General features: G+C 42.2%; 1 protein-coding gene across 1 annotated transcript; it reads right to left on the reverse strand.

Annotated features, from left to right (window-relative positions):
* Positions 1 to 1,732: 1,732 nt before the first annotated feature.
* On the reverse strand, positions 1,733 to 41,580 carry NEDD9 (neural precursor cell expressed, developmentally down-regulated 9). Its single transcript, XM_074899675.1, has 7 exons — positions 41,503 to 41,580; positions 24,648 to 25,085; positions 9,112 to 9,213; positions 7,824 to 7,925; positions 6,162 to 7,385; positions 5,731 to 5,820; positions 1,733 to 4,346 (listed from the first exon to the last, which is right to left on the reverse strand). Exons 1-7 carry the CDS (start codon positions 41,512 to 41,514, stop codon positions 3,837 to 3,839), a joined length of 2,478 nt encoding a protein of 825 aa, XP_074755776.1. The 5' UTR covers positions 41,515 to 41,580; the 3' UTR covers positions 1,733 to 3,836.
* Between the last annotated feature and the right edge of the window lie 30,509 nt (positions 41,581 to 72,089).

Consider the following 72,089-nt stretch of genomic DNA (forward strand, 5'->3'; position numbering starts at 1 on the left):
AGGCAGCCTGGAAGTGGGGTTCAACAGGGAAAACCTGGATTTGGAGCAGAACAGCTACAGATGCTTGGCTTGTGGGCAAAAGGAAGGTGTTACCGGTGTAGCGCAATACTCTGAACACCACTAGCAGTAGATGTGGGAGGGACGTTTCTGAAATGTAACCCAGATGTACATGTTGGAGAGTGCCAAAAGCTCTGGGGTCTAGAAATTACAGGGGATGTGAAGGTGCTGGGGTGTAATGTAGCATCATGCAATGGTGTGTGAATTTGGTTTCCTTCACCCGCACTGGCTTTGCTGCAATGGCAAATGACAGTGGGTTTGCCAAGATGGCAGCAACACAAAGCTGATGAAAACAGAAGTTGTGCAGCCCTGGCCTGCAAGAAATGGTTGAGGTAGCAGCAGGGGTTGTACAGTTTGGGGTGCAATGACATATGTCCTGTCATGTACCAGTGTGAATTGATAATTTCTCTAAAACCTGCCCTCTTCAAGGGTGGCTTTTGTCTCTCCTCTTTCTCCTTCACTGGAAGAGAAAGGGAGCATTTTTCTAATTAGTATGAATTAGTATTTATTTAATGTCTGGAGTAAGGAGCCAAGTGTGTTCTGCATTTGCCACTAGTGTGAGGCTAACTTTTTTCCCACACTGGACACCAGACACTCATTCTGCAGTGGTGAACAATTGGTTGCCAAACAGCAGCAGTTTCTTGGCAACTACATGGGGACACTGTGGCTCAGGGAGGAGAACGAAGAGGCTCTGTTTTCTATTCTGAACCATTTTGGTTGTCCACTCCCTTCTTTGTTGTTAGTTGACCTTTTTAAATTTAGCAGAGGAACAAAATGGAGCATGCTGGGGAAAGCAGCCCTGCATCACCAGCTGCCCCCTTGTGAGGATGCAACGAGCCAGACCAGGCACTTTGCTCCTTGAGGTTTTCATGGCACTTTATGCTCCCCAGCAGAAACATCTCTCATTGGCAGCCGTGAACTGGCATAAGCAGAGAGCCACCCCCAGGCTTTTTCTCCCCTTGCACACCCAGGGTGTTGGGCAATGCCTCGGCAACAGTGAAATAGGAAAGTAGCTTTTGGAAAAGACCCTGTGATCCTTAAAGTCACATGGTTGTTTCAGATGGAACCCAGGCCCAGATAATGCTCAGCTTGTCACATAGCAGAAGAAGGGTGCTCTTACCACTGGGCCGGGGGAGAAGGATAGCTACATGGAGCAAAGTTGCTCTTCCAGTTCCTGCGTGGACCACGGCCTCACCAGCGAGTGCAGGCCAGAATGGGTGGACAGTCACATCTGTGTCCTGCCGCCCCGCCTTCTTGTGGGACTGTGCTGAGAGGAGCTGCCCCATTTGCCTCAAGAACCCCTGCCACGATGAGGTGGTTGGGGATGCAGCTCGCGCAGCAGGAACAGACACCGGGAAGGGGGCAGGAGTGTGGCCTGGTGCACTGTAGACTCTGATGGTTGTATTTTGGACTTGATGCCTTGTGTAGCTGAGTTGGATAAATGCTTCACCTGCTTCTGGGCAGGCAGAGAAACTGTCTGTCCCTTCTCTTATACCCTCATGTTCGTTTTCACTTCAAGCTGTAAGCACTGATCAGTGGAAAGTTAACTCCTTATTTCAGAACAGCTGGGATAGTATTAGCAAGCAGCAGTATTTCCTTTTAGTATGCTTAGAGGACTCTGAAAACAAGCAAAAATGAGACTAAGAGCTGCCTTTTTATGTAAAAAAACCTAGTCATTTAATCATTTCAAAATTACTCTCTACAAGACAGCAAACTATAATACAGGCTTGCAATGAAGGTTCTCCTTTTGAGAGCTTAAACTAACATAACCACTAAGCTTCAAAATACGTTTTCACTTTCTAAGAGTATACAGTGAGAAAAATGGACACGGAAATCCAAAAGAGTCTCAAACACCCCACTAGTACAAAACAGGTTAAACATGGACTGCTTGTCAGCAACCGGTTATTGGCTAAGATAGTGTAACTGTCCTTTCTGGGTGTTACGCCAGAGTCAAGCCCTGGAGCAGATTCTGGGCCAGCTGAGGTTGTGCTGGCTCCTTCTGTGCTTCCAGAAACATTCTGTAGGCTCTGGAAGCAATGTTATGGTAGCTGAAAGCAGTCTTCACTGTGAGACAATACATTAAGGCTGCAAGACTTCATATACTGCTGAAATGGTTTTGTTCCCTAAGACAACAAATCCCATTTCCATAAGGCACGTGTTCAGATACAAACTGGGAAAGTGAGAAATTAGGCAGAAGTGCCTGTTTTCTAGGTACTGCTGGTCTCACAACTGCATATTTACCAGTGTTCTGCTTGCTGATCCAAACACTCTGACCACACCAATATGGGACCACCCTGAATTATCCAAGGGCAGTACTGCTCCTGCTTTAAGAATGCCAGAATCACCTGGAATTTACCCAAGCTACTGCTTGCTTTACAGCATGGCTTTTAGTCTGAGGGCCACAGGCAAAGGGTGTTCTGTGACTTACTTTTAGAGGGTTCACAAAAGCAGTGAAGACAAATAAGCTTCTACATCTTTTGGAGCAGACAGCATACATTACATTTCTAAAGGAGTCTACCACTCTGCTAACAATTTTTAAGGGTCTCAATTGAAAATTACTGGGCAGGACTATGTGTATGGAAAGGCCTTGTTAAAACAGGAGGTCATTTTTGGCAACAGTGTAGTGCAGAAAGACCAGCACCTATGCAACAGAATTTGGAAAAAAGCCCAATAGTTAAATGAAAGTCAGAACTGAAGTAGATGCAATTAATTCCCAACAATACGTCCTAGAAAAATAAGTGCTACTTCTTCATTAAACCATGTATATGCTATAGAGATGTTTAAATATCTGTTATTTCAAATTAAGCTGTTTTCTTTCCATGCAAATTATGATTTGTACGTTAATCCCTCTGGAAGGGACTGATCTTTTGAGATGTTGCTCATCTGCATCCTCAGTGATGAGCCCGGTGGATCCTGGGATGCTCTCAGGATAACTCAGAGTCCATGAACAACAAGGCTTTCGAGCCTGACTGTTTAACTTAATTGCCAAAGCAAGGACATACAAGGTAAACATGTATGAATTTACATCGCTGGGAATCCATCCACGTTTTGAAATCCCATGATGCACAATTAGAAACAGCAAAATTTGAATGCCAGAAGATATTAAATATATACGCCTCTGCCCTCCTCCTCCGAAGGTCTGTTTCTTGCACGGCCTAAGAATGCTTTTCTCCCAAATGCTGTACACTTTCCTTGATGTGTTGCTTGTTGCAGTTGCACATACATGCTAGTCAGAATGATCAAATGCTGTACATAACAAAGTAACATCAAGAGGAGAGTTAAATTTCATGGAATTAACCTATAGAAAGTAATTTCTAAGAAGGGAATGGAGTTCTATGAGAACCATTACACTTGCTTCATGGATTGCTACAAGTAGGTTTCACAACCAAGTCCATGTGCCAAAATCCAGATGGAATGAAAATCAAGATGGAGTGCAGCATCCAGTTAACAAATATACTGAGGAAACAGGCAGTATATAAAAAATATATGCACTGTTTACCTGACGCGTAATTTTTAAGGTGCTTAATTGATGTTTTAGGGAATGTAGCAATATATACATATACGCAGTGTATACAACTCTAAATGTGTATTAGAAATATAATACAGAACCACATATATTCCCAGATCCCTGATTTCATTAGATTCTCTAATGCATAAGTATGTATTTAAAAGATTTCATAAAAAAATCTAAAAAAAATAAATGGTAACATTTACAAAACAATAGCTCCAGTTCGTTTGCTTTTCTGTTTTGCTGCTCGTGGATTGGATTCCAGCAGGTTTCATAAGGATGCCATCTGGACCAGTGAGAGTTTGAACAACTGTGCGTGACGTGACAGCTCCGTTACCCGGTCCACCATCTTCTGCAGGGCCGCTGTGTTGGGGTAATGCAAGGCAGCCATCTTGGTAGCCAGAACAACACTCTTCAGCAGTTCACACAACTGGTTGCTGGAGTTCATCATTTTGTTGCGTATGTCCTGAGTCGTCACTTGCCTCGTGAGCGTGTCCCCGATGAAGACAAGTTTGTGAGCGCTCAAAATGACAAATTTGCTGTGAGCCACAAAGATCCGGGGGGGCTGAGAAGTGTTGACGCAACTGAAAAAAGCATCAATGGCGTTTAGGAGGGAGTTGAAGTGAGTCTCGCATTGGTCAGAATAGAATAAAAGCAGCTGGCTGTCACGGGAGGTGGCAGTGCTGTTTGCAGTCTGGAGAGCTTGAGGTGGCTTCCATTTTGAGATATCATTCTCTACTGGCTTTGTGATCTCTTGCTCCAGACGTTGAAACTGATTGATCTGAAAGACAAAAAGGCTCTCTTCAAAGAATATTCTCATAAGACGTTATGTATTGCAACTTCACCTTATGCCTCAGGACACTCCCGGGTATCCTAGATTGACCTCGTGCTAAAGAAAAAGTAGTATATATGTTTTTTCTAAGATCTTTTATTCTAGAGAGTGAGGGGTAATCAAGTACTTTGGTTACCATAAATCCAAATACGCAGAGTTCAGAAGAGAAAAACATCTAAAGTACTTTATTTGCTTTTTTTTAAAAAAAAAAAAAATAGACTCCTGAATTTACAGACTGTTGCTCATTTGGAATACTCTGAAATGTCAAGTGAGAGAGATGGATCCAAGTGGCAATGACTCCTACACAATCTTTAAAAAGCTGCCATCTCTGTGGGATTTTGAGATGACAAACCTTTAACTCTCACCTCCACATTGCTTGTACAATTTTCTGCCATACAATGCAGCAACAACATATTGAAGAATTAATACGGGGCCAAAGTGAGAGCCTTCTACCTTGTACGACCTACTTTTTTAGCATTCTAAGTGATGTTAAGCACAGTATGTAAGTTGACGGTATTGACGTTTGCTGATGTCCAAGTGGCACATGTATTCAGTGCAGTCAAGTAATTAAGGCACTGGGCTGTAGGTCAGGAAAGCCAAGTTGTCCAGCTGGCTTTGTGACTGACCCACTGTGAGATGATGCAGAGGTCTGTTTCTCCTCTGTCGTAAACTTCTGGTGATAGAGACTGCTTTTTATTATATGTATGCACTGGGCCCACCACAATGGTGCATGGTATAAAAAAATAATTAGTTTCTTCAACTGAGATGCTTGGAAATTGTTTTCAAGGGAAAGGCTTATTCCTGCCACAAGAGATGTAGTTTTAAACACTGAGAGCTGTGGCTGTGCTTCCACTCAGTTACGAAGTGGCAACAAGGAAATGAACAGGGCAGAGAGGCTAATCTTCAGAATAGCTACTCTGCAGGAAACACTTAAGATTTCTTTGGCATAAGCAATCACTGACACATATGCACAGGGCCAGGAAGGTGCTAAAATCCTGATGCTCACCATTTCCCATTTGGAACGTCACAGTGCCTGTCCTTTACTTTGCCTTGATAAATCCATTAATGGTGGAGCCTGATGGGCACAAATCCCCCTTGGAAAGAAACTAACCTAGAGCTGCTGTTTAGCCAAGACCTCAAACCTGCCATCTTCACCATCTAGCACCTGGGACTTTCCAACTGTGTGTGCTGGTACTGGGGCACACCTCACAGCCATGATGCTAGCAGCTGCACACTGCTAAGGGAGGGGCCCCTCCTGCTTTATTTGACTAGTGCTCCCTGTGTGCAAGGAACACTGCATTTCAACGTGATTATTGCACCTGAGTGAACATACCTGATGGTGCTCTAGCTCCAGTTTGCTCTGCTTGATGATATTTTCTTTTTCTAGCAGCTCCTTCTGTTGTCTTTCAAACTCTTCTTTCCCCTGTTTTGTATAACATAAGACACTGTGTTAAATCAAAACCACTCCTGAGCTAAATGACAACTTGTAGGTCAAATAACATGCTTCTTTATATTGGCTTTTTCACTTTTTCACTAATAGTGCACCACTAAGAGCATAGAGAAGAAAAGGACAGTGTGGCAGAGCAAAAGGCTATTGTTATTATGTATATAACAGTCCTATTTGAGAGGAAGTAATCACCCTGGTGAAATTACTCCTGAATACGGTATGAGTGTGACAGTCCAATCGCTACGTTCCTGCAAACAGCTTCTGCAAAAACCACAGACAGCTCTTACTTGGCCTTGTGCAGAACAAGGTTTACTTACCTGCAGGTGAACATAATCGTAGTCATCCATCCAGCTCTTTTCTGAGCTCTCACTGGTGGTACTGTGAGGGTGCTGACCTTTACTCAGGAGCGGAGGAAGGGAACTGCAGTGGTTCTGTGCTTTTTCTCCGTGACGCTGCATATGAGGGTTGTCATATACATAGTCAGGAGCATTCATGATACTCTCTGGTACGGTTTTGAAACGTGAGCTGCTCAACGTCTGTTTGAAGAGCACCTCTGCATTGACACTGATGGTAGTGGTCAGTTGCTTGGCATCGTCCGGGACTGTCCTTGCCACCATAACAAACCGATCCAGGTCATCACACTTGTTCTGCAGTCTGTTGACAGCTAGAACGTTCAAAGACCAGTTGTAGCTGTTCAAGTCGTGACTGGTTTGGGTAAGGATCTGGTAAGAGTCCTCCAGCCTTTGCACCTCTCTCTTCATTTTGTTAAGGAGGCTGAACTCGGGAAGGCAGGAAGCATTGGCTGCTGATCCTTTTGCAAACTGGAGGTACTCCAGCAGCGACTGCTCTACCTTATCCACAGCTGTGTGAATTTCATTGATGTGTTTCTCCATATATCCATAAGACCGCCAGTCTGCTGTAATGAAGGCCATGAGGTTATTAACAGCCATTTCCACCATCTGCTGGAGGTGATAAAGCCTCTCTATAGCAGTGTCTGGATCAAGGATTAGTCTTTTGTCCTGTGCAGTTGATGCTGAGAAAGAAGAGTCTTTGGATGTTGTTGAAGACGTGGACATGTTACTCCTTGTGCTTCCTGTGCTGGAGAAAGACAACCTATTTATCCCATCAGTCACATCCTGTAAGCCTTTAGTGTCTTGGAGGACTGGTGGTGGCACATCATATACACCTTCTCTTCCTTCTGGCATGAGACTTTCACTGAGTCCTGTCTGTTGTCCTGGGAATGCAATTCCCCTTGGGGTATCATAAACATCTTTCTGAGGTGCAATTTGCTGTCCAAGAAAATGGTTTTGATGGTTCATAGGGATGTCATAAACATTCTGTTTCTGTGGCGCTCCATCTGGCAATAGGAGGCTCTCAGGAGAAAATTTATTAAGTTCTTTCCCAGTTGCTTTGGTGATGGGAGGAGGTATATCATATACTCCTTCTGGTCTTACACTGTGGCCCACTGCAGATGAAAAATCCTGCAAATTTTCCCTCAGGCCTGTATCATCTCGGCATGCAGATGGAGGTGTAGCATAGACCTGAATCACAGAAAGCAAACCATGAAACCTTTGGCTAGAATAGCAAAATATTTTCCATCTTTCATATGGCCTATGAAATGCTGGGATGGCAGATCTATCATTGACTTTCCTGGAGTCAGCTACTTATTCTGAGTTTGACTGAGCATCAGTTTTAATATCTCATTTTTTAACATTCATCTTCATGCAGGTTCTGATAAGTAGCAAAATTTTAAAAGGCAGCATGCTGACACAATATAATGTAGGTCTAATTATCAATTCACACTCCATAACGTTAATAATTTCGATGCAGTGCTTCACTTTATAGTTTTAACAGTTTAAAAATCTAAGGAAATCTTTAAAGTACTGAATCTCCTTTTTCTTCACGATCACAGATGAACGGTTGTTTAAACATGTCTTTGGTCAAACATAAAAATCTTGTCAAAACAGTGTAATGCTTACCCCTTTGGCAGGTGGTATGTCATAGACTCCTAAAGCTTTTGCTTCTCCCATGGGAACTGGAAGTGCAGGCCCCTTAACCGATGTGGGGGGAATGTCATATATCTAAAGAAAGAATACACTGGTTACAGAAACAGGTCACCTCAGGGAAGTTCTGATCTCAGATGAGTTTTCTTGTTTCCATGTCTCCTCTCAATCAGCCTGAAGATAATCAGAGCTCTTCAACTTCATTTTATATTGGAGAGCCGCCTGGATTTACCTGGCATTTCGGACAGGTAGGAGGAAATGCACTTTGCTAGGTCCCCTCTGGGCAACTGTGTGAACAACAGGCTGGAGAGATGAAGTCACAGCTGACTTTTATCCTGAGAGTTAAATCAAGGCCAGTCTATTACAGATACCTATTGGGGTCAACAGGGGAGCAGTATATTTGTGTGACCAGAAGTGATCATACCCTTACTGATAGAGATTAGAGGGGTTGAGGAATAAGCTTGTACTAGTACACACTAAACTCTCTGAAATTAAGGCTGCCCCTGTCAGCATCGCCTATCTGCTTTATCAGGTGCAAGCGTGAGCTGTCCTACTAGCAGAGAGGACAGCTGTCAGATGTTTCAAGAGTTCCATGCGGTGGCAGGTCCTACGTTACAGTGGGTTCCGCGTGTGATCTGAGGCCACTGTCTGAATGTCTCTTAAGCCAGACTTGGCAACAGATCCAGCCATTCGGTGTCAGTCTGTGTTATGTACTGGTGGGCTTCAAGGCTGTTCCCTAGAGAGCCATGGTGAGATGCAGGGTTGTTGAGTTACAGGTCCTGCAAGCATCCACTCCAGATGTCTGTGGTCTTGGGGATTGAATGCTAAGGGTGTTCCCCAGAACAAAGACATATTTCAAGTTCAGTGACATGGTGCAGTAGATATGTGGTGAAAACAACTCCCTGCATAGTAGCTGTTCATCTAGGCGATAATTTTACCCTGAGTGAATTACTGTCAACTATGCAACAACAAAGTAAGGGGAAAATAAATTGTTCCCAGGCAGCAAGTTTATTCTGTTTAGATATACTCTTTGATCAAAACACAGAAAACAAATAGGACTTCTACGTTTGGTGTGCTGCCAACTCTTAGTCAACATCAAATACAACTTTGAAATACTTCTGTGCTCTGTGAATAAGCCACAGCATCTAATTAAAACATATTTTCTCTCCGAAATGAGAGAACTTGATTTGCTCCTAAACTCCTGGTAGAAATTCATCACCTTTTGTGCCCTATCAATGCTGCTGGCAGTTTTATTGGTACCTACCCCTTGGAGAGGGCGAACAGGGGGGATATCGTAGGTATCCTTCTGGTATTTGGAAGGGAATTCATAAACATAACCTTGTCCTGACCTGACTGGAGTTATTACCTGTGGGATAAAAGAAAAAGAGAAAACATAAGTCTCTGAGGATTTTGGCATGTTCTCTCTGTAACTGCACAGGGTATAAACAATCCAGTACTACTAACATTCACACTTTATGTGGCAATGTTAGTAACACAAATCTGCATATACTTCTGACAGTTGAACATTGCAAAATGACTGTTAGTAGTTACAAATGCACCATCTTTTCCTTCCCAGACCAGTTCCGACACAGCTGCTTGCTAGTGCTACGGTGTCTTCTGTTTGTCAAGCACAGATTCCCCAGCAGGTCTAAGAGAGCTTGGTCCCTTCTTCTCATTGAGCACCCATTAGCACAGACTACATGAGGCGATGGTTACACCACCCACTCACTGAGATCAGGGCTACGTACATGCTGATCCTGCTGAGGTGTTGAGTGTCCCCACTTACTGACAGAGGGTCAAAATACAACGTTTGGGCTCCGGAAGCCTACCTCTTTGCTCCTGAGGGTATTTCTCACCTACTCCAGCAGGATGTCGTGCTTTACTGTGCTCCACAGCACAACATCCTGGATAACTGCGTGTGAGCTGTGGCTTTGGAAACTCTTTACATGGAAAGGCCATGCTTAAACCTTCCAAAGGGGGACATTCAATTTTGCTGTGTCTGTTTGGTTTGTCTATATTAGCAGCTAAGAGATAGGAAATGTTAAGCCATTCTTGAAGTACATAATGCAAGAACAGCCTCTGAAAGAAAAATCTTACAATTTACATTTTTTGTCATTTTCTAAACCATTAACTACCATAATGACTTCAAATAAAATCTGGCGAAAAATAAATACCTTATGTCTTGGACAGCATCTCCACGGCAGAATTTCAGTACAGCATGGTGTAAAAAAATGTTACCTAACCCCACAAAAGAGCTGGGTTTATAGTGGAAATGCTGACATCTTAACCTCTGCTGGTGCTATTTAGATCAAAAAATATAAATACTGTAACCCAAAGGCATAAAATGGCAAATTACATAGGCCCATGTAAGATGTGGCTTTTTACTCAGCTGGGAAGAATTCTGTACCACAGTTACCTAACTGTCTTTAGAAATGTATGCAAGACATAGAATAGAGTTTCTGCTCAAATGCTCCTTAAAGATCCTTTAACAGTTTTTGGTGTAAGGAATCCTAGCATCCTGGCCAGATTTCACCACGAGTTCTGCTTGACTGAGGTCTGCTGGACAAGTCCCTGATGCTAACCTGCTACCCCCTCTCTGCTATGTTAACACCACAGCCTTTTCTTCTTTCTACCCAAGTATTGCTGTGTAATCTCTGGCCCTGTACCACATAACAATCACTGGATTTTCCCCCTGAGGTGACTGCCATACCAGCATACAGAACAGGTCTGATTCAATGTCAGTAGCCCAAGGCCTGGTAGCACTGGCCACTGCACTGCCTGCCTGTGTCTTCGGTGAGGGAGGAACATCCTTGCCTGGCAGGAGGGGAAGACAGCAGCTTTTGTAGCTGGTTTTCCTTGAATTAGCATCAGAGGACAGGAACTGGAAGCAATACGGTCTCCAGAGTGCTGGGTCAGTTTGCTACCTATGAGAGAAGCTGAACTCCATATGGGGTTTATTTTATTTATTTTTCACCTATTAAAGGCTTACATACATAAGAGTTCTTTTAAAAGAATCTAAAAATTTAGTGAATTTAGGACAGACCATTCCTCTCTCACAGTCACCTACTGCACTGTAAAAGGTACCTGCAGACAAAACTTTCCAGAAAGTTCTCCCTTAAGTTACTGGAAACTTTCCATAATGGATCACTCCAAACATTATCCCTCCCAGGCCACTCTCATGTAATACTGGGATTATTTTGTTTGCCTGAGAAACTTCTAACTTGTACCAACACCACTTCTTCATGCCTTTTGTGACAGTGTGAGCTAGTGATCAGACCAGCACAGTTCACTGTATATTTTTTGCAGGTTTTTCTTTTTTCTTCAGTTGGGTGCTGCTAGTCAAACGCTTTCCACCCAAGTCAGAAACAGAAGGATTTGGTTTTAAGAAATGTTTACTCAGAAGTTCCTTCCAGGGGCTCCAAAATTACAACCGTGGCATTGCTTCAATAATGAGTCATTGGGTGTTTAAAAATGATCCCCCAGGAGAACAGACAATGCTAAAAAGTAAAAACAAAAGTAAAAATGATCCCCCAGGAGAACAGACAATGCTAAACAGTAAAAACAAAGGGCTGTTTCCCGGGCAGCCCATCTCCATGAAGGCATTAGGCTGCTTGCTAATATGCCGGGAAACTGCTTGACCATCCCAGAGAAAAAAACAGACTGTTCACGACAGGTGACCAGAGGCCCCCCACCAGCCCTAGAAGCGGGGAGAACTGGTGCACCACTGCAGTTTGGCTCTGCTCTACCTGCTCACCATGGCCCAGTCAGACAAGGTGGGAGACAGGCTGCGTCAGGCTCAAAAAACCCTTGCTCAGTCGTGGTCTACTCCAGAAGCTGAACTCTATCCTAAATCCAGGGCAGGAGTAAGATCAGGATTTGACCAGATCTCTAGGACTCAGATATCTGTTGCTTCCACAGTCCTGCCCATGGAGGCAATGTATGTCACCTCTGGTAGAAGCTTTATGGCACCTCAGTTCTCCAAGGTTTGCACAGCACTTCGGAGAAGCACTTTTACACAGGCTCACAATAACTGTCCTTACCCATCTCATGCCTAAACTCATTCAGGATACAAGACACCATCACTCTCTCCTTGCTCCATTAGAGAATTAACTTCCATGAGCAAACGCAAAGTCACAGGTCTCTAATATAAATATATATATATATATAAAAAGAGGGAGTTGAGCACAGGTAATAAGGCACAGAATCATAGGTTAGACAAGACCTTTAAGATCACAGAGTACAACCGTAAACCTAACACTGCCAAGTCCACCACTAAATCATGTCCCTAAGCATGCACAATCAAACCACTTACTCTTGTTGTTAGAAGTAAACATGACACTTTGTTTGTGTAGAAAGAAGCCTTGGTGGCAGAGCAGATGATATCCTTACACCGTGGAGCCTGTAACACAACTGGAGGAGAAGCTGTGCTCATGCCCAGTATTTACAGAAAGATTCTCCCTCACTCTGCATACAGGAATATCATGCAGTTACAGTTATTCTTGTAGTTCATCTTGAGAGGCCTTTCCCATTTTTCAAAAAAGGTTGACATACCAGATGCTATATGAAAGGTTTACAGTCCTACAGGGCTGTTGCTTTTATTTACTGTGCTGTGATACAATCGTAAATAACTACAATAAAGCTAGACTGGCCAGATAAAGGAAGCCAGTTTCACTCAGAGCTGCAGGACCTTCTTTATCATTGTATCTTGACACTTTCGCTCTTTCCCAGGCTTGACTAACAGGAAGTTAATGACCAAGCAGAGTCACTACTTTATCTGGGTGAAACAAACCCCTGCTCTGGGTGCTTCCAGCTGTTGTCAAAGGAGGCGAGAGGTTAAAATGTGAAGTGTCTGATTCTAGGTATTCATCAGTACAGCCTGCCTACATGGGTGACTGCAGACAGAAGACCCGAGCTGTCTGCAAGGCTGTGCTTAGTAGTGCACTCTGCTTAAGGTGGCATTTATTTTCCAAATAAAAATGCAGACATAAAAAGGCTTTTATGTCTGCTCCTTTTCAGGCATCTGAAAAAGCCATACAAAAGACAGAAAACAGGACTTTAAGAAACCCAGCAGCACCCAAGGTTTGTTGATAACATGAAAGACAACTTTCTTCTCATTGTGACTCAGGTGTATTTTCCTGCGTGAAGATTATTATCCAGCAACAACACGTTTTGAGTGATTTAATGACAAAATCCTCTACAAATGCTGATCTGGTCTGCACTGAGTACAAGAACATTTACTGTTGTACCTTCACTTGCTCTTCCCTTCCAACACTTTTCATAAGGTTAAACGTGCCTCTGGACTGCCTGTTTCTAGTTATTTCAGAACAGAAGCAGCTCATCCCCAAAACACATCTTGAGTGAACATTTTGTAACAGTAATTAAAAGAAAACCCATGCTACCTGCCAAAGTGAAAATGTGGAACATCTGTCCCCAAGACATGACCTCACATGGGAAGCCAGGCCATGTAGTCACACTGCTTCTTCTGTAGGAGGAAGAGGGAGGTAGCTGGTAGGTGAAGTAAGAAAGGTACCAAACCTAGTGTTTTCAGAAGTAACTTTTGATTTTGGGTATTCATCCATAAATAAATTAAATTAACTTGCTGCTTCTGAACAGGATGCTCAGCCCTTTCAACACATTGTTGAAGCATTTTTTATGGATTTGAATGTTCAGTGGCAGTTTAGTTTTGTAGATGGATTTCAGAAGAAAGGAGGTGGATACTAAAGAAAAGTTCTCCTTCTTCCACTTCTGGAACAGGAATAGCAGCCCCATCTGGTACTTGGGAATTTATTTCCTAACAAATGTCACTAAACTTCAGACCTCATGAGGATTCTTCTTCCTTTTACCTCTTCTCTTTTAAGAACGCCTGTGGTCATCCAAGTTTAAATAATCCTGCATTTCAAACCAGCAATTTTCCTTGTTTACATGTTAAAGGGAACAGATGGTGTTCCCACAAACTATCTAGCCCAACATTCTCAAAACACTGTTAACCACTTAATCCATGCAGAGCAACTAAGGGGGACCAGGTCTGGGTCTGGTGAAACATGTAATGAGCCTACTTCAAACTTTCAATACTGCAAAACAAAGAGAATTGAACAGAAAGTTTGTTCTGTTCTTGCTGAAGACCAAGCTCTTCTAAAAGTAATTACTTGGGACTTTTCCATGCCAATGGCGTGTTCATAACCAAGAAAAAGAGCTGAATGTGCATGTACTTTGCAAAATATCCAGTCCTGTGGTTCATTAAATCCTTCTTCCTTAAATATAAGGAAAAAACCTCCCTTCTATTTCTTACAGGATTAAAATGGACATTAGGCTGCAATAGAGAACATTCCTAACTAAGGCAGCAACAAGACAGTTTTCATGCTTATAGCAGATGCAAAATACTGTAGTTTACATTGTTTAACAAGGTCAAAGAGCAAATAAACCTACTGAAGCCAACAGAATTACTCTGAATTTATAGCAGCACTGTGGAGGGCGGAATTCAGCCTGTTCCCATGATCAGCAATGCTTGATATGCAGAAAGATGGGAAACAAGTTTACCAGGTGAGAGAACCGAAGCAGAGGTATGTTGCACCTTTGCAACACCTCGTCCCAGCCAAACCATGGGCAGACAGGGGAGCTGAAAAGGGCAGCTTGCTATTCGCAGCATGGCCTCTTAACCCCAAGACCCTACTGACTGCTTTTAAAATAGATCAGTGCTTTTTGGAGGTGGAAAATAGAGTCACGTGACATAAATTTTTTATGTTTATTTTCAATCTGGATGAAGAATTGTATTAAAATATATTTCCTCCCATAATGCTCTCTTCACCCCATGGCTAACTCTCAGCAGTGGATGAGCTCCTGCCATCAACTGCTGCTAATCTCACCTGTCAGTCCTGTGTCTATTAAAATCAGCTGTAGCTCACCCTGGGAAGAGTCCTGCTCTGGAGGAAGCCAAGTGGTGGTGTGTAAAATGAGGCTGTGATAAAGCTTGGATAAGGGAAAAATGAATCAAAATGTAAGTAAAGGAAAAAGAACAAATTTCTCTTTTAAAGTATTTCTGTAAATATAATACAAAACTCTTAGTTGTTGAAATTCTGTTCCTAATATCCTAGGCAGATATACAGTAGCTACCTGTGCTTCCTTAGGCTTGTAAGGAGAATGAAATAGCTAAAGAGAAAATCGGGAAATTTTAAGAGAGAGAGAATTAAGGGGAAAATAACCTAGTCCTATGGAAGGCAGTGGCAGGAGCCATTGAACGATGCTGGATCAGGCAGTGAGCCGCCTCTTGGCCCTTTATGTTTTGCTGTACGTACTTAGGCAGCTAGGTGTGTTTCCTTACATGTTTTTTCTTGTGAAAGGTTCTGTGGCTAAGTTGAACTGCAAGAAGGTTGTGTTAAAGAATAGAGTCTCTAAGGTAATCTGGGTATTTGGAAGAACTTGGCTAGCTGGTCAAAACTCTGTCCTTTTTTGCAGAAAGTACATAGTTTCCTCTCCTGTCTTCTGCAAGCTGCATCAAGATTTCCAGTGACTGATAATGAATTTCCTGACAGTAATACCTATTGTATCATTTGGTATTGTCTGCTGTAAAAAAAAAAAAAAAAGTTTTTATGAAGCAGTAGCCTTGGCTTACTATTTGCTATATACTATGACATACAATGTGTTTCCCAGCTTCCCAGCTGCTGGTGAGTAAAAATTGGGATTTCATTCTCCCATGTGCTAAGGATACCAGTTCTTATAAATATTTATGTTTTTTTAAGTTGCTATAGGTTTTAGGATTATGGAATCATAACTCTTTAACCTAAATAATGTATGAACATTAGACTACTATAAAATGCTCTAGTTGAGTATTTTCTGCCAAGACTGAACTGTTGGAGAGCTTTTGATCAAGGCTCGCAAGCTGAAAGTGGGGAGGAAACCTATAGAGGTGTGTGTTCTAATGCACCAGGCTTACAGCTGCAACTCTGAATTGTTTCTAGTGCTGTGAGTCCAGACATTTTTGCAAGGCAAGAGGAAATCAACAGAAATTACTGTATTCTTTTTCCTGGGCTGAGTTATCAGCTCTACTGCATGGCGGAAAGAAATGTGGTAGCAACACACATAGTGACACCGCCACTTGTCTTTGATCGGGTGTTCCCCAGTGAATTTTCTGAGAAGTAAGATTCAAGATGTGTGAAGATAAGGATATGTGAAAAATGCTACCCTGATAGAGAAGTGATTCACAGTTCTTGATGTTTCCATCTTCAAAATACCTGCTTATTCTGTGCTTTATGTCTGTATGTTCCCAAGACTTTCACATACATATGAAGATCTGCTTTCCTGATGTAACTGTACATGCTCTCAGGGTTAAAGCATGTCCAGATGCCGCTGATTCATGGTGCATTGAATTAAAAATGCTTAACTTTGCAGGCTCAGGGATTTAAACAAACTTTTAAATGTGTGTGTCTGAAGTGCCTCACCAGTAGATGCCCAATCTTAAAATGCCCTCGTGGTATTGTAATACAAATAGCAACAAGTAACGAAAATGGGTGTTATACTTTTCTCCTTTTGAGACCATATTTCAACCAGATTTATGCAAGTTTTGGGTTGTGAGTCTTGAAGATGTACAGCAGAAGTTATGAAATCAATTTAAAATTTATTCAGTTTTATATTTTTCCTAAATCTAAAGTGCAGGTTTATTGTCTTTCCAAACAACTTTTTTTGGGGGGGTTAAATCTATGGTGTTACATAAATGACCTAAGCTCCAAATAATATAAGGTGACGGGGTTGTATTAAGTGTAATGGAATGGTGCTGAGTTGCGTAAGCTGTAGTTTTGGATTATGGTGTTTAATTTTTGTTTGCTGCTGGCGTTCACGATCACAAACTACATGCAGATACAAAGGTCCATCTCTCTACAGATCTTACAAATGAACAGTACAAGGCACAATAAACCTCAACAACTTTGCCACTGACAAAATTTTCCTGGGTTTATTCTTTTCTTTTAATGATGCTTTCGTGACCTGATCTTGCTCTTGCTCACATCAGCTCTAGGGCTTTCTGCCAGTTGTGTTATGAGGAACATTTCTGCTTGCTTCAGTGGAACAGACTTGGTGCTGGCTGGCCTTGAATTGCAAGGCTGACTGAAAGGGGTATTTCCTAGGTTCTGGTGGAGTCATTCTTGCTTATAAAATGTGATTAAAAAGAGTCAAGCCAACATTTCTGAGGATGTCCCATTATTTTTGAGAGGAAAAGGAGGGATGAACAAAACATACCTGTTATTATTAAATTATCAGCACTTTTAAGAGAAGTGTGAAAGAGGATACTTGTCCAATACTCTTAGTGCAAGTTTTGCTAGTGCCATCCCCATGACAATTAGTCATTTTTAGACAGACAGTGACATCACCATTTATGCATGTGTTGGCCAACAGGGCTAATGAGCTGACATGTTACAGTACTGATGATAGAACAGGCATGAACTCTGAAACAAACGTGTGTGGATGGATCTTAGGGAGAAACAAAATCCCCAAATTTTTGTGTGATAAGCTCTTCTGGTAGAGAAATATATTTATCTGATAAAGCATTCTCTGGAAACCCATGATTAAGTTTGAGCTGGAGTTTTAATTCATGAGAAGTGTGTGGTGAAACTCAGCACCTCAGTGTTTTTGTATCTTGCCCATGATAAATACTTAAAGCAGCGTCTTCCTTTTGGCCATCCCATTCTGTCTAGTCTTCCCACTTTAAAAAGGTTGCTCTGTGAAGAACCATTTGGCAAACATGTCCTTGTTTTCTATGCTGGTAATACTACGCCTGCCTTGTCTCAAAGATGGAAGCCTAAACTTAGGGCAGGTTTGGCAGAGAAGAGGAAATAAAGAAAAAGGATGGGAAGATGAGGTGCTGGGACAGGTAGGGCAGAGAGTGGTCTTGCTGTTGTGAATGACATCAAAGCCTAAAGGCTCGCAAACAAGTTTGGTTCAGTCCAATAACTAATTTTAATTCTTTTGAGGAGCTTCATCTTATTTCTGTTATTTCTTCCCTCCTACATTTAATTCTTAGATGGAAAGTTTGCAGGGGGGAAGGGTGGGGAAGCTTCATACAGCAATTGTTGAAGTAGGGTATTTCCACGACTTCTTGTTTTCCTTCAAATATTTTCTTTCTTCCTTTAAGACATTTCTCAGAACAGATTATTCCTTTTCAACAGTTTCAGTTTTGGTGAATTGGCATTTCCAAGTAGGCAAAAAAATGGTTGAGATTAAGCATTGCCAAAGAGTTTCAATTCCATGAGAGTGCTCTTGGAGGTGCACTTGGGCAGAAAAAATGGAAGTGCCCCTGAAACATTTAGGTTGGGAACCATGTTGCTCTGAGAGAAGTAGGCAACGAATACCTTCCATCAGGAAGAAGCTTCATTTAATTTGATTTGCAGAGGGTCTCTGCCTCACAAGCTATATTCTGGCTCCATTTTTGTATGGGTTTATCAAGCCAGCTGTACAGGTAAGTGTTCCTATTAAGTGGTGTTTGGATTAGCATAGCTTGCTTTGGCAAGTTTATGGAAGGCACCTTTTAAACTGATACTAACTCCATCCTTAATTGTTTGCTGTATCTATATAATAATTATACCAGACCTCAGTCACGACTGATATGCACATAAAAAAGTAGTGATGATAAGACCCAATGGGAATATGTTGGTGTCTTTTAAGGATTAGGGATGGACTGTTTTATGGAAGGTTTCTTTCTCCTAAGAACTTGAATTTCACTGATTCTATTCTAACAATCTGTTTGGGGAAAAAGCTTAATTTAGATTCTCTCTTTAAAAAGAACTGATGTAATATTACCATGGCTATTCAAAAAAAGAAAAATTGAAACATTTCATGCCAGACACGTGGGATGATGATATTCTGATGCTAATTAGTCTTCATTCAAAATAAAATATCTACAAAATCATAGAATACCTGCAAAGCCTTTAGATTTCAACAGAACTGTTTTATGCCTGTCTACAATCAGTCTTCATCTATCCATTTCCTATCTCCAGAAACCATATTTCCTCCTGATAAAATTCACTTTCTGAATAGTTGGTTTTCTACTCGTGTTTCTGTAAAATGCTCCACTGCTGTACTTAGGTTTTAGTACTTACAGGGAAATTTAGATTACTCATTAGCGTTCTGTTAGTGTGCTTTTAGATGTAACCAAAGGTCTGGTTAGGTTTCTAACTACCAAGAAAGAACCCACAAGCTTTCATTATTATTTTTACTATTATTCTTTATTTAGCTAAGGCTTGATCCTACACTTGTGCCTGTGCAGGCATATTTGTGTCCCTGGGGACCTCAGTTGGATGAGATTGCAGGACTGGCCTTTTTTCTGATACTACGGGGGAAAAAATGCGTGCCTCTGGTCTACAAATAGAGCTGATTAAAAAGAGCCCTGTGCTTAGGAAGAAACAGGGAGTAATGTTGAGCTCATATTTGCTCAGCCTAATAAAATGCAGTCTTTTTCTCAAAATACTTCTCTACAAATCACATCAGTGACTAACTACTGCTTACTTTGACTCGTGGATGAGGGTTTATTCACTCAGCGGTTTTCATGGAGACCACTGAGGATAGATTAACTGCACAGGCTTTTTATCAGTAAAATGCCTTTCTCCTATTAATGTCACATGGAAAGTTACAAGTGAAACTCCTGAGTCTAAGGAAAAGGCTGTGTGCTGTTTCACCACTGAGCTGGCATTTAATCTGAGAGAATTTCATCCTTTAGAGTGCACTTTGTGAAACAGAGCTCCAAGTGTTGAGGTATGTGCTACCATTCCTGCTGCACTCGGCAAATTTGCTGTGTGTTCAGCACTTTTTAGCACTCAAACAACATTTTGTTACAAAGGATACAAATCCACAAAGTAGAATTTGTAATGTGAAAGCAGAATAGGGACTATAAAATGATTGTTTGGGACACTTAAGTGAACCACACTGCAGGAAGCTGTGGTATTTCAGTCTTGAGGGTAAATGGGGACATTATTCTATCTTGGAATGTAAATACATTTTGCCAACAAACTACAAAATACTAGATATGCTTCTATTATTTTTGATATCTACCACACAACTCTTTACTATGCTTAGTGTATGTATCTTCTTACATCATAAATGTGAAAATAGGCAAGTAATAATATGAAGGCAGGCTTATTTCTGGAACAAATGTTATATGCAGCCATTTGTTTCCTACCAGTTAAGACAGTGCTTGTTTAATTGGAAGGAAAAACGTCATACCATGGCTAACTGGCTTCTGCTACTGAAGTCTGTGCCAGAACTGTCAGGGTGGTGCTGCTTGTGGGGTGGCGTTTCCATTTTCTCATGGATTCAACCAATGTGACTCTAACATAAATAAAGACCAGGGAAAAAAGGTTCCCTTAGCTGTGGTTTAAGCAAACCTCCCGCTGAAGGCAGTGAACTCTTGAAAAAGGTGGAGATTTCAGGATGGCAGGGTGTGAAACCCTTGATCTGTCAAGGGCATGTTTATACTTGGAAATAAGCCAGGGATGTCCATTTGTGAATATGAGTTCCTTCCCTATTCCGCTTTATCCACTTCTAAAAGGTGGATAAATCTGAGTATTTCCTGAACTATAAAGTTCTAGTTCAAACAGACCAACAAACAGAAAAGCTGACTGTGTTCCAAGTTGGCATTAATGTCTATTTGCCCAAGTTAGTCCATGCCTTGTGGGAGCTGTAGTTCAGGGCTGGTAAGCCCTCCAGTGCAGCCTCTTCCCTAGTTCAACAGCTGTGGTGCATCAGCCTCATATTCTGTTTTGTGCTGATTTCCCTTGATCAAAGGTTCTCCTGAATGCTACTGGTTCCTACAGAAAGCTTTCAGAATTTGTCAAAACTGTTTTCTAACAAGGGAATGTTTCCCTTAAATTTTTTGGCCTATACTGTTTTCAGGATGGCAGGGACAGCACAACGGATCAGTTGGGGGAAACGCTGAACCAGAAAAAGTGTTTAAATTAGTGGTGACTTTTTTTACATGTAGTTTTCCCTAGTTTAAGGCTCATGTGTGAACTAATGATTAATCACTTATGCAAAAGAGACTTTGTGCTTTGACAGCACCGTTCCCAAAGGATGTTCACAAAGCAGAATGAGTTCCCTTATAATTACCCTACATATTTAGCAGATGAGACTGCTGAGGTGCAAAAACACCACTCCAGACTATGTAGAAGTCTGTGGCAAGGATAAAACCCAGGTTTCCTGAGTGCCAGAGTTGTTTGAAGGTTCCTTCTCTTTCCTGATTGCAGCAAGAGAGAGTAAGTTTGAAATCAGAGCACAGAAAGGATAAATAAATTCTAAGATACAGCTTTCATATCATTATGCTTCTTCAGACACTCTTCACACTTCGGGGTGTTACGGTTTCCTGACTAAACTTGCAGTGCAGCTATAAAAGCCTGGGGCTAACCAAAGCTAATTTTAAACCATCCCTCATTATCTCTGTCATTTGTAGGGTGAGTTTTAGAAGGTGGTATTTTTATTTGATAGAAGAAGCCGATACAGCTCTGTTGTCAACAACTACCTTGGACAGAATCATTCATCATTATAATTACCTGCCTCAGGACTCTTTTTTGACTTGCTTTGACTTTCTGGATAACGAGATGCGCGTTACCTCAGCACAGCTTTGTAACAAGCGGGCTGTTGATTTACTGTTGCTTGAGGCTAGACAATTCCTGCCTGACAGCAGTTCCTAAGCTTTGCCTATAAAACTTGCATGGCAGCCAAACCACACATTTACACAAAGAAAAGAGGCAAACGTGCAAAGAAATGGATAGGATAGAAACTGCTGCTGGTCCTGCTTAGAGTGGCGTCTAGAGGATACGGCTTTCTCTAGCTACTGCTACTGGAAGGGAGAAGGCTTACATACAGGATGGCCTCATAGCAAAACCCTTTAGCATCCTTAAAACTGCCAAAATGCACAGCTTGCTAACCAGCTGTTTCTGCTGCTGGAAGAAGGCAGAGTGGCTCAATTAAGCCATTGGGGCAGGTGTCACAAGCCTGAGAAGAGATTCATCATTTCGGAAGTCAAGGCAAAGATTCCCAAAATCAAATCTTCAGGATTTACAGTGTTCCTTAATACTAAGGATTGGTTTTACTGATACCTAGAGGAGGATTTGGAGGACAGACCGTTTCCTCAGACAAAGGAGACAAGTGCTGAAGTGCTTCCCCTTAATTAGGCTTTTCTTTCACAGAAACATTGGCAGATAGTTGCAGCTGTAGCAGTAAAAAGCAATTTTGCAAACTTAGCATGATGAAGGATAGAGTACGTTTTACCTGACTCCCTTACTAATAACTCTACAGTTCTCCCTAGCCTACTACCATAGTTTCAATCCCAATGAGCTCTTTTCAGTGTAGAATTGAGCAATTCCAAGGCACTAGACACTGCCTCTGATCAAAGCAGGACGCTGCCATGAGGTTTGCCACCTAGCAAGCCTGCTGCTAACACACAGTGAATCCTGAGACTCGGGGCTCTTGGGCTAAATCTAATTTAAAGTAAAGACTAAAGCGATCCTCTCCTAAGTAACAAGAATTGGCTACTGCTAAGCAGGTTGGTAGCTACTTTGAGGGTAAAATGCTTTACAAAGGGGGGTGGGGTGAGGGGTGTAGTTTATTCTACAGTTGGGTTTTAAGCAAAATAGCTGACCTTTCATAGTTGCAAGGAAGTAAATGAAACCAGTTATAAGACAGCCAAATAAATGCTCTTAATTACCCAAAGAAGGTGACTTGAATTCAGAAAAATATATATTCAAGCTTGCTGAAAAATTTCTAGGCAGAGACTTGGAAAAAACGGGTGCTTTAGTGACTCTGATTTTTGGATCTCAACAATAAGTTTGCATGTAAATTAAAACAGAGATTTCAGTTTCTCAGTGTATCTAGGATCTTACACAGTCCCTGCAGCAACCAGGTTTATGCACAGTGTCCTGTTAATTTCAGTGGAGCCAGAGAGAGTGGGGGGGAAGGGAGAAGAGACTTCACGTGCAGTTGGAGAATTTCTTCCTTTCAGGCTTACACTGCGCAGAGTACACACAGGCTTGCTTGCCTTATGCTAAGTAAACTATGCTAATGGTCATTTAGGCAGGTTAGGTTCTAAAATTAAAGTACATAGCACTTATTCCAAGCTAGTATCTTGGGCTTCCCAACAGACTTCAGTGCAGCTCTGCAGTATCTCCTGAGGCCCAAGCTGGCTAGCTGAGGCATCTCTGCACCATGATGTAATGTTTAATGCAGACACGTACTAAAATGTGATCTCTTCTGTGCTGTCCCATGAATAGGCTGTTTACCCTCTAAGGTAGTGAACACCTGGTATCCAGAGGCTACTGTGGGTGAGTAAACTATACTGCCCCAGAAAAAGATTTTACTATATTTAGCCTACAGGGAATGGAGAAAAGGGCAGAAAAGATGTTAGACTTTTCAAGAAAACCCACAAAATTGCTACAGCAAAGCTTCTATCTCTACCTGTGCAGCTTTCTCACTTTATCTTCCTGTGCACCATACAAAGCAGAAGTGTGGAAAAGCTGAGAAAACAAACCTCTTTATAACTTGACTTGGAATTATATCACAGATCTTTCTTTTGCTCAGAGGAAAAATAAATTAATTTATGCTTATCAAGTAAAATGAAATTGTAACAAGGAAATAAAAGCATTAGAAGATGTCTTCCAAAGGCCTGATTAAAAAAAGGCTGAGTTGGGGGTGAGGCAGGGGAAAAACCTGAAACAGATTCTCTTGCCAATCTAAACTAGAAGATGAAAGTTTAAACCAGTCAGCAACTTCCTGACAGAGACAACATCTGCTCACATAACTTGGATATAAATACTGTACTTCAAGCTCTAAAGGTAAGGAGGATGCTAATAGCTGGAGCTGCTGAGCTGAGAATAGAGGGACTGTAGGAACCTTTTTGGCTTGTCAGTAAGGAATCTGGAAGGCCAGGAGAATCTCCTTCCTCCCTCAGGTACCTTCCTTAACACTTTTCAGCCACCGAGGCACTGTGTGCCACTGAGATATGAAGGAGGTACCCTGTGAAGGTAAAATGAGGGAGTGACAGGAGATTGGGGAGAGCCTGAGAGGGACAGCAGGAATAAGGGGGGACCCACATAATGCAATGTCTCTCACTGGAGCCTTGGGAGCTCTCAGCTGGTGCCGTAATGGCTGCATCATGGAGCTGTTGCAGCTCCCACTTTCAATCAAGAAATTTACATGTAGATAACTATCAAGTGCACCCTTACAAACTTTAGGCTTGGTCTTAAAACATTCCTCATTATCATCATCCTCTTGCTCCCTCGCTCTTCCAAGTACGGCCCTTGTAACATCAATCATTGCTTTCTCTTTGTAGTTTAGACCCACTGGGACTTCTCCAGCAAGGCAGTACATCATTTTTAATTAAATGAAAATTACTTGGGCAGATGATGTAACTGTTTATTAATTTGTGGGAGAGTTAATCTTCCTGCAGCAACTCTTTTGAGCATATAATGCAAGAGCACCAGAGGCCAGATGTGCTTCGGCCTCCCTGGAGAGCCTGTGAGGACACAGGATCACATACTTCCCTTCACCTTTAGCAGCTGTGGTAGCACAGCTCCAAAATGCTCTACTGTGCAAATTAAGCAAGCCATTAAGTGGGCCTTTCTTCTTCTCTCGCAGCAGTAACGTTACTGCTGTAACTTCATACAGTTTTTATTTATATATATATATATATATATATATATATATACACTTATCCTTATCCTTCCTATGTCGTAAGTCCACAGGCTATTACTAGACATTAACCACTTCATCGATGGTCAGCACAAGTGACCTGATTTGCAGCTATGAGAGAAAAGTAAATGCACACACCTTGTTAGTCAGAGCTGGACCGTCAATACATCTCTGTGTGGAGGGTGGCACCTGGTAAATATCTTGTCCCACTACACCATGACCAGTGGGTATTTGGTAAATTCCCTGATTCAGATGGGAAGGTGGCACTTGGTAGACAGGGTCCCGTGCTGAGGCATGTGAGCTTGGCATTTGGTACATCTTTTGCTGGTTGAAGGATTGATGCATCAATCCTGAATTGGACATATCCTGGCCAGGACTGTCCTGTACCACTGGACCTATGAGGAGTTTCACACGGTTGCCTGGAACGATGCCTTGACGGCCGTGTAAGGAGCAGAGCCACCATCCTTCAAGACCTTCAGTGTTCTGTTCTATCACTGTCAAAATGTCTCCTTTGCGGAAGGCCAACTCTTCTGCACATTCAGGTATGTTATCATAGAGGGCTCTTGCCATAAGATTCTGTGGAGAAAGAAGGGTAAGAAAACCAAATAAGCTAGAGGTTTGGGGTTTTTTTAAAAAACTTCAAGCATATTCTAGGTGGAGAAAAATAAGAACTGAATTTGTAAGTGTGCAGGAAATCAAAATAACATGGAAAATAATACATCACAAGACTCCTCTGTCCCGAGTTGGAGAAATGAGAGGTTTATGCATTAGCAACACAGCTAATGAGAACTTTCCTAGTAATACTAGGTCAGATAGAAACGCTTTATATGGTCTGTTCACCCAAACAGACAGGAAGTCAGGAGAATTCTGCTCTTGACACTGAGATGCTCTTCCTGTGAATGGGGGCTTGTACCTTCATCTCTTGACACTGACTTCCCTCTAAACATGCTACAGCTAGCTAGCTGATATTTAAAATAAAGCTTGAACAAGACTCTCAGGGACTTAATCCAGAGCAGTTGTTTCCAAACATTTGACATTTGCAGGGTCCCGAAAGACTTTCCACTAGAGGTGCAGATCCTATTAGCGTAAAGACAGTGGGCTGACTTTTCTTAGCTGTCACCTGCAAGCTCCTTAAAGTCTAGGATCTGTAGAACACCTGGTGAGAAAAACTGGTCTAAAATACAAGCTGACAAAATGTCACAGTTTTTGAACCACAATGCTCACATTGGTATGTAGCTCTATGCCTTCTCATTCTTTCTGTAACCTTCCTTGGTGGCACAGCACTAGCTTAATCAGGTAAAAAGCCTCCTCCAGCCACTGCCTCAAAACCACCACCAAAAAAAACCTCAAAGGACAAGGTTCTTCAGAGTCTCACTCTCTGTAGAAAGATCTTAAAAAATAATGTGCCTACTGAATCCAGCTGGAGTTGTGCCTTTGCTGTGGGGAAAGCTGTATCACTCTGTGTGGGCCTGTCCGTATGTCAAAGAGCGTTAAGAATTTAAGTACCAAATGTTACCATAGAGTGCATCTATGTGTAACTTGGGAGGAGTCTAAGGACAGCCAAGAGGTGTCTTTGACCTGTGTCAACATAGTTTAAGCATGCTTAAATGCATTTTAGTGAATTATGTCAAAGCGGAGCAGTAACGTTAACATAGGGAACTTCACACAAGTCTACTCCTGAGTGTTTGCCTAGTGTTTCAGGCAAGTTTTGCAGCTTGCCCTGACCTCCGTTCTGTCGTGGCTATGCTATCAGCAGTATCTCTTCTAAGTTCTATGCCAACTCTGAGTCAATGCGAGATTGCGGTCCATGAGGTACAGATGTGTTACTAACAAGTGCCGCTTCCTCTCACGGAATGCATTAGCTCCCCTCCCTCTTTCTTTGCAGGCTGGTATGGCACATCCAGTTCTGAATAACTGGCCAAGCTTAGGCATTCAATGGAAAGTAGGCAGGCTGTCTGTACTGACATTCTTGGATGCCTTGCAAAGGCCGAGTACATTTAATTTCTTGGCTCTGGTGACATTTCCAAATGCGTTGGCAACAACTACTCCATACTTGCTTGGTTTTTGGTGAATGCTGTCAGCATTGACTGTTATAAACTAATTGTAAGCACTTGAATAAATATAGAGAGCTCTGGATCTGGAGTGTTCTAGCTAAGTATTTAGATGCAGTACGTGAACTGAAATGGTGCTAATCCTATGTAAGATAGGATATGCAGCTGTCTTGAAGATTTATCTTCCCTCTGTTAAAGATATAGTGTCAAGTACAGTTTAGTGGGTTTATCTGTCATGTTTATCCTCCTTGGATGTCTCAAAACTTTTTTCTTATCCCACACTTGTTATATATTTTCCCATCGACAAGGACTGATGTTTTCCCATTATCTCTATACTTCAAGACAGCAGACTTCAATTTGACCTTGTTCAGTTCAACTTTTCTTAAGTGTAGCATATGGGCAGGAGGTTGTATGAAGGGCTGAGACGTGGATGGAGAAAGGGTCAACTCAGATGTCACATAAAAGGTAGATGAACATGCTTTTCCCAAGACATGTAGTGTTGAAATGGGGTGCATGAGGTCAGTTTTAGCTACTCTGAATGGGGAACCAGCTTTCAAATGTGAGTAACACTGGCTTTGCCTTTCATCAGCATCATTAGTGAGGTCAGTATAAATTAAGCTTTGGCTTGGAAAAGCAGGACTGCCATTCTGAACTCCCATGTGAACAGCGGCACTGGGACCCACCACTCTGTTGGATGTCTACTCAGCTCATCAGTCAGCAACACTAAGAAATGCAAATAGAGATAAAGCAGGGAGCAATTTTGTCCATGCCTTGTCAGAACTGTAAAACTGTTCTTCAGCATGGTCAAAACCAGTGGTCTCTTCTTGAACACTACATCTATGGTCTTGTGTTGCTGCTGCTCAGCTGAGTCCACGGAGCTCAGAAAAGAAAGTTCTTGCCTAGTCTGAATATTCAAGTTAATATCTTTTTTTTATATACCTTTCTAATGTGTCTTTCACATGAGAAATCTATGAATGTGACTAGCTCAGCCTGTCCAACTGACTATTTAAAGGAGACTTTAGCAGAGACTGTTGTATAAAGAGGGGGGAAGATTACAGGGGTTGGGCACAAAACAAGCAGGCTAAATCAAAGATAAATGCATATTCTTCTATACTTCAGTGATTAAAGGTATTTGAAAAGCCCGATTACCTTCTACAGCAAAGCAATTCTCAGAACAAAGCTGGAATGGTGGTAGAATTAGAGCAGATAAAAGTTCCCATGTGAATTTTTTTCCACTGCTCATTATCTCTGTCCCAGTGACCTTCTCACCACCTGGCACGCAGCATGTTAATATTTTCTGGACGTGCTTCAAGATCATCTTTGCTGCAAACAGCTTCAGATTCTCCTTGTCAGTGTTAACTTGGGCACCAGTATGGGAATTACACTAATTGGTTGCCACTTGTATCACAGCAGTTTCCCCAAGGCCTTTTAAATAGCCCAGAGCCATGCCACCAGCATCAGTCACTGATGGAGCAGTGAAGCAGGAAAAATGTTCCTACAAATAAGCACCAGGACCAGAAAACACTAAGCCTTTTGCTGTAGTCAGCAACATGGGCACTGTTCCCGCTTAGCGAACCTTCTGTGTTTTGAGCATTTCCCTGACTTCATTCTTCCTTCACAGGATTTCTTAATGTGAAACAGTGTCACGGTTGCTTTCGTTAGCAGTCTGATTTCTCAAGAAATTTTAATTTCAAATCTCAAGGTCACCACGAAAGATCACTGGGAATTCTTCTGAAAACCATAGAGGTATCTTTAACTTGTTGTGGTGATCAGGACGGTAGGCCTCTAGTTTTCCACTCACAGAAAGAAGTCCTGATCAAAGATACCCCTCAATGCTTGTGGGCTTTATTTAGACTGATTTGACAAATTAGCAGAATTTCTGGATGCTGTGGGCATCATAATCCATGTCTTGCAACACTCCCTCTCATTGGTCTCATCAGCTCAGAGACTGGGGAGGGTTAACTGGAATTAACTGGATTTGCTCTTAGAGGCCTGGATCTGTCACTCCTCCATCTGAAATAGGCACCGAATAAGCCTATTCTAACAACTAACATCTGATATGAGAAGGCAAAGGCACAGCAGTGACTTTTTTGAATGACTAAGTGCTAAAGAAACCTCGGCCATTTTCTAAACAAACTGGCAATAGAGAAAGGGATGATGAGAAACTTCTCCTGGTGCTTGTCTTCACAACTGGCAAGTTGCACAGAAGTCCCTTTATATTTCTAATACAAAGAGAAGAAAGGAGGGCAACAGATTTGGAACTACAAATTCAAGTTCTGTAATGGCAGGGGAGGAATTATCTGATACTAGACAGGGAAAACATTTAGTTTGCCATAGAAATCAGCTGCACTTCATAAAATGAATGGATTGGCAGCTACCGCTTTCTTTTAATAAGATTAAGGATGGAAACCTCTGCTCTCCTTAGGTCCCATTAACTACATAAGTGCAGTGGTGCTCTCCTCAGAATCTGAAAGTACCTGTGGCCTATATACAGCTCCATTCTCCTGAGCTCTCAGTGTTACAGCAGCCATACTTTAATTAGTAAGTGTTTCTCTACAACTAGCGCTTGACTGGAAAGATTCAGTACAGCTTTTGTATCCCCCAGCCTTACTAGCAATACTGGGATGTTTGAAAGTCGAATCCAGGGTCACGTCCTCACTGTATTAATACTCTGTGCAGGCAAAACAAAAAAAAACCCCACGTTTGGTCTCAAGAAGTTTAAATTCCTCTTAACCTTGGACTCTTGAGTGCAGTATAAAGTATCTTCCATAAAATCACTGAAAAAAGGAAGTTTTTCAGTCTTCTGTTAAATAAAGTGCTATCCCAGTCATCAGCAGGTCAAAGTGAAAGGGAGTCTGACCCTCATGACTGCTGCCTGGGGATTTTAGCTGGAACATGCTGCAGGAAAGCCCCAGCAGACATGATGCCTTGCGTCAGAAACTGTTGAAAAGAACTAAAACTGAAATGAATACTCTCTAGATTAACTGCCGATTACATTGCCCATGGTCCTAACTTTCTACATTGGTTGAGACAAAAGTAAAGCTTTCAAGCTCTCTGTAGGTAAAGTGAACCTGGGATTTGAAACATCTATCTGAATTTTCCTTTAATGCCAGCTAAGTGCATTAGATAAACCCCAGAAAGGTGCAATTCGTATGCTCTGCACACCTTAGATTTTTCTCTTTTGCATCCAGGATGCATGTACTACTAAAAGCTGACAGAGAGCAAAAGATCCTGCCCTGAAAGATGTCAGCTGTTCTACTTTCAGAACCTGAAGAAAAAAAAAAAACAAATCCAAACCTCTATAAACTATTTTTCTTCTCAGATGCTGAAGAAATTACCAGCCAAATTCAGATGCATAAATATGATCTATTATACAAGTCAAAGGTGTCTACTCTCTCCTTAGCTTGCTGCAATTGATGGTTAACATGTCTGCAGCTGAATAAAGACACACAAAATTACTTTGAAGAATATGATCCGTTTTGGGTAGCCTTCCCTGCAGCAACAGGAACTCACAGAATTCTGCCACTTGTGGTTTGGAGAATTAAAAGGTAGGTTGTTGATGAGGCTGTGGCAGCAGAGGGAAGATGGAAGAGTCAGAGTGGTGGAAACATCTACTCTTTCTGTTAGAGTAAGCACATTCAGTGACGTGGGTAACAAGAGCGTGTGAGGTGCCCACAGCCATGGAAGCAAACACAGGAATAATAAATGACACGCTAGGAGATTAAATACAATGGATTCTTTAAGGGCTGAGTGTCGCAGTGCCAAACTCCCAGAGCAGGGCTGCTGACTTGACTCCTCAGCCAACTCTGTAATGAATGAACACTCAAGGAAAAGGTTCAACCAACCATAAGCTCAAAGAATTTCAGTCGCGTCCCTCAGAGATGCGATAGGAGGATGTTCCAGAGCATGCAGGCTTGTGGATACCGATCCCTGCTCTGTGCTTGGCTGGTGGGGTGTTTTGTTTTGTTCTGCTTTGCCTCATTTTTAAGTATTGCTTCCTATGTGGAGAGTTTATGTGTAAATAGAACTAGGGAAATCACCTCTGCTCTTAAGTGAAAAAGGGTGGAACCCCTTTTTTCTATTATTGGACAAACTTTCTTAAAACAGCAAATGGCTTCTCTTCTACGTCTAGCTAGCTTAGGAGGAAGGAAGAGAGGAACAAAGGAAGGAAAGGTGGGGGGACACACCCCGAAGATGTGTCTGTGCACAAACCAGTAGTTTCATTTTAGTTGGATCACTTTTAATTAACAGATTCCCCTGTCTTTTAGGTTTCTTTAAAAGGAATCACTGCCATTCCTAAGTAAGCTTAAGCATTTACATACACTGTATGGTTGCAATAGGCCTAATAGTAATGATTTGCCTGTGAGACTGAAGAACCTATATGAAAACCCAGAAAAGAGTGAGTTTTATTCTGAGAGAAAGTTTGACTAAAAGCAGTACTGGTAGAAGAGAGAGAAGTTTGTGCTCTGTGCCTTCTGACAGAAGGGCTTCAGTGTAAGAGTCACTGGACAGTTTAAACATTAGTGCTTTTTTAGCTCCTATCTCCTTTACTATTTTTCACTGTCATTGCCCCTGAAATAAAGAATTTATTGTGCTATGTTTGCAAGGAAAGAAGCTATCAAGGCACAGTAGGTAATATGTCTGTGTATAACAAGCAACTTCTCATGAAAACTACTTAATACAAGTTGACAGAGATGACTGAATAAGCCTTGAGCAATGTCTGTTGCTGGTCTCCTCAGACCTGGAAGAAGGCCATGTGAAAAGCAAAGGAAGTACCTGGTACACAAAAAGCTGCACTGGCATGTTCTTAGACATGTCCTTGGTCCCTGTGTGCACTGACATGTGGCATAGACTACAAAATGGTGCCTGGCAGCTTAGCTTTAACAGCCCTCACATGCGTGCAGACCTGTGATGGCTAATTACCAGCAACAAGCTGCGTGCAGGTACCTACGTTTTATCTTATGTTGATAGCTACATACAGGAGGCAGGAAGTGTTACAACAGCATGTACAAAAGAGCTCACTACTGGGATGCTGCACAACTTTGGCAGGAGGACTCTGAAAGGCCCTGAGCATTTTGTTCAGGCTGTGGGTCTGCTCACTGGCTCTGGGAACTGTGAGCTTCCTTGGCTCACAGCCTTTGACAAAAGAGGGAGCCTGGTTGCAAATGCTCAGCATAGTAATGTTTCACTTCACTCTTACAGGCAAAGCTCACAGTTCCACTTTTCAGGCACTCTCTTGCTTTCTTCCACCAAAAAAACCCAAGTTCTCTGGTCAGGTGTTGCTAGGCCAAATAATTGCAAGTCCTGATGGATGGAAGTTAAAGCAGTTTTCCACACACAGATTTGGAAGGCTGGCTTTACAGCTAATGAGTGAGCTATGAGGTAACAGCCTGAGCAGAGCCTCGAGGAGGACAGGTCTTAATCCACCCTAAGTATCCTTGCACTCTGGTCCTGTGCATCTCTGGAACAGAGGCTGTCAGTCATGTTAAAGTATGCCAAGCTGCCTGGAGGCTGTGATGTGGAAAACCTTGGGTCTGCAGAGGAGAAAGGCAAGTGTCTTATTTCAGTGTTCCACAGAGCTGTCCCAGCCCCTCTGTCTGGCCTTAGAGGTCTGAATTTCAGAATTTGTTCTGCCTGGGGTTTTTTTAGTAATGTGACCAGTTACACAGAAAGTTAACGATGAAAAATGGGAATGTCCCCCCTTACTGGATCGTACCTGGATAAGGCTTAGGCTTATGGCTGTCATGCTCTTTATATATTCACCGTCAGTTTTTGCAGGCACATTACTTTACCCAGTAGAGATGGCAGGCAGGCAGCGAGCAGAGCAACTGGGGCCTGGGCACTTCACACTCCTGCTCAAGATGCTGATGTGGTTCATCAGTTCGCCCAAAATGTAATGTAAACATGTGAGAGACGGAAGACTCTCTGGTCTGTAAACATTATTTGTTTCAGCATAGCTGTTCCACTTTAAGGAAATAGGAGATAATGGTGTATCCTGTTTTCTGTAAGCAGTCTGCAAAGTACTTTGAGAAACTGAGGCACAGTGGTGAAGCTGCAACTCAGGAAGGAATCCAGACATGTGAATTCAAAAGCAGGAATTAGGAGGGTAGAAAAGGTGGGGGAAGTATAAAAGGAGAAATGCAAAAATGAAGGTTAGAGCAAGAGATCCTAACTGAAGTTTTGGCCTGTGTGAATAAAATACTTCATTGTTCTGCACCGACACTTTAAACTGGGTGAGTTGAAAGTTTTCTGGCTCTGTATCTATACAGTGATAACTCTACATTGGCTAAAAGGACAATAACTAAGCTTCATTTGTTCATTTGGAAGATATTTTATTGTCTCTTGAGTTCTGTGTTTTGGCTTGGCTGGTTTTATTTTAGTTAGAGGGGAGGTGAGATGTGGGGGTGCTGTTCTGCTTTCCTGGGCATTACAAAGGCAACCAAATAAATTTAATTTGAGGTAAGATGATAAATAAGGACTTGATTTACACCTTCTGTTTCTGATGCAGTGGAGGATGGATGTATTGTATCACAAACACCATTTAAATCACCCAAAACGTGAGGTGCTCAGTGAGCTTGTAGGGGCAGTTTAAGAGAAGTGGCAACTCCCTTTTACTACATAGCAACCTTCTGTTTGGAGTCTGTGCAGTGAGATGCAATAGGTCATAGCTATGCTAGAAATGGGCATATCAGAGGTAATAATGCTCTTTGCTCAGCGCCGGAGAACACCCCTGAGGTTAATGCACCCTGCTGCAGTGTTGTCAGACCACCCACCCTGTTTTGAAGCTATTGTAGAAGACTGATACGATTTGCAGTGAAGCAGCTCAGTGATCTACTGATGACCCATCCTGATCTTACTTCCCTGGCCTCTGAGTTTCTGGAGTTTTATGGGAGTGCTGAAACACCATTTTCTATGCTCTTTCTGGGAATGCAAACCACATCCCCTGAACTTACCTTCAAGACCTATTAATATTTTGGGAAATTCCACCACACCTAACTTGCAAAGCTTTCTGTATATGTTTTACCCTCATAACCAGTTTCCTTTCTCCCCACCCAAAGAAGGGTGTGATCTAGTTCCACGACTTTAAAAGGTCTTTTCAAATCTGTCTGAGGGCTGTGTGCCTTCTGTGACATCAACGGGGGGAGGGGGGGGGAGATAAGGGAAAAAATAAAGCATGCAGACAATAGCCTTAGAGTAAATATGATCTCACAGTGATTAAACTGCAGTACATCAAAATCAAAAAGCAGATGGAAAACCTGACCTCTTTCCCTCAGGCAAGCAATTAAAAACTTAATGAAAGGAGATCGGATGTTGAATACTTAAGAATTGAAGGAACAGAGCAGAAAGGGGGGAAAAAAAGAAGATGGAAAGAAAGAATCTTGAAATGTGTGTTTTGAGTTCTCAGTTTTCCATTTTCTGGCATTGGCAAGCAGTTTTCTCCCAGACAAAGTTTCCTTAAAAAAAAAAAAAAGCCCCTCCTCCAAAATGTAACCCTTCTCTGTGCAGCTCTGGGGAAACAATCACAACTTGACTGTCATGAAACCATAGCTATGTACACATAGTACCTCAGAATTGTCACCAACTTATTTCTGTCTGATACCTTTAGCTCTGGAAAGTATTTTTAATTTTTTTTTTTTTTAAATCTAGACCTTAGCTAAACTGGGACACACTCTTCTTCCCCCAAGTTTCCCCCAAAATTCTCCACAGAAGGGAAAGCCACCCTTCTTTGCAACTTTAGTGTCACCATCTGGGATACTTCACAGCAGCTGCAACTTGGGGTGCCCTGAAAGCCCAGCTTAGTGAAAAAAACACAAGTTTGGGACCTTGTGTTTCCAGGCTCCTACCAGCCCTCAGCAGGCTGCTGGGGAGACAGGTGGCAAGTTGCCTGTGCATCAGACACACTTCCAGGGGAGCAGGGCTTGGCTGGCAGATGAGGCTTGCAAGGTCCAGTCAGGGTCTTCTCCATACTACAAGGGCAGCATCCAAAAGTCAACAAGCCTCCCAGAACAGCTCTATTTTGGCAAGCTGACATTTTCTAGGGAAGTGTACCCCGGCGAAGGGAGAGGGAGAGCATGTGGGTGTATTTTAACCAGTTATAGTTACTATGTTTAGTCTCAGATTCAAACACAACTTCAACTGTATTCTTGATCGCATGAGAGATTGGTTTGTGCAGTTTCTGAGCTGCGAACAAGATAATGCAGTATAAGCAGGGAGAGGAAAAAAAAAAGATATCATCTGCTTGTAAACTAGGCCCTTCTATAACAGTAACAATTGGTTTATTACCCTAAGTGTTTTAACTGGATGTAAAGTCCACAGGACAAGGGCATTCATGACCCTACCTACTGCAAGCTGCAAGTTAAACAGAGTGCACACTTCCAGTTGGTTTGTACATAACCCTCTGGATCAGAAAATTCCTTTGAAAGAGAATCACTGAGTTTTCATGGTCAGGATTTTCCTCTCCCTGCCCTCAACTAAGCAGGACATTCATTGGAGGAATTGAGATTTACTCCTGGGATCCTTCAGCATTTTCTAAGATTTGTTGTCACCAAATGATTCACAGTATTGCTACTACTAAAATTTTCAACTTTGTCGTGAATGAGGCCTGCTTAAGAAAGGGTTTCCGATGTGCTGACTGCATTCCTGTGGAGTAAATCCGTTCTTATTTCTCTTCCTTTTCCGGGCAGGCTAATCCACTCTGACTGTGAATTAAGTGTTTTTAAAACAAACACAAAAATAGAAAGGCGAGAATGGGCCTCATCCCTATAGAGAAAAAAAATATACATTTTTTTTGTCATGCTATGCACTTGTATTTCTAGGACTGCAAACTATAGCTTTAGCAGTCCTGTTTCTTGTCAAACGCAAGCTACGTCCAAATCTACTGTGGAAAAATGAACTCCTTAATTTTAAGACAGTTTCCACTACTGTAATGTCTAGACTAAAAGGCAAAAGAAAAAGGTCACTTGCCAAGAGCAGCCTGTGATAAACAGGCAGCAATATTCAAGGGCTGTACTTCTAGCTGCTATGAAGTCACCCAACTTCACTGATACGGAGAGCTGCAAGCATTTATGGGCAGCAAGGGGGGTACCTCTAAATGCAGTTTTACTCAGCAGTAGCCTGACTTAACAAATATTGCTGAATAATATTGCCATAAATATTATTTTGTAGTACAGTACCAGAGGACTGTTTGATTCTACTGAAGACCTAGTACAAAGCATCTTTCAGGCATCAGAGTACTGTAAAGGTAAATAACCATTGCTTTCATGGATGCTCAGAGAGCACATATGATGTAAAGAAGCATCTTGAAAAGTGACTTGCATGTTTACCGTTCCAAATGTTACTGAATGTGGGCTCCTAGAGAGGTCTGTGGACTTGAATATCTCAAGAAGTTCAGCTACTTGTCTCCATCAAGTGCAGCCAGAAATGAGAATAGTAGAAGATAAGGGTTTTCCACAATCGTGGCAGCTAAGGCAGACACCTGTGCATGCTCCTAAGTGTTTATATCACTTTAGAAATGAAATTAAACTCTAGATCTTGGAGACAGGTGGGTTCCTAATTCCTAATGGTATGAAAAGGATTTAAATACTTAAATGTCTGTGATAAGCTAGTCCAAATAAAATAAACAAAAGTGGCTTTAACTAGGCTCCTAAGAGACCTAAGCCCATCTATCATATGCAGAAATCATTCCCATGCCCCCAACATCTTTAACAGCAATATGACAAAGAGGAAGCTCTGTGCTCCAGTCACAGTTTACTACTTTTTGTATGCACAGAGACACAAGGCTGTTTGCTGTTTCCAGGTACTGGGAGAACATCCTCTCCTCCTGTACTTCTGTGCAAGAACAGGCCCTCATGCTTGGCTGAGGACTACCATAAGTACAAGCTCTTTGCAAGAAGATGAATAGTCTTCTTGTCTCCTACCGTTTCTAAAGCTGACCAGAGTAGCCAGTAGGCACACCCGTTCCAGTAGTGGGGCATGGTGGTGGTGTGACTCAGGAGGATTGACTCATTCCAATTGGTCACTGGATGCACTTGCTGCAATGACTCTGCTATTTGTAATGGAGTAGACAGTTCAATACTATAAATTTCTCCTGAGCCACCCCACATATGAGTTCAACATTCAGTGATAAGATATCAGTGCAAGCATAATTTCTTCTAACTCCACTTGTTGTACTTGAGATTGTAAGATTCCAGAGGTAAGTCTGTGCATGCTTTTAAGAATTGTGTCCAACACTTAAGTTCACAGTAACGCTTCATGAGACTTCTCCAAAGTCTAGCCTGTATTCTGCAAAATGCTGGTTATCAGCTTAAAAGGGCTGCAGAACTCTCCTGAAATGTACTTTCATTTTTCTTTTGCAGAAGATATTTCCATAAAGTCTCACTATTTAGGCAGTTCTCCTGCTCTCTGATCTGGCAAGTCCCCCTCTGATATCAGGTCTTTTCAATAGTATGGCACTATTCTGGAATGACTAATGTTGAGTCAAGGTTCCCCAAGGCAAAGTAATAGTCTAATGTGACTGCACCCTCTAGTATGATCTTAAAAGCACGAGTAAAACTCCCAGATTAGTATCCAGTGCCTCTTGTACCATCTAGGGTCAAACTGAATTGCAACTATAAATAAAAAATAGTGTTCATCTGGCACCACTGCTTCCCCATCCTATACTAAGAACTACTGGACAGATTCAGCTACCAATTTCTTGATGAAATAGATTTACAGCTACACTACTCAGGGGCAGCTTTTAGCATAAAACCAGAAGTTTAGAAATCATGCAAAAACCTGCATGCTGTTAGCTGTAATGATTTGTGATGGCTCTTTTTCCTCTGAAACAAGTCCTGTAATGTCCCTAAACCGCAGCACCTCCCCTGTGAAACTTAATTAACAGCACCTTGCTATTCTACCAAATCTTTGGAAGGGCAAACATTCCGTTGTGGGAGTTTCTCAAATATCCTGGAGGTACTGAGGCAATTACCTCTAAGTATACAAATACATACTTGACCCAAAACTGGAGGCTTATAAGCAGTACATAAGTTGGGGCGGGTGGGGGAGTGGCCCACAGAGACCACATGGGGAAGAGTGGGCATCTCAGAACGGCCATGGTCCTCCCAGCTTTGAGAAGGAGACAGTCTTACTGCTACATCTCACTAATGCTGATGCTGATTTAGGCCTGATCCTGCTAGACTTCTGCCACCTCCCTCCATATGCACATAGAAGAGAAGAATCATGAAACTTTCATTGCAAATTCACGATGGTAACAGAGGTGGCACAAACTTGGCCAGTTTTTCCCTTTGTTGCTTTGCTCCTCTAATATTACCTTTTACAAGGTTTTTACAGTTCTTATTTAGTTCTAAGTTTGATTGTCACCCTGTGATTGCTGAGACAGCAAGAAAAGGAGAACAAAGAGGAGTGTAAGGAATAAATGAAACAGAATTTGGTTAGTAAAGTACAAGCCGTTCTTTTCCCTTTACATGGCCCAACGCTCAGAGTCTTTCATTGCCAGGGTTACAAGCAGCTTTTCACAAGCGTTTCTGGTTGGGAATATAGTATTTCTTCCCAGTGACACTATTTTGTTTGTCTTGGCATGCAGGCATTGTAATCAAGTCTATGTATTACAGGATTGTGCTTTAGCACAAATGGCAGGCATTTCAAACCCTATTTACTTAGGTTTCTTCCTTGCCCAACAAATTATCTAAAAATAGATAATCGGGACTTAATACTTCACATCTACGTCACTGCTTTTGGCTTAAATGAGGTAAGGAATGTAGTGGGGGTTTTTCTCTTCTCTTTCACTAACTGTTTGGATCTTTTAGTAAACAGATAAGTCCCCTTTTCTCCTTCCCCCTCTTTTTTTTTCTTGCTTGTGAACAGCCAACAAGCTACAAAAGCCTTGTTATGATAATGTCTTATCCTTTTTGCTTCTGTCACACTTTCATTGCCTGAGATCAGGGCTTTGGAATTGCTGGCCTGATACATCCTTTCCCATCCACGTTGTTCTCTGATCAAGGTAACCCCCTGGTATTTCTGTTCCTACCTATAGTATTTTTCAGCTGTAACTGCTGCATCCATGGAATCACAGTCTGGGTTTGGTTTCATAAAGGGTTGATCATACCTTCTGGATTGCAGAATACTGGAATGGCATCCTGTGAGAACTTGACAGGATGCAGTTTTGTGGTACATGGAGCTCTAGCACAAAAAAGATGCTGCTGCCATCAAAATGAAAAACTGGGGTGTTGCCATACTACTGTACTGTTTCTGAAAGTAGCTTTTAGTAGGCCTAAAAAAATGGTCACAACTAACATGTAAGTATTTGCTATGCTTAACGCTTCCTATCTTTCCACATCTCAGTTATTCTAACTTCTGGGTTCTCCAATATTTAACTAGTGCATGAATGGTAGAACAGGACCTAACCTGGGGTCAAATTTGCTTTGAACAGTCTCATCTTGACTGAATTTCACACAGTGCACAAAAGACAGAAGTGTAGAGACATATATAAGGCAAAATTCTGAACTTGCTTAAATCTGGGAAGAATCCCTGTGGCTTTCAGAGGATTCAGACCTGAGTATTATGATGGAAAAATGTTTAAAGACTGGGATGGACAATAAAAGAAGCTTATGTGAAAGAAGAGAGGAAACAAGTTTTCAAAATGTTTGAGTGGAAAAAATAGTAGACTGAGTAGCAGAAAGGCTTTCTAGACAAGAAAAGACCTTGGGTTTAGTCACACTGAAAGTGAAGCCATGAGTGATGGAGAGATGTACTCAGGGTCACACACACGAGTCAGTTCCTGTTCTGTCCAATACTCTAAATAAATTCTAATAAGCATCTCAATCATTTCATTAAATGAGGTCTTATCTTACAGACTATCAGTATAGAAGTAAAGAATGACAAGCCCAAATATAACACCAAGAGTAGTTAAATAGACCCAACTCTGCACCTGGAAGCTAAGCCACCACTGAAGTGACAGTATGTCCCAAGGCAGGCCATGAGCACACTCTGTTCCTTTATTTTCTGTATACAATAAAAACTACAGGACTTTTGTCTTCCTATAGAAAAAGAAAGTCAGAAAATAAAGAAAATACAAGACTAAATGAACAGTTACTTTCTTTATATGTTACTCCAGGGATAAGAAATAGATCTAAGGATGTTTGTCCTAGTTAAACAGTGTAAGTAACTACTTCCCATTTCTCAGGGAAAGTAAACACCCTAGTCTGACAAGAAGGTTTTTGAGGCCAAAACCCTCGGTCTTTTTTTTTTTTTTTTTTTAATGCCTTGTCCTTTCTCTGTCTAGCTTTCTCTGTCTAGAATTACATAATCACAAACCCAAACCAAAATGTTCGTTCCAACCAGACAGGGCAAAGAAAACTATAGAGCAGGAAAGACTTCCCCCTTTTGAGCCACCTTATTGGTCCCTGTTCTTGCAGTGCCACTGGGCTACAATAGGAAGCACGATCTCCTTGAAGCAGAGGATGGATAGATGGCAACAGAAGAAGTTGGGAAGCTGTATAATTATGCAGGACCATTATTTTGCCACTGGAATACGAGTGTCATTTAGTCATGGGCAGCTGGAAAGCAGTTCATGAGTTCTGGACTGAGATGCTGCTCTTCTACCCCCAAGTGCCTCATGTTTTATGGCAAGAGTCACAGCTTCTCTAAGCAGGTACAAAGCCTACGTGAACTGATCTGAGGGGGAGTAGAAAGGGACAGATAAATTTGATCTCAGACTTCAAATCAGTCAGAATTAAAAAAAAGAGGCCATCAGATTCAGATCAAAATTTTCAAAGTCATGGTGCATTTTTCTTTATCTGTATCTTAAACAATTTCTTTTTCCTGGTTATTCTTAACCACCATGAGGTGGAGAAACTGGCAGCAGCTTTGGAAACTTAACTCTGACCCTCCCTTAAGTTTGGGTACAAGAAATCCTGAAAGCTTGAGCTGAGCTCAGAGATACATGGAAAAGCACGAAAATCTCTGTATATTTACCTAGGTATCACTCGCACATCTCATTCTGGCTGAGGTTTATAAGCCTTATACGTTACAGCATCAGGGCTCTTTTACACTACACTACCTAAATTCAGCAAGAAGTAGTTTACTTTCAAAGCAAGTTAGTCTCCAAGTAAGTATATAATGTGTGACATTTCCAAATCACCTTTTTATTGATGCTGAAGTTATTTTTGGCAGAGGAAGGAAAATTTTTTCCTTGCCTCCCCCTTTTTTTCCAATCACACAAGATTATGGTATGTCTGTACAGTAATCTAATGCCCTGTGGGCAATTCAGCACCTTGACCAGACGTTTTTGAGTAATACTAGGATGAAAGCTTCCATTTCTGTCTTCCGGGAAGAAAAACCTCTGGTAAAAGGTTAAGCTAAAATCACTTATTTAACACGGAAAAGGGAACTACCCCGTTTTTAAAATATACAGTTGGGGTTTTTTTTGCCCCCCCTGCTTGTGACCCATCAAACCGACCGCCCTGAGAAACTGCCCTGTGGTAACGAGCCGTTGACAAAGGGCTGGAAAAGGGGTGCATTCCACCACGGCGAGAAGCAGCGATACCTGTCCCAAACCGATGCTGAGCACCACGTACAAACCCGCCTTTTCCGAGCCACCGGGCTCACCCCGTTACCCAGCGCCGCTGTAAGCGGGAGAGGCGCGGGGAAACCCCTTCTTCCCCACCACCCACCACCGCGAACACCCCAGAGCACCGGGGGGGGGACACTCGGCGGCCTTGCCCCCCGCCCCGTGCACCTCCCCACAGCACAGAGCAGCAGGCGAGGCGAGGGGAGGCCTGGCCGGGCCAGCGGCTGCGCCCGCTTGCCCTGAGGGGAGCCCCGAGCCGCCCGCCCGGGCTACGGCCCCTCAGCGAGGGCTGCCCGGCTGCCGCCAGGGAAGCCGCTGACAAGCCGGTGAGACTGGGAACGCCCGCCCCGGCCCCGGCCCCGGGACGGCGGCTCACCTTGTACTTCATGGCTGCGGAGCGCTGAAGGGGCCGGCGGGGCAGCTCCGCCGCCTCCCGCCGCTCTCGGTGCCCCGCCGCCCGCCCCACCGCCAGGGTACCCCGCTCATTTGCATAGCGCATCCCCCATTGGCCACGCTGCGGCGAGGGGGCAAAGCGGGCCGGCCCCGCCCCCTGCCTGCGGCCCCGCCCCCTGCCTGCCCCCCGCCCCGCCTCTCGTGTCGGCGGCGCTGAGGGGAGCGGGCCCGGCGGGGGGAGCGGCTCCCCGCGGCCGTGTAGCGGGAGAGAAGGCCCCGCACCGAGCGAGGGCTGACGGCCCGCCGTCCTGTCATGCCGTGGCTCCCCAGCACACCCCGTGCCGTTTCAAAGCCGCTCACCTCGAGTTCTCCGCATAAAACGGACGCTCGGAACAAAAGGCCTTCTGTCTAACGCCCCCGCCGCGGTGCTGCCTCCTGTGCTGGGGGAGCTGTGGGCCTGTCGAGGGTCAAAGCGCCCAGGCTGTCGGTGAAGGCGGCTCTGGGAAGAGGCACCAAAAATGCCCCTCACAGCCTGGCCGGGGCCCGGGCCTGCCCCGCCAGCTGGGCTGCGCGGGGGTCCCTGCGTGCTGCCAAACCGCCTGGTGCTAAACCTTCTCCGACCATCCCTTCCGCAGTCACCTTTTTCTTGTGCAGCTTTTGGTGGGGTTGAACCCCTCGTGTTGCTCCATTCTTGTCTTTACAATGGATTTTTGTTCTCGTGTGTCCGCAAAAGATGATCTTTTAACTATCATCTCTTGAATCAAAACACCAAGTGTTCACTTTGCCTGAGAAAGCCTGCTGTTTAAACACCTGCTAGGTACCAGAGGCCGAGATGGCTTGAGTGATCTAGAGGTGTCCGTTATAAAGAGTGACCATGGCAAATAAGGATTATTTAGAAGAGAGGAATAATTAACTCTCGTATCTTGGGGGCAGGGAAGCGCAGGGAAAACAAATGTGTGGTGATTCTCCGTGCATTTTAAGTCAGACCCTTTAATCAGGCATGATTAATATGGTGCACATAATAGGAATCTTTGTGTATGGGACATACTCCAGCTTGTTTAGATGAACAGGAAATAAATTCTTTTCACCCGAGTTGGATCTTACCCAACATTTCTAGGTCACAGATGGACTCAAAGACTATTTCTAGTGGCCTAAGGAAAAACAGTAAAGAATAATCTTGTACTACCAGATTACAAACATAACTTCATTCCATACTACAGCGATATCCTTAAATTCTCATGTGACTAATCCTCTAGAGAGGGATCCTATTGCTAAAATGGCTTCATGGCTTCTAAAGAATGTCATATCTGCAATCTCCTTCATTCTCTAGTTTCAGTGTAAAATAAGTGGCTGTGCTATAAAAATTTACTAAATGAATGCAAAAATAGGGTTTTTTCTATACCATCTTCTTGGCTGCACGTGCCCTAATAGTTCATCGGTATGAGTCCCTGTCAGTACAAAAGGTGTCTGAGTTATTAGTGAGAAAAGTGAGCTTCTGCTTTCTCCAGTGAAGAGCAGGACACTGTGACAGTGCTATTAACTGCCTGTTAACACCCCATAGGAGTTTTTCTCTGAGTTTTTCTTTCCGCTTTTGTTGTTGCTGTTGATTCTTCTGATTTTCAGAGAAGATACTTGTAGCATAATATTTTACACGCACTGAGTTTGGAGCAGCATTGTTTTAAATGTAGCTTCAAAATAAATGTGGGTAGTTTGAAGAGAATAAAGCTCGTTTGTATGCTGTGTCCTTAGACACTTTATTTAAGAAAATAATTCTTCCTGTGATTATGTATAACCAGTTTACTATTAGGAAAGTGCAAATCTCTTTGGAGCGTTTCTTAACTGTAGAGTTTGACCTCTGGTTTTCTTTTTTGTGTGTTTTTGCCCTTCATACTCCAAGGATAAAATTTTCTCCTGGGAGAAAATTTTCTCCTGGGAGGAGAAAATTTCTCCTAAGTACAGAGGATGCAATGGCTAAGGGATTAGCATGGTATTGGACTACCATCCAGATCCTGTTCCCTGAATAAACTCTGCATAATCTCTTTATGTGGCACCACTGTCATGAAGATAAATGCATTAAAGATTGTAAGCCCCCATTAATAAGAACAGATATGTATCAGAGATAAAAATAAGAAAAGTAGAATCACATTTCTGACTTCACCTATCTTTAAAATGCAGAGTGCATCTGTTTTCCAGTTATCCCACCAGTAGTGATACTTTTCGTGTAATTGGTGTTTTTACTTTCTCAGAATGCTTTACAATCACATTGTGAAACCTAAGCACATTTAAAAAGCTGTGCCTTCTGCTTTTGTTTTAGCTTTCATTGCTTTTAATGTACGTAAAATGCCCCTAACCAGTCTTAATATGAGGTAACAGATGTGTTAATATAAAATTCTAGTTGGGTCATTCCCTTGTATGTATTGTTTTGCCTTTATCGCTCTCCATAACTCATATTAAAAACTTTTAATTAGATGCCACCGGAAGGACATTTTGGGCACGAAAACATAAAGTCTATCAGTGTTGATCGCTATACTTTACAATTCTGAAGAAGCAGATACAAGACTTGGTATTTTACAGGGAGAAAAAGAGATTGACATTGCACACCACTCCTCAGTGAAGCCCCACTGCTCATTTTGCTCACGCACCCTCCCTCCCCCTCTCTCACCTACTCCCTTTATCATCTTAGGTTTTCTTTGCAGTTTGAGGGGGTTTTTAATTTCCCCAAGGGTGAAATACTCCCACTTAGTGCAACACTTCTAGCAGATCTAGCATCGTGGTGGAGCTCCCTAATCTATCACGAATATCAGGAATTAGATATCCCTTGAAAGAGAGATTTGTAAATAAGATCCTCTAACCTTGATGCATTACTGTAAGAAGTCAGGATCGTGGTAAGCACACGTTTGTGGCTAGTGCAAGCACTTTGCTTTTCCTGACGACCTTGTCAACTGCTGTGTCTTTGCCACATAATATTGTGTTTCAGGCATAGTCTAGGAAAGTTTTGCGTTGGTTGCCTTGGATAATGAGCTCAATTATACAATGGAACATGCTGATGAGGAAGCCAAGACCTGGCATTACTGATGTCTGTGTTGCAGAGGCAACTTGAGCTATATAGCCAGGATTTATAACTACAGGGTCCTATTGAAGTTCTCAGGAGGGTAATTCATGTAATGTGTCTTTTTTGCTTCACAGCACAGCAATGGCTTGATTCACTGCCTCATATTTTATGCTGCTCCAATTCCAGTGGAGTAGCAAATGGGTTCTGTGACTTAGTCTTGTGCCTGCTTCAATGGCTTTTGTTTGTTTCTTTGCTTTTGCCAAGGGCAATTAATATTGCTCTCTGCTCAGCTGGGCAGCCTACTGCTTGTCTCCTACTCTCATACACCATCTTGGTGAGCTTATCGCTTGCTTTATTTCTCACCACACCAATGGTCTGGGTCTTTGTGGTGCCCTCCTGATTGCCAGTTCTGGGGTATTTGGGGGGCGGCAGCCAGTGAAATGGTAGAGCAGCCAAAGGAACTGCTTGTCAGCCAGGCTCTGTGGCTCGCCCACCACGACCCTCAGCATGTAACGTGAAACGGAGCTGCCGGCTGGGCTGGGAGGGGAATACCCGCTGAAGCAAATCAGCCAGCTATCACCCAGTGACAACTGATAGGAGAAGAACACAAGATAGATATCCTGCTCTGAAAGGTTACTCAAACAAAAATCCCTTGTTCCTATTTCCCCATGACACAACCTGAGAAAAGAGAGACACAGCAGAGTGTCTCCCTCACAGTTGAGAGAGTCTTTTCAGGAAGGGTCTGTGAGCTCTGTGTCTGAGGAACACTGACCTATCTTCTTTTTTTCTTCTTGCACAAAGCCCTAACTATTTTTTGGATAATATTGCATGACATCTGCATCACTTCTTGCTGTGATACTTAGCCAGGGGATTGGGATTAAATTTAATTTAGTTATAGTGCTGCTGCACTTTATGAGCAATGGAGTCGTAATTAGCCTTGGTCCTGCCACCTCTGATGCTACCCAGACTAGTTCAGCGGATACGCAGTGGATGGAATTTTTTCAGATAGAATGGTTTTGTACACACTCAGAGTGGTGGAATTTGCTTGCTTGGACAAATCTGTTCAAAAAGATGAAACACTGCTGTTTCCTGAACAGAACATTAAGAAAAATTCACCACTGACGTGGGCAGGCTTCTGCGTCTGTCTGTGCAGAAAGGCCCCTCTCCCACCTCACTGGGAGATAATGAGAAAAAGATTTCATTCTCACCCAAAGAAGGAAATATTTTGCATTTCAGCAAACCAAAACAAAGTATGCTCTGTTTTTCTTTGACCAGGGATGGAAATCTTTGCAAGCAAGCAGTTTATTCCATTTAACAGTAACAGAAGTCTGTCCTAGCAGATGGAGGGGTGGGTATTGATTGCTGTAGCGGTCAGGTTTAAATGCAAGTGTCAAATTGTGAGAACAAAAATTGTTAATAGAAATATCTTTTTTAATTTGACTGTCCTTTGCCATTCTACCTAAGATGCCTTTTACCACAGAGCTGGTTCACTTGCCTTGCTCTAGAATTCCACATTTCCTTTGATATATATGAACCAATCTTACGGGCATCCCACCTCCTTTCATGATAAAGCACAAAAGCTGTTCATGTTCTCAAGAAGGGCATTTTATGCAGTGTTTCTTCAGGAATCGCTCATTTAACTTTGTAAGTCAACCATCAAGGCCCTGTTTAGTGACCCGCCTTCAGATAAAGGGAATAAATGCAGCTCTCTCTGTCCTCTCTGTTTTGCTTCAAATGCCAGCCAGAAAGAAACTTACTGGTGTCCTCCCACCCAAAAAGTTTTGAAAGTGAATCCGGCCTTTGTTAGTTTGAGAAATCATGGAAGGCAGTTGGAGTTTAGGTATTCTGGCACTGGCTATCACTGAGCCACCATCCTGACCCAGTGAATAAAACCTGAAAAGTCTGTTCAGTTTTAAAAAACAAAAAAGGAGGAAAACAAATGCTGCTACAATTTCCACTTGTTATGAGAAGCAGCCTTCTCAGGGAGAAATGGACATGGGAAAGGAAAACAGTATTAAAACAGCATGAGGGACCCATCTCACACTGGAGAAAGGAAAGGAGAGAGCAGAGAATCAAAACCTCTGGTCCAGTGCTGCATACTAACTGCAGATGAGGATGGAAAAGAATCTCTTTTCCAGGTCCATGCAGCATAGCAGCCACCCAGCCATGCAGCTGGTGTAGAGCACACGGGTCAGGGGGACTTCGTGTTCTCAGCAGCGTTGGAAGGAGTTTGTGGAAGACAGCAGCAGTCATAGCTGAGCTGCCACGTGCACTTTGCAAAGCCGAGGCAAGTAAGAGTTCTGTGAACTTGAGACATGCTCTGGTGCAGATAACGTTGGTGCATTGGGTGGGAGAGATGGCAGAAGCCGGTGGCTTCCAGATAGGTGTAGGGCTGTGGCAGACTGGGTCCCCAGTGCTTGCCTGCCCATGGACTGGTGGTGTTGGGAGGGCAAGAAGAACGTGAGGAATGTGGGGAAGACTAGAGAGGGGAAGGAATGTCAGGATGGAACACGCAGTCGCCTATTCCTTCCTGAGATACTGTCAAAGGCTTATTCATTTCCCAAACAAACAAACCAGTCTAACAGTTGTGCTCGCAGAATCCACTCCTTTCTTTTCCCCTCCGGCAATGAATATTTTTAATACATGAGTTAAAAAATACAGGCTTACTTCCAGACGTGTGGCGTGCATGCCATTCAACCTACTGATGCCAGAAGAGGGTTTTTCTTGTTTTTCTTAAGAAAAGCTGAGAAATAGCACAACTATGGAGTCTGCAAAGGGCTTCTGTTCTCTCTGGTTCACAATTGTGCAGATGAAATATGATAAATGTAATACAGGGAAGTTGCTCAAGAGGAAATGTATGTTTAGACATCACAGCTCGTTTAAGATGAAAGGAATCCAGAATTGGAACCGGAATTGCCTCAGATGAGAAACTTAGGCACAAAGCTTAGGCATGTTAAGCTTTTCATGCAGTCATAAGAAGTCACAGTGTTGGCATCCAAAAGTTCAGGTCTTTACCTGAACTTTCTACTTGAACTTCCCCTGGTTTGGGCAAAACTCTGGAGCTGAGATTTTATCCATGTGGATCATGTTACGTTATTCCACCGGCAATTAAAATCATTAAAATAGGAGTGAATTGAGTAAGGTTTCTATTTTCTTGTTGGTTTTGGGTCAGGTGGGTTTTCTGTCCGGAGGAGGCCAACCAGCCCACAACAGCACTATGATCCCAGATTGGAAACACCCCAGGGTCTTTTGAATACATGTGTCCGTCATACCAGGTTTGTGGGAATGAAGTCCCAACTCAAATAGCACATAACCCACCCTCAAAGGAGTTCCTTCATGAAACCAGGAGTGTGAGTCTGGACAATTAAGTAGGAAACAGTGGTGCAGAGTAAAAAGGTTCACTTTCCTGTGACATCCTGTTTGATGTCTAGAAATGTAAGGTTTTCTAGATTAGCATCAGTAAGGTTTTTTTCTCAGCAGTTGCAATCTCTCTCACCTCCACACATGCACACACAGAGTAATATGCAGTGATTTCCGTCCCCAGACGCTCTGACCTGAATGTGGTAGTGCATAGTTCTGCTCTTTCCAGTCTCTGGTGCCCTGCTCCTGCCTACCCTTTCTGCCTGCCTCTCCTTCCCCTCCTCCTGCCTTTCCAGTCCTGCAGTTAACAGGCTGGAGACTGTCACTTCCAAACACACGTGCCAGCCCTTTCCTCTGTGTTTGTGCAGAAGGAGGTTGTACAGAGACATGAAGCTAATAAACGGTGCATAAAGAGGGGTGTGTGTTGAAGTCCTTACACATCTACTAGGTGAATTTAAACACTGCATCAAAATGCTTGAAATCCCATGAATCCTCTGAGCAGAGCATTTCTGCATCTTAGCCCCATCTCAGGGAGCCAGGAAACCCTTGTCTAATTACTGTCCCCTTCACCCTGATTTGCAAAATGCACACTGTTTTAACTTGGCAAAAACTCAAACTGACCCTAAAATACAGTCTCTCCTGACTGAATTGCCTGGCAGTTTTATATCATCTAAGGAATCGTCCTGTGACTGGACTAGTCAACTGTGTCCATTTTGCTTTCAAAGCCTGTTATTTTTGCTCTCTCTGATTTTAGGAACATTTTGTTGCATATCTCCCCCCATACTTCTTTTAGTGAAGGTAATCTGCTGTTGTTTTGTTTTATAGCCTCATGTCTTCCCTCTCACCAGTAACTCTTTCATAGCACCAAAAGCATTTTTTCCTTGTAGGACAGCAGCCAGTTCTTTCCAGTGGGAGGAGGGGAAGCAAAAATGAAAATGTAATAAAATGCAAATTAGGGATTTTTAAATAAAAATCAATTCAAAGAGGAAACCTCTGCTTTGCCTTTACCGCTGAGCCTCCCATGAAGTCCCAGCATGGAGGTGTTTTGGATCTTGAGGAATTTCAGGGAAACTTGCTTCTTTTGGAGGTGTTTGGAGGGAAGATACATGATAGGAAAACAATGATCTTTTTCTCTCTTTTGCCTCAGCCAGATCTGTGGAGGTCAGATGATATCCATAACAACAGAGAATGGCACATGAAGTGTCTCACACTGACTTATTTTTCTCTTCTTTGGGTGTTGGTGTTTAAGCTCTCATCTCATACTCAATGTAAATTTGCATCTCCACAGAACTGCCAAAAATGGTTATCTTTGCTGCCATCTAAATCTGTTTATGGTCTACTCTCCCAAAATCATTCTTTAAAGGAAAATGACTGATTTCTAAACCCCTCCCCCTCTTCTGTTATTTTTAACAAGCACTTCAGTCTGATGTCGTTTAAAGAAAGGATCATTGCATTACTGCATGTTGCGGGACTCTTAGGAAACAATACTTGAAGAGAAGGAACGTGGGAACTCTGTTCCCTCTCTTTTCCATTGCTATCGTGTGCAAACTCTGAATGCTTCCAGCAATGGGGTAGCCAAAGACGGGGTGAAAAGGACAAAGCATGTTCCCATTGGCAAAGCTTCCCTCCGCTTCACTAGGCCCAAGATTTGGCCCATGTCACGTAACATCCCGAGCCTTGGCTTTGACTTAATTGGCTCCTGATAGTAGACTGTCTCTGCTGAGGGAGGCAGTGCTTGCAGATAACTCGGCTCTCATGAGTATCCACAGTATCTCACGAGTTACTGTTCTGCTTGCTTCAGTCTGTGTGCTTACACTTGCACAGCTGATAGAAGCACCAGCCTTGGGATCACATGAAAAGAAGGCTCCATACAACCCTTTGCTGGTCTCTCCTTCAACACCTACGTTCTCTGTCTGCCCTTTCCCTCACATCCCAATTGACTCATAGTGTTTGCTGTTGAAGTCTGATGAGGGCTTGAGTCATAGTGTTCACACAAGGGTTTGACTCCTCACCTCCTCAGAGTTCAGTCCTGTCTGGGAACTGTAAAGATCTGTCTCCACGCGTACTCATGGCTTTTGAGGAGGGGCTTAGTTAATTTGTTGTGCCATAAGGTCCTGGAGAATGTACATCTGGAAGTCATGGCTAAAAATCCCTGGGAGTGTCAGGGTACTGGAGAGGATCTCCTTTAAAGTTTTGAGATAGAGTGTGTTGGCTCTGCCTCTCTAGACAGTAAGTAGGCGCTGTAAAAAGACCTTAGTCATGCTTTCAGAAGTAAAGCATTGTAGTGCACCGTAGTAAATGCAGCTGCTGTGGGATGGGTCCACAGTAGCTATTCCAGAAGTTGTTGTTTCCAGTGAAAGACCATGGTATGGATGAGTGTTTGCCCAAAAGACATGAGGGCTGTATGTATGCAATCCCCTCTCCCCAGAACATAAGCAGCTGGCTGAAATGATTGTCTGTTGGTATAAACACTGTCTCAGAAACATAAAAGTCAAAGATGTGCTGGGAGAATAGGTTTCAGGTATACATGTGTAAATAGGGTCAAAAGGTTTAGACTAAAGCTGATAGAGTAAGCTCCTGAGAGCGGTTATATAATTTCATTTTCTTCATTTCTCAGAGATGGATCTTCTGATGCAGAGATCAAAAGTGGGAAAGCATAAGAAATGCAAGGTCCCAAATGCTGACTCCTGACCCAAGCACATGCGTGAAGGAAGAGTCTCTCAAACCAAGTTGCATTTGTAGAAGCTGTAACTATCGCAGAGAGGAAGAGAGGGAGCTGTTTCTTTGAATTTGTGGGAAAAGGGAAAGAGGAAAAGAAAAAGAAGATGCATAGAGGAATAAACTATTATTAATCAAAATAATGAGAGAGAAATAGTCAGGGGCATTAGGGACATAAAGCACCCCACACTGTATGTGGATCTGCACAGATTATAGCTTTTTCTTGTCTTTTGAGAAATCTCTTCTCCTCCCTACTTTGATATTTAAAACATTCTACACTCGATAAATAAAAAAAAATATGGTTCTTAAAGACCGAACCGCATTCTGGTAGCAGCCAAGATAACTTTATGAAGACAGACAAACTTGTGTTAAATTAAAAAATATATATATCACGGTAGAAAGTTATGTAAGATTCTATTTTAAAATCATCTGGTCCTAATTTACTAAATTTACTGCCTCAGAGCTAATGCCAAACTGCTACATTTGATTTATAGAAATACTTTAGCACATTTTTCCATCAGGCTATTGTAGAGTATATTTACTGCCTTTTTATTATTGTTAAAAAGGCAGACTTCTTTAAAGGAAAGGAACATTTTGGAAGAGCATATTGATAGTTTCTCACAGGATGCCAGGAGACATGCAGATAGTAAACAATGCTGTGTGCTTAGGAACATTCCACTCGATTTTCAACTCCTTCACCATCTTTTTTTTTCTTTGTAATTGTATGAAGTGATCCATCTGGTAAATGGATGTTTGAAAATGTCCAGTTTGTGCCAAACCACTTTTCTTAAGCACAGACTACATTTTTTCAAGCAAATATTTAAACAGCAGCAGTACTCTGATGCATTGCTAACCATTAAAAAAAACACACACAAAACCCAGACAGCAGGCAGGGGTGGAAGAAAGCTTAACAAATATTCCATTAAAAATCTATCTAAAAATATCATGCTAAACAACCCCCGTTCCCCTTTCTCTCCCTGACAAGGTTTTCCAAATGGGAAATGACTGCTAGGGAGTAGAACCTGTGCCCTGTGTTCAGCAGAGTGATTGAACACGTGCTTAACTTTACACACATGCTTATGTCCTCCCTTATTCATCTGTATGTGTGTGATTCACTGAACTGGGTCCTTGATGAGTCTCTGTCCACTTGCACAACAGAATTGTGTTTCACAAACCTGATCTCCTTCTACAACAGGGTGACCTGCTTATTGGATGAGGGAAAGGCTGTGCATGTTGTCTGCCTTGACTTCAGTAAGACCTTTGACACTGTTTCCCACAGCATTCTCCTGGCAAAAATGGCTGCTCATGGCTTGGATGGGCACACGCTTTGCTGGGTAAAAAACTGGCTGGACGGCCGGGCCCAAAGAGTGGTGGTGAACGGAGTTAAATCTGGTTGGTGGTTGGTCACGAGTGGTGTCCCCCAGGGCTTGGTGTTGGGGCCGCTCCTGTTTAACATCTTTATTGATGATTGAGACGAGGGGATCGAGTGCACCCTCAGTCAGTTTGCAGACAACACCAAGTTGGGCAGGAGTGTTGATCTGCTCGAGGGTAGGGAGGCTCTGCAGGGAGACCTGGACAGGCTGGAGCGATGGGCTGAGGCCAACTGGAGGAGTTTCCATAAGGCCAAATGCCAGGGGCTGCTCTTGGGCCACAACAACCCCCAGCAGCGCTACAGGCTTGGGGAGGAGTGGCTGGAGAGCTGCCAGTCAGAGAGGGACCTGGGGTGTTGATTGACAGCCAGCTGAACAGGAGCCAGCAGTGTGCCCAGGGGGCCAAGAAGGCCAATGGCATCCTGGCTTGTGTCAGCAATAGCGTGGCCAGCAGGGACAGGGAAGGGATCTGACCCCTGTACTCGGCACTGGTGAGGCCGCCCCTCGATTCCTGTGTTCAGTTTTGGGCCCCTCACTACAAAAAGGACATTGAATGACTCGAGCGTGTCCAGAGAAGGGCAACGGAGCTGGTGCAGGGTCTGGAGCACAGGTCATACGGGGAGCGGCTGAGGGAACTGGGGGTGTTTAGTCTGGAGAAGAGGAGGCTGAGGGGAGATCTCATCGCCCTCTACAGCTACCTGAAAGGAGGCTGCAGAGAGCTGGGGATGAGTCTCTTTAACCAAGTAACAAGTGATAGGACAAGAGGTAATGGCCTCAAGTTGTGACAGGGAAAGTTCAGATTAGATATTAGGAAGCATTTCTTTCCAGAACAGGTTGTTAGGCGTTGGAATGGGCTGCCCAGGGAGGTGGTGGAGTCCCCATCGCTGGAAGTGTTTAAGAGTAGGGTCAACATAGCACTGAGGGATGTGGTGTAGTTGGGAACTGTCAATGTTGGGTTAATGGTTGGACTGGATGATCTTCAAGGTCTTTTCCAACCTAGATGATTCTGTGATTCCAGAAGAGTTATGTTTTTTAAGATCTTGAGAAGTCATTGGAGCTTTTTTTCTCCTTCGTCCATCTCCCATTGAACTTACCCACAAGTGTACCAGATGCACTGAGTTCTCAAATTTATGGATATTAGAGCTCTGGTTCAGGCCTTTCCCTAATTTTTATTCATCTCTGTATACTATCTTCTGAACCCAGAAATGCCAAAATACTACAAGCAGAGGGAATTTTTCTGATATTTTCAGCTTGAGTGGAAGTAGGTGGTATTAGACAGCGCCTCTTCTTCTGTGGTAAACTCAGACTAGTTCAGATCTAATATAGCAGTCATACCAATACGTCTTCTCCAGAAGTCTCCATGCAGTTACCTGAAACTTGTATCGTCTTCTTTCATTTTGATACCTCTCTTTCCTTGTCCATCTCTACAACTGTCCTCTGTTGAATCTTAGATTCAAATTCAGTTTCCTGAGGTCAAACAAGGAGCTAGTCAACTTCAAGGACTTCAATTTCAGCCCTGCTTTGAGTTCATAAATTCCCATCCATTTTAAAGCCCAAATCTCTGAATAATTTTTAAGCTCAAGGGATGGATATTTTTTGTCTTGATGCAGCATGGCATCGGACTCTTAATGCCAGCTTCAAAAAAAAAAAAAAAAAGCATCAGTGCTTTTATAAAGTGTCTGTTCTCAATAGCAGTACTTCCAGATGAGTTGGGTTTGCACAGCTGAAAAGGCTGTTACTTCAGTAGAAGAATGAAGAATGAGAGGGTATAATCCCAGTCCTAGCAAAGCTGTCTCAAGGGTAGCTGTGAGTCCACGGTATCATGTTTAGTCTCATGATACAGAAGACTTTAGTCAGCTATCCCAGTCTCACAGTGCCAAGGCAAAATTGATGTCTATTTTGTATACTTGAATGCCTTGTAACATCTCAAGATTCTAGGGCATTTCAGTTTTGTGAAACAGGTTACTAGGCTCCTGTGGGTTTTGTAGCTGCTGCTATGGTTGTTGGTTGTTGGAGAAGGACCATCAGAAAAGGAGAACTGTGTGTGTAGACCAAAATGAAAGGTTCCCTGCAGCTCATCAAGTGCAAATCCACCGGATCTTCTCACATGCTTCTGTGATATAGATGCATGAGAGCCACTCATGAAGAAATGGACTGACATGAAAGGGAAGGAGGGTAAAAACATCGCAGCTGGGAAAAGAAATGATTCAGCACTGTTTTTTGTGGGCTGGCATTTGTGTTTGCAGGTCAAACTTAGTGTAAAGTTGTGAATGTTCTGTGTTCTGCTCTGGAAAGGAGATAACAGTGCAAGAGAAGCAAAGCGCTAAAGTCTAAATTTAATTTGACACACCATGAAAATGAGACAATTGTGTGCTAGCTGGTTGAGGTCCAGAGATGTCATCTCCCATTACTATCATTTGTTGAGTGGTTGCCAACATTTGTCCATTTTCACAGCCCCATCAGTGCTGTAGAAGAATATTTCTGGGACTCCTGGCAGTCTGAGGAAGAGTGGAGCTTTGTTTTTCGGGAGCTAATCCCCTTAAAGCACTTCCTTTTCCCATTGGAGTGAGTTTTTTAAATGCTGTTTTGTTTTGTTTTGTTTTAATGACCAGTGCTCTTGGGGCTGTTTCCAGGTCTTCCTGAAAGGTCAGGTCTGCTTTTCTCTTTGCTTGCCATTCATACGGTGAAGTAGCAAGTGCTCCCCCTGCCCCCTTCCTTCATGCTTTGAGGCTGCTCTGTTTGCTGACCTCAGTTCTCTTCTTTGAGGTTAACAGTGGTTATTATTTCACTTTCTAGAAAAATTAAATGAGTTCCTTAAAAAGATGTGCATTTATATCCCTTTTTGCTGTTTATCACTACTTCACCCAAATATCTGGGTAAATAAAAAGTGCATCTGCATCTTTCAGCCTTTTCTTTGCACAGTGATAGAGTGAGAGATCTGATGCAGAGAGGAATTTTTTCCACCTGCATCTCTGGAGAGCTTTCAGCTTGCTTTAATGTTCGTCTTTGTTGTTTTCTCTTGCAGGATTTTTTTCAGCATTTCAGAAAACAAAACCAAACATGCATGTAATGTTTATATAGTCATAGTTCTAGACTTCAGATGTATTGTGTGTAAGCAGGTGTTCTTGTATAATCTGAAATATATCAGGCATGCCATTTTTATAGATACGTATGATGTAACTATTTAATTAAACTAGCCATACATCCTAAAGACTGCATCTGTCTTTGATTCATTCAAGATCTTGGTGGTGTTGAGAACCCACAAGCTATAACTGGAGCTGCTCAGTTTTATGAGTGATTACTGCCTCTTGGGACCAGTCCAGTTGATAAAGCCTATGCTGAAGTAGGTGACAGTTGCATTTGTATGTGTAGGGTAATAATTCTCACTTACTACATATAGATGACTTCATACAGCTTAATTCTACATGCTCACCATCAGTGATATAGTTAGATACAAAAAAATCTGTTGGGATATGAGAAGATTTAACATTAAAGTGAGTCCAGCCTTCAAAGCAGCAACTACCTCCTCTCTAATCAAGGGCCTGTCTTTTTAGAACATTATTAAGTTCCAAAGTTCAGACAGATAGCTCATATGATCTTGATGAATTTTGCTTCCTTCTTGCTCCATTATTTATTTACAAATAGTTTGTGCTATTTCTCAGGTTGGCTGATTTATTTTCAAATTAATTTGGTGCTTTTTTGATCATATCATGGCTCCATTTCATTAGAAATATAATCTCTTGATTTTTTTCCTTGCTATTCATAACTCTATTCCCCTTTAAGGTTTCAAAAATGAATTGATTGCAGACAGTGCCACTTTTGGACCAGATGAGATTAGAAAACAAGGGGTGAGGTGCTAATATGAACCTGGCAGCACCACAGTGACAGCTGACATGAGAAAAGGAGTACTGGAAAAGAAGTTGTTCATTTAGCTGTGTCCTTTAGCAGAGGAAAATAAGGGAAGGATTACATATATTCTAGTTTGTCAATGGTTTATTGACCACATTGTGGTTGAATTTTGGTTAAAATAACATATTCCAATGTTTAAATATATATTGACCTAGAACTATATATGGCAGAGATGTAATACACCTGTTGGATCATGTAGTCACTTGCATTTAAGAAAATTTACTGCCTCCTCCACTATAGGTTTTTCCCTGGTGTATGTGGTGTGGCAGCAATCTCTGAACTGCTGGCTGTTCTTTGAGATAGAGAGTAGTATCATCAGTATTTTGCAGCAAGAAAAACTGAGGCACTTGGTGATTTGCTCATGATCACACAAGAAGTGCAAAACAGCTGAGGTACAGGCAGCCATCAGCTGAATGGCAGAGGGAGAATTGGCTGCTTGACTGCGACAATATTGCTTAAAAGGGGAGCACAGACATTGCTCAGTGGGTGTGCTGTACTTGGCTGTGTTGTAATGCTACAAATAGCACCTAGGTGGACTTCCTTTTCCCTTTCTTGAGCCTGTTTCATTCTTCTCCTTAAAAATCAGTGGTTTGGGGGTTGGTTCATTCAGGCACGTGGAGGGCTAGGTTTTCAAAAGCAAATGTAGGTCTACCAGGGATGGGAGTGGGTTGCCTGAGCATAGGGTGTATGTACAGATCTATCTTAGGGTATCCCAGCTGACATATAGCTGCAACTCCAGGAAAGCAGTGGTATCACATAGGTCCTATTGCATTATACCCACCCTTGCATAGGTGGTTGAGAGTTTGGTGCCTCAGGCTTTTGAATCCAGCCCCTGAACGTTTGTTGGGATCATGGCCAAGATATCCAAACGTCCTGGCTCAGCAAAGCTGAGCTGGAGTTTGAGACCTCCTCCATCCACATATGCATTTCTTCTGGCAGAAACCAGACATGCTGAGGAGAAAACACATAAAATAATAATCATCACATCTTCAAAATATGTTTGAGCTGTTTCCAGGTAAAATTTTGGTCCAGGAATTCTGGGAGCAAGAGAGATTTGGTAGTCAGAGAAATAGTAGTAGAAAAATCTGGGCCAGTTTCCGATCCCTAAGGTTCAGCCAAGTGAAAATTCATCCATTCTGAAGTTGTCACGGCCTGCTTGCTTAGGTGGCCATGACCTCTGCCACTTTTGTCCTGTAAATACAAAGTAGCCTCTTCCCTTGTCCAGCAAGGAACCGAAAATGAGTCATGGCAGTCAAGATCTCAGTGCAAAAAGCAACCAGTAAGCTTTTCCCAGGACTTCTGAAAAGCCTGTTCATTTGATGGAATGTACACAGAAGGCAAAGATACAGTAGAGGGAAGCTACTCTTTTTAGTTGTTTTCTGTTTCTACTAAACTGTGCCTTACATCAAGACCCCTAAATCCATCACTGATTCAGTAACTTCTGCACCAATATCCTGCTCTCTGCACCAGCAGTCTAACTACCTTGCTAGCTGCAGCAACAAAATGTGTCTTTCTGTTTTTTTAGAGTAAAATCACATCTCACACTGGGAGTTTCTAGGTCATATGTTCACATTCAGAAAGGATGTGGTTTTCCTGTTCTGTAGGTTGCAACACAGAGCTGCACCAAAATGGACTCTGAGAAAGCTTGCTGTGTAGTGCCAGCTGTGACAAATGCTTCACCATTATTCCTCACAAAAAGGGTGAAACCCGCTGTGTTTCTTCTGAACTGCAGCTAGCCTGCTGGGAAGGCTAGACTCAGGTTTACCTTGCATGCTGGGCTCAGTAGGACAATAGGACAATAACTAGAAGGACAGAGGATGAATGGAGACATTCAGTGCAATGATTCTCGCCCAAGTGCTTGGTAAAACTGGCCCTTACTTTTTGCTTTGGCTTCTGCTCATGTTGAATGTGCCACCACAGTACATCTGGACTCTTTCATCCTCTGTGGCAGGTACCTAACTAGACTTTGCATCCTGGCTTGACTCCATATCCACAAAGCTGCACTATACAAGGAATCATTATGTGCCACCTTTTTACTTGCCAAACATCTGCTAAGTCCTTGTCAGTGCTTAAGAGGTCTAGTCTGAGCCCTCCAGCTTTGGAGTCTGCAAAGGGCCTCACTGTGCTCACGGGAGCTAGTTTCTGTTAACCAGTTCTCATTCAGTTACAAGAGGCTAGCAGGCTTCCCAAAAGCATGGAAGAAACGTAAGTGGGGACATCTGCTCCTCAAGCCAAGTGATGGGGAAACACAGGTGCAGTGGTTCCTCTGAAGCTTCTTCCAAAAGGGCTACACATTTCTAGGAACACAGGGCTAGTTTGGCAGGGACTGGCTGTGTCACTGAAGAACCTTCATCTATTCACTCAACCCTGCTAAATGTTGTAACATGGAAAATACTGTCTTTTGCTGGCAGGCAGTCATGGTTCATCATCAGTGCATTTGTATCTTCAAGGAGGGATACACTCATCCTTGCTGGCAGCTCAGCAGTAACTGGGTCTTTATGCATGAGTACCAAAGGTTCTCTGTCCTCCTTCCTGATGTATTTGCTAATAAATTGAGAAGAAAAAGGGTTCACTGCATTAATGACACTCCTCCACTCACTGCCAAGCAGTGGACGCCTCTTCTGCCAGGTGCCAAGGACAGCCGTGATGTGTCTAGGAGATGTACACAGCTGTGCAATTAAAACATCCACCCACATCCTGGGAGCATTCGCCATACTCGCTGCTGTAGGCCGGAGGGCCTGTGCCTGCTAATGCTCCTTGGCAAATCTGTAGCAGCACCACATTTGACATAAATAGAACTGCTGAACATATTCAGCATGGAGTTCTTTACCGCTAGCACTGAAATCATGTCTTCATTTTTCTTCTTCTTTAGAGAGAAAAAAAAAAATTAGCTTTATAATCTAAAATCCCTCAAAATCATGGTTTGAAAGTGCTACCAAAGAAAAGTTTTTAAGGAAATATTTGCCCACCTATGAGTAAACTGATCTTTAAGGACAAGCTCTTGATACTACTGCATAATTCCTGGTCTCCAACCCCATAATGAAAAAAATCAACCCTTCTCTAAAACCACCACCTGTCTACAAATCATGATTTAATTTCAAGGAAAGCTGATATTAAAATAACAAGACCAATTCTATGTCTTGCATTGTAATAAATTTCCAGACCATCTCCTTTATGCTGAAGTAGCTTCCCTTTTTCTCAAAGGAAATTGTGTAGAGATTAATCATGCGTAGGTTGGGTTCTTTTTCCCATGAATATGTTTTAAGTGTGAAACATGGGCTTCACAACAACTTGCTTTTGGTCTTGATTTCATCTGGGTTTTTAATGGGATGCACAGTGGTGTCAAAATGGCTTCTGACATAAACAACTCATCATTCTGGTATGGCTGGAGACTGTACATGGTGGCTTAAGAGACAGTAGTTGCTAGTGGATCTCAGATATCTTCTCACCCTTCTAACAGAAGGTAACGTTTTACATACAGAAGATGCTACTGCAAAATTTCAGCCCATATTGAAAAAAAACCACCTGAGTTAAGACAGACAAAAAGCTTCAGGGCATGTTTGCACTAACCCAAAGGAACTAGATACATTCTCCAACTCTTCTTGATTTCAGACAGCCTCAGGTGTACTGAAACATTCATAACATTCAACAATGGAAAGTTTCTACAATCTTGCATTACCTGAATTTTCACAGGACATCTTCCAAAACTACCCATGGCAGTATGCAATATTTATATCTAGTCTAACATTTACAGCCCCTTTCTGCAACTGTGCAGCTTCTTCCCGGAACAGTGAAAATGCTTCAAGGGGGCTCCAACTCATGAGTGGATCTTGCGGTTAATGTGCCAGGCCCACAGTTTAAGAGGGAGGCAGATTGATGCACTAGCGTGTGAGCGTTTCTTTTCTATCTAATATAATTCTCTAAGTTCAAAGAATACCAAGCACACATGAAAATGGCCCTGACCTTTCCACCAAGCCAGCAGTGTTGATCTATTTTTGCACTCTAGTAAGCAGTTCTAACAGCCCGAAGCCCACCTGATTCTATGTATGTTTAGCTGTGTTTTGTGCTGTTGGTAGTGTAATTTATTTCACATGGAACAAAGGGTGCCAGGGGAACTGGATGCTCTTCCGCTTGAATAGCACTCTCAGGATCTGCTCCCAAGACGTTCTTGTCTCTGCATGTTTTCTGAACACTTACGTTTCAAATTGTTCCTACCAGCCTGGCTTGTAAATAAGTGGTGATGACTGCAGCAGCTCTTGGAGAAGTCTTATGGATGTCCATAGGCAAAATTATTAAAACTATCTCTAGGGGAGGATCCTACTTTATTTGTGAAGTATCATAACTGATTTCAATGATGCTACTCATCAACCGAGGTGTTTTCAGTCAGAATAACAAAGTATTTGATTCTGTACCTTCTAAAAATGATTCCTGCTTTCAATAATATAGTTTCTAATTAATAATGGATCTTAAAATGTGTGCATGTGTGCAAATTATATCCCCATGTTAAGATAGCAACTTTGCAGTTTATCCTGTTTACAGCTGATATGGTAAAACATTCCTCTGCTTTTAAATACCATAGCTGTGTCTCCACACAGTAAGTACTGACTGCATGCTTCATGCAAAGCACTGGTATTTCTTTACTCATGTTGGGTAATATCATTCATCTTAAATTGTCTGTCTCCTTTCATAAGTCCAACTGAGAAGTAAATATTCTGGTTGAGAAAGAGTAACCAAGTCTGTCCCAAGCACCTGTGTTGATTAATGTAGTATGTAATTTTGCAGCAAGCACCTCAAAGAAAAAGGAATGAAATTAATTTGACATGTTTATTTCCTATTGTATGCCATATTACGTTCATTATTGAAAGATTGAGTTGAAGATTCCAAATTAAAAGGTATCCTCCTCTGTAAGGAAAAGAAATGGCTAAAAATTCTTTGGGTTTTTTTTTTTAAACAACAACCCCTAGAACGTGATTTATCTGAAATATAAATAAAGCCCCACTTGTCAAGTGCAGACGAAAGAGTGAGCAAAAAAATTTCAGGCTTGTCCCTCAGCTTAGCGCAAATCATCCTAGTTCCACTGATTTGAATGGCTCGACACGCATCTTCACTAACCAAGGATCGGGCCTTTTTAAGTGGTTGTGTGAAATGACCTCTACTTTCACAATATTTGAGACTGACTATCCATTCATTTGAACTGGATTAAGGTCCAGTGTCTTTCTACTAGATTGCAATAGATACCAGACCTCTAGCGCACGCTGCTTCCCACCTTTCAATTGCCTCTACTTAAGGATTCAAGAAAAAACCTTTTCTTTCTTTTCCCTTCTACTTCCATTTAGATCTTTGACTTCTGCAGTTGTTGCTAGTCCTCTGCAAAAGGACAAAAATCAGATGGTGTTTACCCAGCTGTTTCTGGTCAGAAGTTTTCTCTAGTCCTTGATAGAATGGGCTTCTGGGTGACTACTGAGAGAAATTTGTCCTCTTGCCCCCTTTCTGAAAGTTGCACCTATGATTCTTTCCATCATTCTAGTTCAGTATTTAAAAAGTGGTAAATGGCAGGGGAGAAATTTAACCTGATCCCCTTCTGGATGATAGAACAAAGGAAGATCTGGAAACATCAGGACATCACCACTTCCCCTCTGTAGCTTTTCTTTAAAGCTAAGAATTTGTTTTCTGAAAGTCATTATTCCCTACCTTCTCATGCTTCTTCAAAAAGTGTTTTAGAATTGCAATTAACCCAGCAAAAATTGCATATTAAGGAATTTGGGAATGTCCCCTTGCCTCTGCAGGTGTTTTTAGAATGGCAAGCCTTCATTTCTCCTGGAATATGAACCACTCATATCCAATTGCTACATAGTGTTGGGAATATATCTATATTGTGTCGTTCCTCTATGCAGATATATAAATGGCTGCTATTTTAGGACACAAAACTGTTTAATCTGGTATACCTCAAGATATTTTTCTATGAGCTAACTTAACCTTATAGAAATTACCTATTTCCTACTTGACTATTGAAGGAAACCTTTAAGACAATGCAGAAAAACATTTCCTCTTCTGCTCCCTGCTGTATCTATGAATATTGTATTTCCTATTAATGTTGTCCCCTTATATTGAAAATGCAGGCAGATAGGATGGGAAATAGAATTCACATAGCTCCTTATGAGAACCTAGCTAGTGACAGCAGTGTTTCCGATTTATAGTATACAAAACCAAACTAACGTAGTATCCTGAGGATAGTGACACAGTGGCAACTAAATTCTGTGTATTCAAAATTATCTGTATACTGCAGGTAATGATACTGAGGCAGACTGACCAAAAAAAGCCATGCTTTTCTACATTAAATTGCTTAAGTTTTGCTGGCAGAGATTTTAAAACAAAGCCAGATGACCTTTCTTTCAATGTAATTATTTAGTTTCTGGGAAGAGAAACAACATGCTTGCATTTGGGGATATTTTCTACCTGACTGCTCTCATTTTTCTCTCATGCACAAAAAGAAGGTGAAACTGTGGGGTTTCTAAGTCTGAGCAAGTACCCCATTTCTAGTTGTGAAAATAGAACAGATGTTGTGTGAAAGGGTTTTATTCCCTTTGTCTTCTAAGATTTTAAACATATTTTCTTTAATTTTTAAAAGACACAATAAAACCTCTATAATAACTGGGGGTTTTCATATTTTTCTTTTTTTTTTCTTTTTTTTTTTTCTTTTTTTTTCTTTTTTTTTTCCTTTTTTTTTTTTTTTTTTAACATGTAAAGGAATGTAAGCTCTTGATCTACTTTTCCCTCTTCCAGGGAGTGCTTGGACTGCTGGAAACTCTCATTCCCCTAGGCCAATCTTTTTATGAGTGTCCATCACTGTAAACACCATCCACTAGAAGACTGAAAATTTCATGTTTATACATCATAGCTTTGCTGAAGCAGTTTAGTAATTCACATTAGCAAAACAAGATTAAAGCTCTGTCCCACTACCTAGAGAAACAGTCTTGCTCTCTCAGGTAGTGCTGTAAAGGACCTATGTCTGTTGTAAATAAAACCTTGTCTAAAATTCAGGTTGCCGTAAAGGAGGTAGCTAGAAGCATTTGCAGGCCATCATAATACCTGGAACTCATCCACAGAAATGCAATGAAGTATTTAAAAATACATACGAATCTTCCAAATCTTTGGAAATCTGAGCAGTTTGCTTTGAGAATGCCCATAAATTAGATATCTCCCAGACCTGCAAACCACATCTGTTGCCAGAGTTTAATCCCAAGTACCAAAAGTGCAGAAAGAAGTTTGCTCATAAAATATGCAGGGGTACTCCTGTGTGCAGATAGATCATCTACTTTTGCAAAGTCCCTGACAAATCCCCAAAATTTTCAACATGCAGAATCAACTTACGTCTGCATAACTGCTACAAAGGGGATTTCTGCATAGCAAAGTATTGGTTTTCTTGGTGGAATTGCTTTATGTAATCAAAAACTTCACAGGCATCTCACTGGGCTAGACTCTGGAGGAGCTATCAGCCTTAGCTCCCTAGAAGTCAAGAGTCGTGAGTTTCTTAAGTTCAGGTAAATGGTCATCCATGCACATGGTGAATTTTTCTAAAAAGTATATACATCTACACTCACAGAGTGTTATCCCTTAAGTTTCATTTCATTAGGAAACCAGGCATGTACCCCACACACACAGGTGAACGCACATGCAGATAGACATTTTGTAGATTGGTTTAAGAATCAGTTTGACAAGTTTACCAAACTGTACTGGTCCCTGAAGTGCTACTTTGTCCTCTTGCACATTTACATAAGCTGCATTGGTAGCTGACTTTCAGAACTAAATGCAAGGGAATATGTGTGCTTGCTCTAATGCTTTCAACATACATGTAATTGCAAATCTCTGCTTCTCTATGTATTAACTGGTCTTGTGGGTTTGGTAGCACTTCTGCTAACGCCTATTTGTACAGCTGAAAATCTCTCCTCTTCCTGCACAATCAAGTTCTTACCATTAAAATCAGAACCCAACAAAACAGGTCAGTGTTTAACAACCACCTGTTACAGAAGACGTCCACATGTTGTTTCCTACTCCCTCCCTAGATAACAAGCATGGATTTTTAGGCACTTTTTGGCTGACAGTTAAGACATGTTCATCGTATAGTTTGTGTCTGTATTCAAGTACTTTGAATCTCAGCTTGACTGCTTTTATGTGATTTCTTCTGTGTAAGAAAATGAGGGTTAGACTTTTCCATCAGTTTCTCAAGAATAAGCTTGTCCTTCTGTTGCTGCTGGTGTATATGACTATTTATATTGTGCTGAGGTAGGACCGAGTTAGACTGTTCAACTAATGTTTAGTTCCTTGGATCCTTCCAGCAAGTAATATGTGCAATTCCTCAACTATTCAGTAGGATAACATTATGAAATCATATATTTGTTTTACCAGCCAGCAGAAAAAATGACAGCTCTCCCTGTGCTCTGGAATGTCATTGTGGTGGCCTCTTTTACAAGTTTTGTCAGCCTAAGTAAAACAAATACCCTACTCATTTGCCTTAGGTTACAAAACAACAACTAGGCATTTACTGTTGTTATAGGGAACCATAATTATTATCAATTACTAAGTTTGCAAACATATTTTGTATACTCAATGGATTTAGACCTATTTTCATTCCAGTCTAATTAGAAAGCTACATGGTAATCTTCAGCCTCAGGCTTTTCCTACCCATTCTTGAGTGAGTGACTGCTTAACTTATCCCTTCAAAATAAACAACGAGCTGCCACATCCACAGCAAATCTCCGAAAGGAGGCCCCATACACAGTGACACAGCATTAGAGATTACTTTTTTTTTTAGCAATTCCCTTCTGTTTTGCTTTGAAAAATTGTCTGCTACTAGCTTCAATAGGAAGATTTAATTCTGAAATTCAATTTCAATATTTCTAGACCAAGTTAGTATTTTTTTTCATACATGGTAGCAAAGGAAGAAAACAAATTTCAAGCAAAGACTACTTAATTGACTATCAAGCAAAAAAGATAAATTCTGGGAGTATAAAGTACCGAAGCAGCTATCTGAACCAGGTTATGGGCTCTCCTTTCTCGTATGCTTTCCAGAGCATGTTAAATAAACATATGTTGGAGTTAGCTTAGGAATATCACACCCTGACTGTGGGCAAAAAATTATATTAGGTGATCCCATAAGGTCTCTTTCAGCCCTAATTTTCTAAGATTAAATTCAAATTAGACAGGAGCCTGAGCTGTGTGGGTCACTGAACTTAATCCATTACTGCTATAAATCAGGGTGCCCACCCTGAAAGAGCAGACCCTCCATTGGGTAGTGAGAAAGACAAGAGTAGACCCTCCATCTTCTGTAGGGAGAACTGTGCTGCTGTAGGAGGATGTAGACATGGAGATAAAATGTTGCTGGCAATACATCTCCAGGATAGAGGCAGTGAGCAACACCAACCACAATGGGTCACTTCCCTGGCTTCTGGGACTGGCAAGGTATTGGAGGGAGTGTTCAAAGGGAGACTGCACACTCTTCCTTCAGGAAGACAAAGAACTGGCTGAAAGAAGAGGGTTTCTAAGTTTTGGGTCTCTTACTCCCTGCTGGGACTTGGTGAGCGTCTTTGATGTTAAATGAATATTTGCTGGAAGGCAGCTTCATGCCAAGTTTCATGCCAAGCTTCCACATCCCAGCTGATCATCCAACTTGCTGCGTTATTGATCTACCCTCTCACTTCCCGTGTTGTCTCTGTCCCACTTTTGGGTGAGGGAACAGTAAGTCCATCTAGTGAGACAGTGGGAGGATCACTCCACAGTAACGTGTAACATAGTGGGTAAGGCAGCCTCCTAGGAGTTTGAGAAACCGTCGTCAAGTGCCTGTTTCGCATCAGGCAAAGAAAGGTTTGAACTCTCACTTCTGGTGTTCCAGAAATAAGATCTAGCCATTGGGCCTCTTTCTAAGAGAGAGGCATAGTCCTCGTGGCCTCTCCCTGGTCATGAGTTTTGGTTGGGTGTCATAAACAAGCCTGCTGTAGGGCTGGTATTTAACGTGCATTAGGCACAAAGCAGTTTGGAGCTGAATGAAAGAGAAAATGAGATTCAGTGTCTGCAGGCTGAGGTCTGAGCTCTCAGGGTGAAAACCACAGGCTTTGTGCAGAACATGTCAATTAGGCACGTAAACGACCCATACAAATCTCATTCCATCAAACTGTGGTGTTCGTCTCTTTCTGTTTATAATTACGGTTATATTTATATTTTAGAGGGAAACGAAAACAGGCCTCTTTACCAGAAGAGAATAGTTATTGCACAAAGAACATTTCTGTCAGGAAGAAGGGACCCCATATGATAGAAATGGTCATACCACCTGATGTGCAGCCAGGAGGCGTTTGATACCACAGCAATGATGCCTCCTTGGGAATTTGGGTAGTTTAGAACAGAAGTTTCAAGCTTCAGCAAAGGGCAGGTGAGCGTATGTATCCTCATGTTCGCTGTTGTGTGTGTGACAGCCACGGGTATTTTAGCCACAGGATGGATATACTTTTTCATTATGGGAGAAGCCAGAGCTGCTTGTATCCATTTACAAGGTTAGGTAGCCTGACTCTGGCAAACAATCTGGCTCTCTTTCTCTGCATCATGTTAATATTTCTACACTGGGTTATACAGTGACTTTAGGACCTCAGAAAGAGCTTGTTTGTGCAAATTACCAAGCAAATCAATGGTATGTGCATTCCAAGGGCTCATAACTCAGGCAGAAAGAAAAAAAAAATTATCAAATTGCTCAAAAGAACTTGTTTAGGGTGGCAATTTCCTTGCCATATTTCAGCTCTCTGTCTCCAGCTATTCAGTCTGTCTAAAATAAATCACTGTCGTCTTTTTTGCCTTTTTTTCCCTGAACAATGGGGGAAATGTGATCAGTTTGCTTGTGCTAACTCTTTTTTGTTTGTTTGTTTTTAATTCTCCTTTTCCATAAAACCAAACAAAACCTGTTTCCATTGACAACTCCACCCTAAAACCTAAACATGCAAAAACTTTCAGTGGGCTTAAAGTAGTATTTTAACCAGGAGAAGTCAAAATAGCTTAGCTGTTTTACCCACCACTGGAATGTAACACAAGCTATGTGCACAGACCAGGCCTCACTTATTAAAAAACATCAATAAGAAGATCCATTTCCCTCTTTAGAAGCTACGGATTTCGTCCTACGTCAGAAGGATGCTGAGTCCAGACTCCTGTTAGGTGGCCTCATCCCAGACAGTGGTGAGCCCATATAAAATCACAACCAGTTGTGAGGGGGTTTTTTGCCAAAGCTGAATATATTTCCCTTTGAAGTACTGGTGGTGAGGAGCATAGTTTTTTATGCATGGTGTTAACCCCAGTTCAAAATATTTAACTCCTTTTTCATGCTAAAATAAGAAATTGTGTCCATGAGAGCTTGAGACTGGCTTTTTAACTACAAGCTGCAACTCTTTTTTTCCCAAATGAAATAAAAGCTCTGCTTGGGAGCAGGAGACCAAAAGGATGTTTCTAAGCTAAAAGGCAGGCAGAATAAGCTTGGCTTGTCACCAAGTTGCACTGAATTTGACAAATGAAATTTCATTAGAAGTGCAGGGGCGGTTTTGAAACTGCCAGTAAATAACTGTTTCCCCAGAGTCTCACACTTTTTCCAGAATCTATTTACTCTTCGGACTCTATTCTGCCAGGGACAATATTTTAAAAGCAGAAAACAGAGCTAAGCATCAAGAGTTAGAAGTTAGTAGATAATAAAGGTCAAATGTATTTTTTTCCAGGAGCTACTGGAATTTGTGCCATTATTTTATCTTTTCTTCCTCCCTTGTGCTTTCACTCACAGTTTTTACCACTAATGGGTCCAAGCCAAGGCCGTGAATCTAGACAAATTCAGGGATGGTTCCAGAGCTAAATTGTGTAGCTGACCACTTTCTCTCCAAGGACCTGAAGCAAACCCCTGTGCCCATCACCCTGTGCTCTGAAATGCTTGGAGCTGTTTCAGACCTGGATCTGAACTTCATGGGTGATGACCCTCTCTAGTCATCATGCTTCAGTAATTCAAAATATAAATTAAATGCACATCATCATTCATCCCACCAAACCACATATGTGTACAACGTACTTTTGGTCTCTCATGACACTACAAAACCATGAAGTATCTTTTCTCCTGGTTGTTACTGAGCAAAGAAAAAGGGTTCTTTTGTTTTGTTTCTTGCTGCTTCTGTAAGGAAGGTTTTCTACGCTTTCTGGCTCGGGGATGTAGAACGCTTCCATTTCCAAACGGGAGGCTCTATCATGACAGTTTGTTTTTTCTGTAAGGATTAGCTGTTGAATTTATTCTTCTGTATCACCCCTTGCTGCTCCTCAGCTGGAATGTGGGCTGGAGTAGCCCTGACAATTCAGCTTCATTTGTTCTGAAGCCAAGGCAGGAGGTCCAGTATGGGACCATGGCTTTCCTGCACAGATGCTGTTGCTTGTGATTGGCTGAGACTGGGTTGATGGACAACCGGAGCTCTTTTCAGACGAGGCTTCCCCCTCATGATACAGTCTGTATCTCTTCTTTCAAATGGCACTCTGAAGGACACCTGCTTCTGAAAACACATATATCTGTACCTGTGTCTCTTTGTTGTTAGGCACAATGTTGATCATGTGTAGAAATGTTTTGCAAGTGAGCTCTTTCCTCCCCTGCACTCAGTTTCTGTTTTCTAGAACATTAATTAGAACTTCAAAAAAAATCAGTGATAACCCGGTTGTCTTGCCACTGCTCTTAGAAGTTAATCCTAGATGACCTGCCACAAATCCCTTTTAATTAGCCTCTTTCCCAGAGTGTGCCATGCCAGCAGATGATTAATACATTAATCTTACTGTATTTGCACCTGATTCTTTATTCTTTCTTTACAGATGGAGTTTTATTTTGAGGTCCCATGAAGTTTTAGGTCATGACCATCTCCTGTAAAATCTATTCTCACCCTTAGAGAGTCTAGTCACATTTGGGGAGGATGGAGTGGATTATCTAAAATAAAATCTTGCAGATGATATTGCACAAAACACCACATACAATTGTACACAGCGACAATGCTGCCAGCAGTCCTGCTGCTTAAGAACAAAAACTGTCTCTCATGAAATCTGAATTTACAAGTTGATTGTAATGGTATTGAACAACTTAACAAATGCCATGCTGTTGCACAAGCTCACACGGGAGGCAGTGCTAACTTATTCATTAATGGTACTAAATTGTGTAGATTGTGAAATCGGATATGCTTTTTAGTCTTGAGAAATAAGAATTTATTTATGCTGCTTTTTATTGAGGTATGATAGAAAATGGTTCACAGGAGAAAAAATTCCCATTAAGGCACTTGATATTCACCATTGTACTGGATAGAAAGTAACTCTGTGAAAGAAAAATCTGGGGGATTTAGTTGGGCTAACTGGATTTGCTGGAAAGCATGTCCTGCATATCAACTGCTGCAAATTTGATCTGAATTTGGGTCATCAGTCAGATATTAGACTGAAATGTAATGTAACATTAGGGAGGCTCAGCAGAACATTGAGCTTTGTATTTAAAATAGTACAATCTGTGTCGGGCATTAACTACATCAGCTGCTATATATGGCACTATGGAAAACATTTTGCAGCTGGACTCAGTAATTCTCTGAAAACATTTTCCCTGAAAATTTCTGTTGGGGGAAAAAGGTAAGGAAATAGGTAAGTACACTTTTGCCATCTCTGGGCTTTACGAAGGTATCCCTTTATGGACGGTCATGGGGAGTGTGAGGATGGCATGGTTCAGAGTAGCAATTGGTCATGTGAACCATGGGGAGTCTGGAAGGAGGATCTATCAATCTCCTGCCGTCGAATTTATCTGCCCCAGTGGTAATCTGGTCACCAGCAGGTATTTGATGGCTTTATGGTAGGTGTGGGTTAGAAGCCACTGGAAGGCCTATAAATTTTCAGACTTGAAGCATGAGCTGACATGTAACTGGCAGAGGTTAGGGACAAGCTTCTCCTTTGAGGAAACTGCTGGGTTATTTCTGTCTTAGCAAGGCAGCTGGTTTTACATAAAAAGCAGCACATGGATTAGACGGACAATTAGTTGTCTCAAACACGGTGGTTCCTGTGTACTCCAGCCGTCAGGTTAGGTAGGGAAGCTCTGTCAGATGGTGAAAGCACGGTGTAAAGAGATCTGCCAATAACTTCTTACAATAGCTGTATATATACCATACAGTTAAATGCTGAGAATCAGGTCCTGCAAGGCCCTATCACTGCTGTGGTTTACTGAAGTTCCTCATAAATGGAGGGTATGCCATACCTTGCAGAATGGGAACCTGGGGCACCTGTCATTTGAGTGTAGCAAAGGGGAAAACCCAGAATTGGGGAAATCTGATGGCAAACAAATCTGAGAGACTTTCAGCAGTGGTATTTTGCACCGTTCCCCACTACCTTCTGGGAGCCAGTAAAGATTTCTGAGGATATTTGCTTGATAGAACACCCAGTATTGTTTTAATTAGCTTGGTCTCATTTTTAATAGGTACCAGATGAAAATTTTGAGTGGGATCTCACATGCATTTCAGTATTAATGCAGAAAGATGGTCCTGACAGAGTTTGAGCTTGCATCCTCGTTATTGCAGGCGTAATTCCATGGGTCTGGTCTGATGCAGCATAGAGGGAGTGGCAGGACCCAGCCAAATTAAACTTTGCAAGTTGGGGCTATCTTTTGAGTTTCACTTAAAAGACTTCAAAACTTATAAAGGCCATTTAGGTTCTTTTTTGCTCATCTCTGTTCAAAGCTGCTGAGGTCTTCTGTTGAAAGCAAGTAATGATTGCCTGTGGTGGATAGCTTTTCTATTAAGAGATAGTTAAAGCATGTCAGCAGTCTGGCTGATAGCAGACAAACCAATCTCCTCTCATGTTGCCTCACACAGAGCCTTTAAGTCTTGCTGACATGCCTGGAGTTCAAAAAGCCAACGATGAGCTGTGGTAATAGCTTGTAAACCCAGAGTATGGCCACACCTTACAGTGTCTGCAGCCTAAGGGAACAGATCTGCTAACCTATATCTGCCCTTAAATGCTAGGAAACAAATCATTGGTAATAAAACACAATGGCTGTTCTCCATCTGCAATCAATTTCTGTTCAACTAATGAAGTTAAGTAGAAAATAGCCACAGACATCTCTTGTTACTTGCTTGAATAAACAATGGCTGTAGCTCAGATGCTTTGTTAACAGGAAGAGAAGCAGCCATCAATTACTTTTCCAAGTGTCAATAGCAGCTAGGGTTTGTATAGCTGTAGTTGGACAGGAGTGACCCATGTTTGCTTGTGTGATGGCAGGAGCATGCCTCTTTGCTGCATGGCCTGGACAAGTATGGTGTGCTCATAACTGCAAGCTCAGCAACCCTGTGAAAAGAGTAAGTCTTTCTGCTAGTGGCAAATGGTCTTGGGCTCCACCATAAGACAAGTCAGCTAGGGTCTGGGAGAAGTTCTGGGTGTCTTGGGGGAAAGTTACAGAGCTGGGTCTGTCTCTAAGCTCTCAAGCAGAAAGCCTGAGACAAGGTGCCTTGCATGTTTCCTATCTCCTATTGAGCAGGCTTGGGGTGCAGCTGCTGGTGGCATTGCAGTCCCCTCGAGCAGGCCAGCTGTATACAGTCAAGGCATTTCTTCAGGCTTAACAGCAGGGAAAGGTTCAAGATGTAATGTTGGATGTGGGGTCCAGTGCAACAGTTGTCAAAAGCTGAAGGTGATGATATGGTTTTGATGTGATTCGCCAAAAGCCATACATAGATAACGCCTCTCAACTTTTCTAGGCTTAAGGTAATTTACCCTTTAAGTTAGTTTTTTGTGACATCTATAAATTACAGCTCTCTTTTGTGTTATGTATGCACACAGGGCTTGGCTGTTCTATTACAATAAACTGCCATGCCAAATAACTAATCATGAACATAAGGAAATGTCATGAATGAGAGAAGGGAGAAAAAGAATAAGTCTCCTTAAAAACATTCTGGGAAATGAACAGGCTTTATGAGCAAAGACAGTATAATTTGTAGGCAGACTGGTGAATCTATGTTCTTTAATGGCATTCTAAGGCTGCTGATAAGAAATACATGTATTCATGGAACTTAAATAGGTGCTAGATCCTCTTGTTTTAGGATTAAAGTAAATAAAGCTTTAAGGTATTTTCAGAGAGCCCCTTCACTTCTAGCC

This window comes from Athene noctua, chromosome 2 (assembly GCF_965140245.1).
Source record: "Athene noctua chromosome 2, bAthNoc1.hap1.1, whole genome shotgun sequence".
NCBI classification, from domain to species: Eukaryota; Metazoa; Chordata; class Aves; order Strigiformes; family Strigidae; genus Athene; species Athene noctua.

Bases quoted from the DNA above. Each gene is read 5' to 3' on its own strand.
- NEDD9 (XM_074899675.1), bottom strand. The intron at 7,926-9,111 runs GTAGGTACCAAT...TTCTTTCTTTAG, and splicing joins CTGTTCGCCCTCTCCAAGGG to ATATATGACATTCCCCCCAC. The intron at 4,347-5,730 runs GTATGTTCACTC...TTTGTCTTTCAG, and splicing joins TGGAGCTAGAGCACCATCAG to ATCAATCAGTTTCAACGTCT.